Consider the following 53,207-nt stretch of genomic DNA (forward strand, 5'->3'; position numbering starts at 1 on the left):
ATAAACCTTTAGCTGTTTCTTTCAGTAGGTCCCTAACTGATACGCAATTTTTTGTGGCATACAAACATACGAGTACATGCATGTAGAAGTATATGTGACAACAAATGCAATTACGCGTGCATTTAAACTGGTACAAAGAATATAATACTCACTGAACTGGTATCTGTACAAATAAATGTAAAATATTCCAAAAATAAAATCGTTTTATGAGCGTACCCTATTCTTTATCTGTAACATTTTTAAAGGTTATTTTAAATTTTTATACATTAGTGGACCAATATCAAACTCACTTTCAGTCAGTAATTTGGACCACCGAAACAAAAAAGTCCTCCTGACGTCAAAACCTTGGGTTACGGAAGCCAACCTGCAGGTCCGTCTGTGTGTTCGCGTACCGAGAGCTTTCTAAAAGCCACGATTCTGGTAAAACATAGCCATTATGAGTATTTTCTCATAATTTGCCTGTTAGCCTCTGTACCAGCCTGCGCCGCTGTACACCAGATGACCCTACTTAAGAAACCTAACTTTAACGCAATTAAAACAAAATTACTACTCACGCCTATTGTAATTAAATAGCAAAGATTGGCTGAAATTCGCTATCAACAAAACTTGGATGGATAGAAATGCGGCATGCCATCCACGAGTTAGAAGTATTCCATGCCATCTAACGATAATAACCCTAAACTTTGTCAACCGACAGAGGACTAAACTTCGTGCCTCGTACCATTGCTCGTACCATTCCCCTACAAACTGACCGTGCCGCAATGCTGCCATCTTTTGGATAATAGGCGAACTAGTTCAAAGCCTACCTTAGGTAGTTGTTTTCATGGTTCATGTGAATCGCAGCTACTTATTTTTTTATCCACCGTGTAGATGGCAGTATTATATTATTATGTAGGTACAATTAAAGAAAATTTGACATACATGTGGATTGTCAAAGAAAAATTTGTAGACACAGTAAATTTACTGCCATCTTTCGACACATGTTTAAAACTTTTAGAACGCCATTTGACTTTGATCATTATTCTTACACTGATATGTGTTAAATTTGTTAAATATATATAAAAAAAAACTCTCTGATTTGGTACAAGAAAGTATAAGTACAATGGTACAATCATAGTGGTTATATCTCGTCTTCCTTTCCTGTTCAAGCTATCCGTCTCTGGATGCACTTCCCCTGACAATTAGACAAGCCCCAAGCAAGTTTGTTTTCAAACGTATGCTTCACAAGCCCCTGCTGAGTGCAGCACAAGTGAGTTAGTCCTCTTCCGCGCATATGCATAGTTTTAAAAATATGCATACACGGCTTTATTGCCCATATATTAAGGTAGTGTATACATATTTTTCGCAATTTTTCGTATCGATATTTTCAGACGTGATTTTGTATGTAGTGAGACTAGTGAGACTAGTGAGTGAGAAGTGCGACTGTGTGCATGTTTCCCCCCGCAAAACATGGCGGAACGATTTGTACGGTAAGATATCGCTTGGGCTCCTTCCTTCCGACATGTCAGAAGCCTGTGTTGCTCGAAGTGTTACCTAGTAATTAGTAACACCTGAGTAACATCTGTAAGCAGTGCCGCCATGCAAGGCGTCATAGAGTGCGCTGCAAAGAGGACTTTGAAATTCTCTTTGACGGGATATAGTGCCGCCCAAAGAGTAAAGTAAGTATTTAGGTAGTGATGTCAGTGGCGGTTCCTGCATCTAATCTACAGGTTTGCTCAGCTTGAGGAATGTAATATATGCTATGATTTGTGATTAGTCTTATACACTAAAAATTGGGAGTTGGATATCGTCTTTCATCGAATGCCCTCATCATTATTATTGAACGCTCCGTTATTTTGTCACAGAGTTCCCATGCCCTACTTCTATCCCCATCATCAAATCAGCTCGATGCTACTATAATTATCGCCCAACTTACCATATGTATGTGAAGTATGCACACACAGCACACACACATGAAGCACAGCTGTCTCGGTGGTTTGCATGGAACGGGCTAGCCTTAAATTTAAAAAAGACGCACTTCTTGCACTTCAATTTGTCAGGTCGCAGTATGAGTCCACTGAGAGTCCAGACTGATGAAAAAATGCTCGAGCAAACCATCTCCACCAACTTCTTAGGATTCCAAATTGATCAGGGATTAAAGTGGGATCTGCACGTTGACAGGTTGTGTAGCAAATTAGGAAGTGCATGCTTCGCTTTGAGTCGTGTTGCGAAAACAGTGGCTCCAGAGGTTGCCCGCACCTGTTATTTCGCTACTGTACACTCACTGATACAGTACGGTGCGGAGCTATGGGGTCGCTGTGCGCAATGGGAAAGAGTATTTCGCCTGCAGAAACGTGCCATCAGGACCATCGCGCGGGTGCCTGCTGATACCCCTGCCAAAGAGCTTTTTAAAAAGCTTAGCATTCTTACACTGCCTGCAATAGTAATCATGCAGGTAGCTATATACGTGAGAGGAAACTTGAACTTATTTAAAACGAAAGAGATGGGGTCTAATTACAATACGCGTAATGCTAGGAAACTAGTAGGAATTAGTAGGAAATTAAAAAAATCTAATAAATTAACTCATGTAATGGGACCTACTGTTTATAATAATCTGCCACAAAACATTATTGACGCATCAAGTGTGTGCAACTTTAAGCATAGACTAAAAAACTGGCTCGTTGAACACCCGTTCTACACCTACGAGGAGTTCATAATGCATACAGGGTCAGTACCTATCCGAACAGACGTTTAAATAAGAAACTTAATGTATAATGTATGTTTCACCTATTTTTAAAATTAAATTTTATTTTTATTTTTTATTTTTATTTATATTTTTGATTCTAATGTTATTTGAATTTCTTATCCCAATTTTAATTTATTATAATTGTAATTCTAATTTTATATTACTTTATTTATTTTTTTGACATATAAATTGGCTTTGTTTTTAATTTTACTTATTGATTATCCTGTTACTAATTGATTTTAATGTATATTTTGATACTGAGTCTAATTTCTGATCTTAATTTTAAATGTAAATAGGCTTTGTTTTAATTTTTATTGTAATTTTATTTTTAAGTTAGTTTTAACTTTAATCTAGTTTTATTTTGACATGTAAACTAACTTTATGAATAAATGAGTATGAGTATGAGTATCAGCTCAATTGAATACTCGTAATGGGAAGTGGGTCTTGCATCTCTTACAAGATTTAACTTGGACAAAATAAAAGTTTGTAAAATCAAATAAATACTATACACAGTATTTTTCATAGATTTGCTTTCTTCTTATTTTCTTTTTAGTCTATGGAATCATGAGAAAAAAGAAATAAAAATATTATTCTTTGACAATGTCAATTGCGTTTCTATTGATATATTATTTATTTATCTTTAATTTGGATCCGAAAATATAGTATTGTAAGGTTTTCATGACTTTTTGAAATCGTAAAAGTAATTAAAGAATTTGACGTATCTATTGAGAGTTTTTTCAAGATGCCTTGTGGTAAAAAGCCTCTTGTGAAAAAATGGGACAAGCACAAAGATTTGCGGGTTATAAACCCGTCCCGCTATGAACAAAATGAGGCCTCCGTCAAAGCGCACTGGAAGAAGGTCATCCGAGATCTGGAACTGTCCTACAAGGATGATAAAGTAAATATACAGAGTGTTAAATCCAAATGGGACAGTGAGGGAAAATTAGAAACTATTATACATCCTAATTTTCTTTTATACTTAGTAAGAAAAAATATAGTTATATCCAAGTGTACAAAATATTGGAGACAAAAAATAATTATAGTAACTAATAGTTATCGAAACATTCCGACTGCCACTTTGGGAAAGGGGTACCACCATAGAGTTAAGATATTGACAGAGAGAATTTGACTTATGACAAACTGTGACACGCAATGGCGGACGGTTGAAAGGGTGCGTGTAGGCGAGTGATACCATGTACTTAACACAAAATCTCCCCGATGGTGAAATAATTATTTGAAAATAAAAAACAGCACTGTTTTATGTTCGACAATAAATATGCATCTGATTTTATAGGTTTGATGCGTATGTTTCGTAATTACTCTGTGCAAACATTATTTAATAGTTAAGTGCGGAAAGTAGGAAATTCGCAACGAGGGTGATAAATTAACACGTTGCGAATCACCTATTCGCACGTGTATTATACAGCGTTTTACAGCACATATAGTATTTTAGATTTTTGACATAGGCACGGAAAATGCTTATTAACGGGAAAGTAGCACCATATGTACTGTAATATAATAATATTTACCATCTGAACGAAATCATATTTGGTCGGGTTTATTTTTAAATTTAACTTTTTAATTTTTTTTAACTTGAAACATGGTTTTTAACAAAAAATAATGTCACAGAATCGGAAAAGTGATAAAAGTGAGTGAATTATAATACCTGTTTTTGTTCTGTATTTTAAAACTACCTCCTCGTTAAGTGAAATGTAAAATTTCTTTCGAGTAAATAAATGTCTTTAACCAGAAAAGTGATAAACAATGTTCGAAAAAGATGCGATACCTAATGATGAAATAAGAAAGCAGAGGTACTTAGTTAGGAACGTCTATTGCTATTTTCACGACCGGGACAACTAAAAAGCGAGCCATGTGTTAGAGTTTCCGTAGGCGCACGGAATGCTGACAATACAAAAGCTATCCCTATATACAGTGAACATACATAAAAACCACATCAGGCCGCGTAGCCAACGTGCATATCGTTCACGCTCCGTGGCGAACGAAACGCAGAGTCGCACTAATATGGAAGAGTGATAGAGAGAGAGATAGCTACGATACGCTACGGAGCGTGAACGATTGTACCGTTGGCTACGCGGCCAGCACATACAACCTTCTTCTTGGGTGGAAATAGGTTAGTTTCTTTTGGTAATCCGCCTCCCTCTATTTTTTATTTATTTATTACAGATAAATCACAATTACAGAATATTTGATCAAAAAGTATCGTTAAACCACAATGGTTTGTCTCGATACTCCATTCCGCAGTATTTAATAATTAGCTATACAATGCAGTACACATACACATCTAATTCGTAAATGACATTGTGATTGCAAATATCACAAACTGAGCGCGTCTGTTATCATACCGGCCGGCCGAGCAAAACAAGAACCGGTCCCCGCTTACTCGATACAGGCTGCTCCATTTGCACTAAATGAAATAACATGCATTAGTTAAAATAATTTAATTGTTTAAGCATTCCTTTTGCTATATTGTTTGGTGTTATTTTATCTTTCCACTCTTTGACTCTAAAAGTAGAATAAGGGATAATGTCGCAATTCCTGAAGGATTTATAGAAATGGCAACCGCTGGACTACATTGTACTTATAATAGTTTAATGCCTGGTCAACCGTTCATCAACCGTTACTTACACAATAGCAAAACATTTTATGGAACTACGTATAAGCATTTTTTTGCTTATTAAGTAGGTACTGTACATCAATTCACAATTAAGATTAACTTTATAAGTATAAATGCAAACATAGTCAATATAGGAAACATTAGTCATTAAAGCGTCTTTAATCTCCTTATTCGCGGGAAATTACCGTATCTACGTTTTTTGAAATGCACAAACAATAATTCAGCCATTTACCTAATTAGTCTCAATATACGTCATGATTTAGTAAGGAGGGCATCACTTACCCTAATTTTCGGGAAATTACCCTATTTAACTTACTGGTCACACTCCTTTTTTGCATGAAATATCGTGATTTTACGCATGATAACGTAATAAACTATTAACTTGCCTGTGAACAGTTATTCCGCCTCTTTTTTTCTTCCGATTGGAATCATTTTTTTAACATTTAACCACGCATGCCTGCATATTTTCTTTTTTTCGTTCTACAATTCACTCTAATGACGTCTCGATCTGACTGACGGCAGATTGGTGGATGAGAATCCTAGTTGTGTATTACCAAAACTACGTCCGTAGTATTATCAGTCCAAAGGTACCACTTTGATAATAATAATAATAATAATAAAGATCCATTGATTGTGAAATATGTGTAAAGGCTAAGAGAAGCTATTAATTTGACAGATGTGTACACACTCTGTACATTGTGCACAAACTCTGGTTGTCAAGTTGACGTTTGACAATTCAGTGACCACAAAACGTATGGCACAGTAAAACGCCTTCTATATACTTCACCTTAGCCTTCTACTTAGAACAATCAGGAGGGCCTTTACCAGTTGGCGTAGTGACAATGTTTTTGCTCAGTAAATTACTATTTAGCAAATGTACCAAATATCTAATTGACAAGATCTCAATTAACTATAAAAAACTAACATTAATTACTCTGACTTTTAAATATTACTATAAAGTTGTTACCCATTGTTATGACCAAGAAAATTATTTTTGTGTAAGATCTTGACATTTATATGGTGTCTACATTGAATTGTTAATTTGTTACTTTTGTTATTGTACTTGTAAATAATTATTGTTAAATATTGCATGCCTTCACTGGTAGAACATAAGACATTTAAAAAAAATGTTATCTCCTTATGTAATTTAACTATGATCTTGCAATAAATTATATTGATTGATTGATTGCAACCTTTTGCGAGTTCGAAGCCTCGTTCTACATATAATATGTTTCTTGAAATATGTATCTATAGGTAATTACAAAATATCATTTCGGACCCCAGGCTCTCTAAGTTAGCCGTGGCAAAATGCCATTTTTTTAATGTTATGGAATATTGCAGTTCTGGGAGAGCCAACGTGACACTGTTCAAGAGCTGGTCGGGCCCGCTATCTTTGGCAGACTAGCACAGATGTTTAAGCTCCCCCCTGACGATAAATACTACGAACCACAGCCGGATACTAGTTCTCTTCAGGCGTCGGAATTATTCTACGCAATGGGATCATACGAACAACTTGTACGTTCAAATACTCACAGTGTATACCTTGTTTACCTTACTTGTCACAATTATGTCATTATTACATATTAATACAATACACAACCATTACCATGGATGAATAAAACAAGCTACTTCTAAAAGCGCGGTCCTTCAATATTCAGCGCCATCTACTCGTATTTAACGGAAGTTGAGTTATTTTGACTGATAAAGTAAGAAAAGAGGTCAAATCATCATGACTTTAAGTCCTCCTTTTGTACTGTATGGTCTTCTTTTGTGCAATAAAGGTTAAATAACTAAATGTAAAGTATAATGATGCTGACATGTGAACAAGTAGAAACAAAATGGAGGTACCTTTATGAGAAAATTATTCATAAATCACGATTAGTATATTGGCTACGTGTACGAACAGTAGCGGCGCCTGTCATTTTATTGCAATTTTGATAACCATTAAAGTATGGCTGTAAGAAACATTAGCCTTTTCTTGCCAAATGATTTAAAATCTAACGTTTTGTAGCCAAGAAAAGAGTCGAGATATTCGGTAAGTGACTATGCACCTTCAGTGGAAGAACAGTCTGTTGAGGAAGAAGAATCTGACTGGGGTACGTCATCAGAAGCATTAGAAAACCAACCTTCACGATACAAGTCTATGACAAAATCTAAATCCACTTCGTCAAGACCTTTTACATCCAAAATGAATATCTCAAGATTGTCTACAAATAAATCTCTTATAAGGAAATCATCTATAAGATATTCAAAAAGGTTTTCAAATGTACCATTGTCGGTCGATTCCCCAGCTTGTACCGATGATGATTTAATTGTTCAAGATAGTAAGAATTACAGGTATTTTATTTATAATTAAACTTATTTCTGGTAATATTAGTTTAATTCTCAAGTACATAAATTAACTTTTCACCACACCAGCTCGTAAATGCACCTTCTCATCAGTTTATGCCGAAGAAAGATGAAAAGAGTTTCATTGTATCCACAAATTTTGAGTTGTTTTCTCATTTTGGCTCTAGAATTTGTTTGTAAGTGATGTTTTGAATGAAAATATTCGATAACATTCATTTGGATTTGATTTGTAGTATTTTACAGTTAGTATAGTATTCACTCCGGGGAGCAATGCTTGTTTAACCCTCGTGCGATAAAACACTCGTAATGCTCAAGATTGCTTGGTTTGGTTTGTGTGGTTTGATTAGTATACTGTCTGTAGGTAAAACGGCTCAATCTGTCCAATTAATTTTTTAGAAACGTCGGGAAATCACTATTTGGACTGACTGCGAAAAACCCCCACTTTGAAATGCTGTACTGCAACGAATCAGAAACCGATATGATCAAGTGGAATTCAAAGTATAAGCAGAAAGCCTTTGAAGTATCGGCTTCCGATGAATTCAGCAAAAAAGCTGAGATATTAACTAAACAGGTAAGCTCGCAACTAACAGAGAGAGCAAATATAAAAAAAAAAAAACATTTGGTGATATCTGACATAATCATATATCTTTTGACGACCGGTTTGGCCTAGTGTGGGTAGTGACCCTGCCTACGAAGCTGATGGTCCCGGGTTCAAATCCTGGTAAGGGCATTTATTCGTGTGATGAGCATGGATATTTTGTTCCTTGGTGTTTTCTATGTATTTAAGTATTTAGAAATATTTATACATTATATATATCGTTGTCTAAGTACCCTCAACACAAGCCTTATTGAGCTTTACTGTGGGACTTTGTCAATTTGTGTAATAATGTCCTATAATATTTATTATTATTTATTATTATTGTATTTTCTTGCAAGTACCGAAGTTACAAAGGTAGGAATTCTAAATCTTAGCTCGTCGGAAATCGGAAACTTCGGGAAGAGAACCGAATATAACTTTCATGATTGAATTATGAACAGACAGACCTCGAGACACAAAAAACAAAATCAAAGCCTCCAAAAATCTATTAATAACACCTAAAATACAAATGAAATATACCTGTTTTGCTGTTTTCAGATTTCAAAAGATTTTTATGACTGGTGGGTAAGTTTAGGCAATGTGGAGTTTAAGAGCGAAATCAAGCGCCCTGAAGACATTGAAGACTTATTCCAAGTAAATGGTCACATTATTTTACTATTAACTTTAAGAAATTATACGCAACAAGTAATTTAATACCTATGATTTCGTCCTACAGGTCTTGTTCGATGAACACGCCTCAAGAGCACTTGTACTAGACCCAAAAATACTACCTTGTGTATTGCCGAGTATTGCGAAATTTGTTGGCGTACCTAAGGTAAACATAATGGTTTAATATGTTCTTTAATACCTATCGCTCCACACTTAAATTTTATTTGATGACTGCGTGGAATGTCATAAGCTCATAAGCTAGAGGGAGTTATTTAATTTTTCTTAGCTTAACTCGTGACCCAATGCACTACACATTATACGTATTTAAATTTGTATTTAGACCTTTTCGTGAACAATAGAGAGTTTTAAATATGTACATATATTGTTTCGTCTCGAAAAACGTAATAATTGCTTTTGGAGTTCTAAGTTTTTTAGGTAATTTTGCATATGCGTTTTAACGCATAATCATTGATATATTGTTTTTTTTTTTAAAGTTAAATTACACAAAAGTTATAATTATTTTTGTACAATCAATTACAACACACAATTTTGTATGTAAGTAGGTAGCTACATTTTGAGAAATAGACCAACTACGCGTCGATAGCCTGGATTTGACCAAATGGAATAAAAAATGCATACCCATAATTTCTTGATTAATTACATTTGTCTTTACTCGTAGGCCTCATGCTCGAGTGTGCTTAAGAGGCAAATCGCATACGACATTCACGCGGAAACTAGCCCCGCACATAAAGAAGCCTTCGGCACATGTCTTCCGCAGAGGATGAAGCATATTCCTCCTAATAATGATACCAAAAAGATATGGCATTCTCTTGTAATACCTGAAGATCTTAAGACTATGTCTGCCGTCTGGGACGAAATTTCCCATCTGACGTAAGTTTAGCTTTTCACAATAGATAATTTAAACTTTAATATTTGACCCTCTGTTCGGACAAACGATTTTGTTGGAATTTACTGATGCCAGTAGATTCTTTAAAATTTAAGATATTATTAATTAATCGCGTTTTCTAAGAGTGTAAACCTGCCAAATCCATTTTTGAGATTAATTTAACCCACACGTTAAGTCAATTTCAAAACTCGCTCTTAACCGACACGTATTGTACAGGTCCACAAAATCATTCCACGCGTGGCTTCAGAAGCGGCCACATCTTCCAATGGCTAAGTACTTGAAGTCGTTGGAGACTCCAGGAGACAAAAAGCAAGCTTTTGTGATACCATCGGATTATGTACTCGCTAAAGAAGGAAGTAGTGTAACTTCTACTCAGGACTTAGCTCTGCCTGTTTCGGAATTTACTCTTGAACTGAAAGAAGTACTGCAAGAAATTATGAACGATTAATGCCATCGTTTGTTCGTAATTTTGCATTAAAATTATAATAACTACAAATCTTTTATACTTACATTTTATAACGTGCAAGTTATTCGAACAATGTTTTGAACAAGTAGAGAAAGAAATCTTGGCAAAAAAAACAGTATCACCTGAGTCACCTTATAAACATGAACATGCACGTAGGTACCATAACCAGGCAAGGACAGCTAGTATACCATAGGGCACAAGTTTGTCAGGAACGACACGCTCTAGGATGGGCTGGGACGTTTTCAATCGTGCGGCCATGCAATCAAAAGTTACTTAATAAATGAGGGAAGATCCTTGTTTTTCATTATGACAAAATGGCGTTGCTGATGCTCATTTTTTCTCGCTGAACACTTCGTTTCTTAGAAGTTGCTCGATATGTTATTCCGTGTGTATTTCCCCTTTTTCTTAAAAACAGCTTAACGCTTGATCGGCACCACCTCTTCAGACTGGGTCCTGCTGACAGGAAATTAGAAGGGAACAAAATATATGGCTCTTCGTTATTGTGGCTTTGGCACGGGTTTTAATGATTTATTTCAATAACTCTGAAAATGTATCCTTCTGTCTAAAATTCTGCTTATCAGGTATATCACTACTAGGTAGCTATTTTATACTACAATTCGGCTGTCCCATATCAAAACCTAGTAAGAGCTTCATACGAAATTTTACAGGAGAACGTAAAAACATATAACGTGTCAGCCTCATTATTTATTTATTTTAAATTATAAAATCTACATGGATGGGTTAATTACTTTTTTTTATGAGTTATTTATTTAACACAATTTATTACAATGTAATTACTTAATCCAGGGTAAATTTTCATCCTAGACAATAATAACAATAAAGTAATATAGTTTAGTGAGCTATATGCGCTCAGATATATTTTATAATTATAACATTTATAACGTATACGAATAGACAGGATTATTAGTTGTGGGTTATCATAACAAAAGATAAGCATGCTAAGTGCATAACAAACGACCAGGGCTGGGGGTACGCGGCCGGCCGGCCGTCAGAACTGAGGGCCTACCGCGAACCACGTTCGACGTGTTGCCTCCCTGTCACACTTACGTACGAATTTACAAGTGCGATAGAGAGGCAACACGTCGAACGTGGTTCGCGGTAGGCCCTCTGGTCCCGCGACGTTACGTCTGACTCGAGAACGTAGTGATGGGGTAACCTATAATGTTTGTACTTGTCGATGTAGGGCAAATCTTTTAATCGATTGCGACCGATGTTGCATACGAGCTTGTTTTTATGTTTGGGGTTTTTAATTAAATAAATTGCTAACTATTGTATGTATGAATGTTCATATTTTATAATATATTATAAACAAGTTGTTACCAGAGGTAACGACTGAGATTTATTTCTCACTCTTTAATACTGGTAACAACTAAAAAAAAACCCACTAGGTATTTACCATCAAAGTGAGATCAGTATCATACTATAAATTATAGTATATTACGCTCTTGTTTAACATTTGGTCTGAAGCCCTTACTAGCTTGATATGGGGCAGACGCAGTGCCCCGTGCGTCTGCCGCGCATTGATACCCAGTTCAAAAACCTAGTAAAGGCCTTGCCTGCTTGCTGGATGACCACGCTGAAACCTAGTATGTCTCAGTCTCTTACTAGGTTTTGATATGGCATTTGTGATATGCTGAGTTTTACAATGGTAAACCGTCAGTAGACATGCTCCTTACTAGGTTTGGAGGTATAGAAATCTCTGGTATTTATGCCGATTTTGGAGCAGGTATCTTTGTAATCGGGTGAGGACTACGAGTAGGTCGGTCGGTCCAAATATGATACAAAAACGAATTTTGAAAATTTTGTTCGTTACTAGGTTTTGATTTAGGAGGACCGAATACTATTGTGGTATGCAGGGTAACGATATACACATAATTGAAAATAGATCCAAAATTAGACATTTTATTTTTTTTCTATCAAGAGAAATTTAGGTTTTGCTTGGAGTCTACCTTTGCAAATAAATAAATAAATATTTGGGGACAATCTTACACAGATTGACCTAGCCCCAAACTAAGCAAAGCTTGTACTAAAGCTTCGACTAGTAAGTCGATAATATACATACATAATTCGAACCCGGGACCATCGGCTTCATAGGAAGGATCACAACCCACTGGATCAGACAGGTCGTCTAATATAATATATTCTAGTTTACGAGTGATTTTTTTCCCGGTATTTGCCGTGGTAAAAATGTGTTCAATATATTCTCGCTGTTCCATTCGGTGATGTGCTATGGTCTAGAATTCTGGGGCACGGCTGCAGAATGGCAGCGTGTATAGTCGTTCGGTTTGAAGCTGGCCCGAAGCGGCTAATCTTTTGTCTATTGTTAACTCAAACCGCGCGTGCCAATACCTGCAAAAAAAGGTCCTTATAATAAAATTCTAATTGGCACCTGAGCGCGGGCTAGTCCAACGTTCAAAAAACCAGTGTAGGTGTGCTCTTCGATAACGCGCCTTTGTTACGCATATCGAGGACACATTTTTGACTGGTTAGGTAGCGCTCGACTCGCCGGCACTCAGTAACCGTAGAGGGACCGCACAAGAACTCGCAAATTATTTTTCCATTTATTCATTTTGAATCATATTTCAATTACCATAGGAGTTGTAATTAAATAAACGATTAAAGTGATCGGGCCCTTTTTTTTGCAGGTAATGGCACGCGCCGTTTTAGTTAACAATAGACAAGGGATAAGCCGTTGGGGGCCAGCTACACATCTAACGACTATAAGTATTCATTTAAGAGAAACGTGCAGTATGAATTATTTCCTACGCCCCACACGGAACACCGATTACGGGGCCAGATAGCTATAATAAATTACCCGACAACATTAAAAATATTGATAATGATCAAATATTCTTTGCTTAATTAAAAAAACGGCTGCCTACAAATGCATTTTATGACGTCGGAATATAATAATAATAATTCAATTTAATTTTAATGTAATGTTTTATTTTTTGCTATGTAAATTTTATTGATTATTTATTGTTTTTATTTTATTTTACTCTTTTATTGGTGATAATTATTTTAATGAATTGTAATTTAACTAGTAAAATTAATTAATATGAAATATAAAAACTGGACAAGTGCGAGTGGGACGCGCGAACCGCGGATCCGTACTTTTTAGTATTTGTTGTTATAGCGCCAACAGAAATATATCATCTGTGAAAATTTCAACTGTCTAACTATCACGGTTCATGAGATACAGCCTGGTGACAGACGGACGGACAGCGGAGTCTTAGTAATAGGGTCCCGTTTACCCTTTGGGTACGGCACCGTAAAAATTACTATTTTGCGTTAGCTCCCTATTAGAACGACAAATACTGTAAAGTGTCTTTTATTTTGCAATTAAATTCCTGGCAATAACGAGATATTAATCAGATAAAAACATAATATGTTATTACTTTAAAATATACAACAAGAATTTGGTAGAAATATGTTATGTTAACTTATTTAAATAATTATAGACGTAAAAAAGTAATTAGTTAGTTAGTTACCCGGGCGACCGACAAATCTATTAGACAATATTTTTTTACTGGATTAAATTTTTCTTCAATGGCTTATTCGACAGACAGGTGTTAGTTGAGTAAATAAAAGAAAGAATTTGAAAAGAAAGATAATCTCAAGGTAAAATAACATTATCTCAAAAGATAAGACACGCCTAGATTCGGTATAAAACTGTGAAGGAAAATACACATTTGTGGTTAAACTAATTATTTGTGTGCAATGTGAAATATATTAATCTCTTGAAATAGAATGTAAAACAGTGAGTCTTTATAATTTAAATGAAGTATCTGAGTATTTGGAATAGGCTTTCCGACATTATAATAGTTTGATTCAAAACAGTAGGTAATGAAAATATACATTTACGTGTTCAGTTTTTAATGTGATAACAGTTCTCGTGAAGAATGATACCAGCAGAAGGAATGGAAATGGGGTCGGTGAATTCCCTACAGGACCAGCACGATATCTACAATCCGTTACCGATGCCTCCTTACGAGAAGAAAGCAACGACTATGTATGTTGAACATTTTACTGTTTATAACTTTCAGTGCTGTCAATTTTTGAAGAATCTGCCTGTTTAGGACGTATGATGATTGATGACTGGTGTTTTGCACAGCTGTACGGATATGATGGATGCACTTTTATCGTGTTATGAGACTCACGAGTCACTCTCGTCTCACACTTGCATACCTGGGTGGTTAGCTAACGTGCCAATCGTTAACACTCCGTAGCGCAGCGTAGTCATCTCTCTCTATACTCTTCCATATTAGTGCGACTGTGACAGTTGCGTTTCGTTCGCTATGGAGCGTTGACGATTGGTACGGTGGCTAAGCACCCCTGTTAGAAAGCTACACTACGTCGGCTACGATGACAGATGATAAAAGCGTGACCATTAGGCAATGTAACTATAACCGGGTATCGGTTTTCTATCAGTTATACTCGAACTCAAAACTGAATTTCAGTTAAAAACCGAGTATTCTTGACTACAAGTAAATTATCGAGTAAAACAGGGAAATGTAAATTTAAAGGGTGCCATTGGAGAAACCGAACCATTACAGAAAAACATTGTTATGTTGCAAATAAAACGATTTTTTAAAGCACTGGTTACATGTAAATGCTTGATTTGTAGATTTATTACATTGAAATGCATAATAAAATGGAGTTTCCTTGAATCCTCGAGGATATGCATCATACTTAAATCTTGTACCACTTGTAATCTACTTAAATAATCGATTTATGTATGTACCTATACTTATTCATAGGTCAACCCTTTTCGACTATACCTAGATACCTGTCTTACATGATATTTAGTATGGAGAGTTTAAGGACATAGAATAGGTTTTATTAATAATCATCATCATCCCACACAGACAGTCGCGGGCAGAAACTAGCATATTCCTATTTATAACCTAGCTCGCACACATAAAATAGTTTTTGTTTTACAGTGAAATTTTGAGGATGTAAAAATTTTGACAATAAATGCATCTTTATTTTATTTCAAATGCGTTTAAGGTATATAATGAATATGTTTATTATAGTTAGTTTTAGCACACCGGTAACAAATCATTGGCCAATAAATGTTTACACGCTTCTAAGACACTGACAATAAGGTCGTGTAAATACATTTTTTGGAACATTGGCTTGTAAAGATGTTTGTTATGCGCTGCATATCTGGCACCATACAGTCAACCCCAATTCAATGGCTGCCAACTCTTAGCCACATACCTCCACCACACCTCAGAAGGCAGCATGCCCTGTTAAACAAAGCCACCAAAAATTCTAAACGTCCACAACTGCCAGCCTATTCTGAATTCATGCATCCTCCCAGACAACGCCTAAAATCCCGCCACGCCACCCGCCTTACAGAATGGCACAGAAGCTAATGAAAGTCAATTTTAACATAACACAGATAAATGGATGGAGGAATGGAATTCCAACCTGCCACAACCTGCAGCGACTACAATCCCACTGAAAGGCCCAAAAGCTTCTCGGCCCCAAGACGGGAATGGTGCCAGCTTAATACTTTGCATAGGGCACGGCCGATCTGGCGATTTTATGTTTAGGTGTATATGGAAAAACACCCCGGAATGCGATTGCGGAGCGCCTATACAATCTATCCACCATATTATTCACGAGTGCCCGAACCGAATGTACCTTGGTGACCCTCTGGACTTAATAATAGCGTTTAGTGAGAACGCAGCCCAATGGGTAAAAAACCTAGATATAAATCTGTAAAAAATAGAACGACTCATGATTATATCATAATGCCATACGAATAAATAAATAAAGATGTTTGTGAACTCAAGCGTATCTGCTGTAATATATGAATGACTTGTTTCAGGAAACGTTTGTCATACGTTCTTGGATTTCTTTACTCATCCTTTTTGATAATATTAGCAGTAATAGTACTTGTGACGACAGCGCTCATCAACGATAAATGGTCTCCTGTGAGTATCAACAGTAACTGAATGCTAACAAACAAGTTGGGTATTAATGTTATTTTGTTTCTCCAAAGCCTGGGCTAGTTAAGTCTTTGAGAAAAGAAATGGATACCATAATCGGATCGGATCTCTGAAAGTTGGTTGTTATATATTTTATCTTTTTAATTACTTGCATATGTAAAGTTATGTTATTATATGAATGTTTATTTTAAAATAACACATTTTCAGATAATAACCATCTACGTAACGGTAACCGGTATGATAATATTGTCTATATTGATCGTGGACGTCAAACTGTTTACCAGGAGTATACGAAAGCAGGTAGAAGCTTTACGAATTAAGGAACAGAAACGAGAATTAGATTATCTGAGAGAGGTAAAAACACATATTTTTTAAGTAATAAAGATTTAAGTTTATTTACCAAAACAAAATGAATTTGGGAGCACGGCAGTTCCCCGCCAAGTCGAGCAACACTTTTTTTTCGAAGCCATTCAATGCATTTAGGACCATCTTATAACTTCATCAATTTCAGTGACATAGAGAGCATAATTGAACATCTCAATTACATTTGTTTATAACAGTTTTAAGAATAGTTGTCAACTCATAGTTTCTCAATCTTGTTACTGATCTTGATCATTTACAGTTAATCGATCATCAATAATCTAACATATATTTAGCAGCGCAGAAGCTAATATATAGTTAACAGAACTAATTGAATTGAACCCAATAAGTAGAGCTCCAGCCCTCGCTTGAGATTTTATATTTTGGGGTTTACTCGAGCGCGGCATATTCACATCATGGTGAATACCTTTATTGTAATGGTTATAATTGTAAAACTAGTTAAGTAACTATGGGAGAGTCAATTTCTTTTTCGCATTTTCTGGGTTGGCCCCATAATAAAAGTTGCTCAGTATGACCTAAATACATATTAATAGGTTTGAGTAAATGGTTTTAGTTAATATATATACTGAATGAATTATAAATCAAAATATATGTCATTAACTAAGGAAAAAGTGGCCAAACCCTACAGACCAATACCAACAATACGACTAATAGGACCTATTTACATAGTATTATTCTTATTTATTTATTATATATCGTATGATTGCCAAGTCATTTTGTTTATTTAAAAAATGTCTTATATTGATGCGGTAACTGGTATAGTGTATTTATATAGTTAACTAAACATTATTAGGTAGGGAACATTTTATGTCAGTTGGGCTCTATGGACCAGCAGATAGGGCAGTACTGAATAAAATATTCGACTTGGTTTTACATCACATCTTAAAACTTTTTTGTAGTAGAAGAAGTGCGTTGTGAGACTTGCATATTATTTTTACAAATATATTTGTGTAATAACATCCTATAATATTTATTTATTTATATACACGGTGCCCGTGAGCATTGCGAGAGATTTTAACAGTATATTCCTGATCATATTTTAAGACTAAAATGTCATATAAACTTTTTTGGAATTCGCCTAGATTCCGAGTTAAAGCCACTTAAAAAAAAAAACATATTTTTATTGTTACTTAGTGCACGACGCCTTTTTGATGGCCTTTTTGATTCACTATGGGACCTAGTCGAAATATCCCAAAAAGTGACAAGTAACACTTTGCAAAAAATTGGTTTTACAAAAAAAAAGTTCAAATTCTCTTTGAGTTACAGTGTTACAAATAGCGTTTACATTTTATGTACAAATACATACAAAAAAATCGAAAAAAAAAAACAATAAAACTCATAATTTTTTTTCCTTCTTTTAGCCTCAGAAATGCGTGGTTAAAATTTCTCGTGGGCACCTTGTAGAAATATTCATTTATGAAAAATTATTCTATGCCAACTTTAAAGGTTATTTTTGTACTCAGAATCAGTAGTATATTGTCATTTACAGTCTGATCAATACTTACACGAAAATGGCAGAAACTTGAACAATAGCAACGAACAGGACATTTCAAGAGCGTTCCTCCCACCTGCACTTGAACGGGAGCAGGAGCGCATTGAACACAGCTACTGCTTCGCAGAGGGCCGCCACGCAGGAAGTGTTTACTTGAAATTTGGTGCTGCCGGTATGGTTAAAGTTTCTATTTATTCGTGTTTATAAGTAGTGATGGTTTCTTGTCAAGTGAGTTTTGAAACTGAGTTTAGGTACCTGACATGTATTTTTTGTAATTAGCCATCCCATCAAAAAAAAATCCAAGCCAAGTTGCCAAGACGAGATCATAAGGCTCGCACTGTCAAAAAGTTATCAGATCTCTTGTAAAGCCAAGCTTCTAACTCTACAAGCCCTAACTTCACAAGCTCTATACCGTAGTCAAAATATATGGCTTGGCCGCATCAGAAGATACTAAAGATGTTGACGGTCAGATGTCCGGCTACACGTGACGAGTTTTGTACTTTTGGTGGTGGTTTGTTATTTTTATTTGCGTATTTGTTTTCGCGGTCGGAATATTAACTGCGTGCAAAAAATACGCCAGTAAATATAAGATGTTAGAACTAATTGACAAGCAAGTTATTGTATCGCGGATTGGCAACCCAATATTATTGTTTATATTAATATGGATTTCTGCAAAATAACGCCCCATTCAATAAATGTTTTCAACTAATCGTAATTAAAAATTAATTCATTTAATTCAATCTTATTTATTGAAATCAAATAATTAACATGTATTACTCGTAATGTTCAACAACAACAACAAATTCAGTGTCAATATTATTTTTAGCAACAACCTTTTGTCAACTTGGATTAAACCAGAAGATGATTTTTTACATGCAAAATACTGGGTGATTTTGGGGTCGTAATCCTAAATGTCAAAAATGTGTTATAACAGTCACCATACTAAACAAACTTTCCCATGGAACTAACTACGAAATTGCGAAAAAAAATCTATTGGACACCTTGAGGGGCTGATTTATTTTATTTAATCGTACGGCATTATATATACATTGAGGGCAATCAGAGTGTAGCCTTGAGGTTGCTAAGCCAAGCAACCAAGTCAGGTGTCACGGTGTTCAGGTCTTCAGCAGGTCCAGGATATGAGTGGAGTTGGCAGCGTTGGAAGTCATGTTCGATGGTCTGCTCTTCCTCTCCGCATTCGCAAAGTCTGGAAGCCGTCCATCCCCATTTGTGTGTGGCTGAATTGCAGCGGCCATGTCGGATTCTCAGCCTGTTCAGGCGGCACCAGATTTTCCGAGGAAGGTCAAACCCTTTTGGTTTTTTAGACGGGTCAGATATATATATATGGCTGTTCTGTGTTGGCGAGGGGCCGATGTAGACTTAAAATATAGGGGTAATATTTTCTATCGGTTCCATGGGAAGCCTTGTTTAAATTACCATGTACCACTCTACTACCAATACATTTTTGACATTCAGGATCGTGACCCCAAAATCACCCAGTATATATTAAAAGCCTAAGTACTTAATATTGTCCACAGCTTTCGCGTTGGGCCACTTCGTGCACACCGTCTTGCTGGTGGTGACGGTGCACTGGAGCCTCGTCGTCAGCAACGCCCAGTGCATCAACGTGTCCGAGTACGCCGCCGGCCTCTTGCAGTGCCTCTACTGCTTCCTGCAGTTATTCTTCATCTTTAACTACTCAAACTTAATCATCGTGAAACACATGGTGAGCCACAATCGATGGACTGATTAAGATATATCAGATGTCCCTTACATTTAAATTTAAATAAAATTACGGTTACAGACGGTTTGATGCTACCGGCTCTTAAGTCCAAACATAATCGATACAGCAGGAAACTATAAGATTTCCTCTACAATTATAATTTTAACATACATACATAATTATAGCGAACTTTATTATGATCATTAACCACAGATGGTTAGTGCAACCGGCCCTAAACGTGTAGGTAACTAGTCCCTTCTCTTGTGAATATATATAGGGCCCAGTTTCAATATTGAATAAATATTCAGCAATGTTCAATGTTTTCACTTCAAGCTTACCTTTAAAGTGAATTTTTGCTGTAAACGAATATTCCTAGAAATGAAATTCAGCTAGATATATTCCTCTTCCCCGAAAACCCCTATATTGTTTTACATCGAAATCGTTCGAGCAGCCTCTATTCTATTAGCTATGTACCTATATAGTGATAGAGCACTTCAGATGTTATTATGCAGGCCGTTGTAGTTTTTGTATACATCTTATAAATATACAACACCAAAATTTAGACATAGTTACAAAAAACAGTAACAATTATCATACTTATTATCGTATTGATCAAATAATAGATTAGCCTAGACGGGCTATCTAGCTAGAGTCGGACCAAGCTAACTCTGCATGGAATTTGCAAATTGTGGCTATGTCATCATTAATGTCAAATTTCTATGATCGTTTACAATGACACTCCTTCGTTTGGCTCTGTTCAAGTTTGTGTAAAGTGAGCTAAGATCATAGTGAGATAATCAGCTTAGTGGTTGTGGCGTGTCGTATACAGAAAACACAGACACACGCAATTTTTTTTTTTTGGTTTGACCTTGTCAATGACAAGTTGTCATATAACATTTTTTCCTCCATATGACCTCAGAAATGCGTAGTTAAAACCGACAGGATTATATGGGCCCACGGTGTATATCGGTGGCAAAAAGCGGAAACGTAGTACCCCCAAAATGCAAACTTGACACCAGAGCCAAAGATAATAATTAAATAAATAAATATTATAGGACATTATTACACGACCCGATTATTTGACGACCGGTCTGGCCTAGTGGGAAGTGACCCTGCCTATGAAGCCGATGGTCCCGGGTTCAAATCCTGGTAAGGGCATTTATTCGTGTGATGAGCATGGATATTTGTTCCTGAGTCATGGGTGTTTTCTATGTATTTAAGGATTTATATATAATTATATATTATATATATCGTTGCCTAAGTACCCTCAACACAAGCTTTATTGAGCTTACTGTGGGACTTAGTCAATTTGTGTAATAATGTCCTATAATATTTATTTATTTATTTATTACACAAATTGAAAAATCCCACGGTAAGCTCAATAAGGCTTGTATTGAGGGTACTTAGACAACGATATAATATTAACGACGACGACAACGATTAAATATTTATAAATACTTGAATATTACATAGCGGATATTTTTTCATACACCCATGGGGTAAGGGCATTTATTCGTGTGCTCATCATACGAATAAATGCCCTTACCAGGATTTGAACCCGGGACCATCGGCTTCATATGCAGGGTCACTACCCACTAGGCCAGACCGGTCGTCAAAACTTCTCGGTTTTTCGGAAAAAAGATGTACGATATAAAGACGGTAACCTACAGTGTACCTACCTCGCGCTGGGTTTAAATTTTCGTAAGGGTCGTTAATTTGTAAAATCATTAACGATTCAAATGTTGTAATCACCGTTTATAAATTATATATTTTGCGATAAATGCTGTAGGTGCAATCATTATTTTATTACTACATGTAAAAACGCTGTAGCCGCCACAGAACGCCATTTCATGAGCGCTATAACCACCATAGTCATAAAATTTTGCAAATTAGTTAAAAATTTGCGTTTACAACATTTCGATTTAGGAATGATAAAAAAATGCGTTTGTTTTGCTACGCTGTCCAGTTTTTTCTAAGCATCGTAGAGCAATGGGACCCAGACCATTCGACGCAGAAAAAATCGCTGATTTCGAATATGCAATAAAAATTGTTTTGGTCAGGTGGCGTTTCCGCTTTTTGCCATCGATATGTCATGCACTTAGTGTTAGATGTGCAAGTTGCAAAAAAACGAAAACGCATTTTCACATACATTATGTATGGCCCGTCACAAAACTGGCACCCAAAATTTGTATAATAAACTGAGGATACTTTTTTTTTATTCCAATCAATAGCCCTCGTGAATCTGAATCAAAATAACTCAAAAAGTATGTAAATGGTACACTATTTTTTATAAACCCATAAGAAATCTTTTTTTATTTATTTCATAAATACCTACTTATACAGTTTTGTTCTCCATTATGATTACAAGGATCATAACTGTAATAAAAACCGACTGTAATAAAAAAGAAACTAGGATTTTTTTGGAACTATTTAATACTAACACGATACAAACTCAGAATGCAAAAAAAACATTAACGTTTTGTTTATCGTTCATCACTGACACAAATATTAATCCAATGTATATGATATTTCAGAATATTCTACGTGTAGCATTCTTGCACGTGATGGCGGGAAATATTTGCCTGTGGTTTGCAGCAGTTTCCACTGAAACGAGACTTGCGTACAGAGCGTACGAAACCCTCCAAATGAAACAAATAAGTAAGTTACTCCACTACTACTACCATAGTTATCGTGTCCAATGATGGTCCCTATGACAGTTCCCTTAAGTGTCTTTTGGTTGGGTTTGATTTAAAAAAATGTTATTTCTTAAATGTTCCATTTCTAAATTAAATACTTTTTTTTTATACTACGTCGTTGGCAAACAAGCTTACGGCCCGCCTGATGGTAAGCAGTATCCGTAGCCTAGGTACGCCTGCAACTCCAGAGGAGTTACATGCGCGTTGCCGAACCTAACCCCCTCCCCCCCTCGTTGAGCTCTGGCAACCTTATAATTGGGTAAACTTCATTAAAAAATCTCTATAAACATATTACGTCACAGCTACTACATATATTCGACACGAGAGGTAATAAAATAGTCAGTTTCTTCGATTTTAAGGAGCATTTTTAATTATTGTACTATCTAACCTACGTGTTACGTACCTGTTTATTCGAGTATCCTTTTTTCTGTAACTTGCCGACCACTAGGTGGGCCCCCGAAACTACAGTCGTGAAGATACGACCAGGAGCAACACCAGTGTAGCGGCTTTGTTTATTTAATGTTGCATTTGCGGACCGGTCTGGCCTAGTCAAGTAGTCAGTTGTGACTCTGCCTATGAAGCCAATGGTCCTGGGTTCAAATCCCGGTAAGGGCATTTATTTGTGTGATGAGATGAGCATAAATATTTGTTCCTGAGTCATGGATGTTTTCTATGTATTTAAGCATATATCGTTGTCTGAGTACCCACAACACAAGCCTTCTTGAGCTTACCGTGGGTCTTAGTTAATTCGTGTTTAAATGTCCTATAATATTTATTTATTTATTATTTATTTATTTTACTTCTTTTTAGCTAATAATAATACAAACACTTCAGTACTCCCAGCTACAGCGGACTTCAACTGGCATGAGACTTGCAGACCAACTGCATCTGCTGCGAAAATCTTTGATGAATATTCAGCATATTTGTACCCTTTTACAGTGGAGTTCAATATTTTAGTAGGTAAAACATGAGAAAAAAAAATACAAATTTAACCTTCATTTTGCTCAGCTTGTCATTTGTAGGAAAATAACTCGCTCCATTTTTGCTAAAATTAAATGAATGGACATGTTTGGCTTATTTACACTTAAGCGAGATAATAGTTTATTTTGTTTCAGTTGGAATCTTTTTCATGGTCTGGAGGAATATAGGTAAATGCCGACATTCCCCAGAGGAAGTCCAAAATTTTCATCACTCGTTATACGCACAGTCGTGAGTACCTAGCAAAAATAAAAAATAATAATTGTACAAACGGCCTCTTAGACCCGGTGGTAGTGACCCTACCTACGAAGCAAGAGTTCCCGGCTCCCGGGTTTGAATCCTGGTAGGGGTTTTGATTAGTGTGTTCATCACTCAATTTTGTTCCTCAAGTTATGGATGTGTTCTATGTATTTAAGTAATTATCTATCATTTGTGTATATCGTCGTCTAATAACCACAACACAAGCCTTATTAAGCTCACTGTGGGCCTAGGTCGATTTGTTTTAAACTGTCCCATAATATTTATTTATTTACTACATATTTACTGATTTGTCTCAATTCCTACAAACGCCATAACGTTGTTAACCCGCTTAACGCCAAAAACCTTTGAATTCATTGTGAATTGTTGTACCCACATGGCGACAAGAACTTACGCTTATATATATGATATAACTGTTCTACGCTATGAAGGCTACTTTGATAGCGTACGCTATAAAAATATCGTACGCTATCAAAAAGCCTTCGTGTCTCAAGGTCAATTTGCTGGCTTGTAGGTACCATGAATTATGAATTGTGAAATGATGTACGCCGAAGTACTCTTCCACAACCTCGCCAGCGGCCGTATAACTTAATTATTATACCTTATATCTCATATTTTTTTCTATTACGTGGCTAGTGAATGTTTACTTCTAAATTTTAAAATACAAAACACCTGTATCATACAACATGCCTTAATAATTACGGCATTTTTTTACAGTAACGTGAGTGGGGAGGTAAACAGTCCTCACGCTCTGGAGATCCACATCAGCTGTCGCAGCGCATTTTGTGGACTCTTCTCTAGCCTTTTCACGATCGTCCTACTCATCGTTGCTATTATACTTAGCTTCGTGCTCGGCAATATAAGAAACGAGTAAGTGTTAGTTACATTAAAATGGTAAAAGTGCTTGTTGGGAGAGTTAAAATCGATGTCAGTTAAACTCAAAGGATTCGCGGATTAAATTGACAGATAAAATGATAACCAGCGGCTGTAGCACGGCCGCATTTTTATCACCTGCACGTTCTAACAAGTATGTAATTGCGAAAGTGACAGGCCTAGTGACAAGTGATAAAAAGCGGCCAAGTGCGAGTCGGAGTCGCGCATGAAGGGTTCCGTACCATTTAAGACGTATTAAAAAAAAATCTACTTACTAGATCTTGTTCAACATTTTACCACTTTGGACACACATTTTACCACTTTGGAAGTGTCTCTCGCGCAAACTATTCAGTTTAGAAAAAAATGATATTAGGAACCTAAATATCAATTTTGAAGACCTATCCATAGATACCCCACACGTATGAGTTTGATGATTTTTTTTTTTTTAATTTTAAGACGTATTAAAAAAAAAACTACTTACTAGATCTCGTTCGAACCAATTTTCGGTGGAAGTTTGCATGGCAATGTATATCATATATTTTTTTTTTGATTTTTCATTCTGTTATTTTAGAAGTTACGGGGGGGGGACACTTTTTACCACTTTGGAAGTGTCTCTAACTATTCAGTTTAGAAAAAAATGATATTAGAAACCTCAATATCATTTTTAAAGACCTATCCATAGATACCCCACACGTATGGGTTTGATGAAAAATGATTTTTTGAGTTTCAGTTCTAAGTATGGGGAACCCCCAAAATTTATTGTTTTCTTTCTATTTTTGAGTAAACATCATAATGCGGTTCATAGAATACATCTACTTACCAAGTTTGAACAGTATAGCTTTTATAGTTTCGGAAAAAAGTGGCTGTGACAGAATCAGACAGACAGACGGACATGACGAATCTATAAGGGTTCCGTTTTTTGCCATTTGGCTACGGAACCCTAAAAATGCAACGATGCTGCCACCGCATGACAGGAATAACAATAGTCACGTGTACATGTCGATAAAGTTAGTTTGGAACTTCGTAAAAAGGCATTTGTGTGATATTTAGCATTTTAGAAAATTCATTAAGGGTGAAAAATGGGGTTAAAGTTTGTATCGGGAGCGATTTTTTTAGGGGTTTTCATGGCATTCTTTTGGGTTACTTTATAAGGAATATATACCCTCATCTGCTATTTATTTATGATAAGAAAATGATTAATCGATTTGTATCTAAAATCTAGTCAACCATGAACTGGACCAACTTTTTGATAAGGAACCTATCACAGTTAGATTATATATATATATTAAGCTTTCATTTACTATAATATACAATAAATAAATAATAATCAAAATCTGTCCATATGCAATTTTACTAGGCAATCTATTTGCAATGTTTCAATGTGAATATTATCTATCATTTATTTATTCTCAAAAATAAATAATAGATTAGGGTATATATTCCTTATAATCTTAGACCACACGTAAACAGCGCTGAAATACATCTCATAACTTCGTTATTGATTTTAGTTTTTAGGTATGCATTTAACATCAAAGAAGTAAGCATTCGGATATTTATCGAGTACTAAAGTGCTGTATATTTATGAAAGAAGTTGAGTGAGTAGCATGATTTTTACTCACTACTTATATTTTCTCCTAAACGCATCGCATGCGGTTTTCAATCAGAAAATATCAGATTTAGAACTTCATACTAACTACTGCGCAGCGCCATCGAAACTTTAAAAAACCGGCCAAGTGCGAGTCGGACTCGCGCACGTAGGATTTCGTACTATTATATAACATGGCAAAAAAAATCATGTTTGTAGTAGTTTATTCAACTTTTTAATATTTATTGTGATAGTGGCAACAGAAACACATCATCTGTGAAAATTTCAACTGTCTAACTATAACGGTTCATGAGATACAGCCTGGTGACAGACGGACGGACGGATGGACGGACGGACAGCGGAGTCTCAGTAATAGGTTCCCGTTTGACCCTTTGGGTACGGAACCCTAAAAATGGTTCGGTACCCAAAGGATAAAACGGGACCCTATTACTAAGACTCCACTGTCCGTCCGTCCGTCTGTCACCAGGCTGTATCTCATGAACTGTGATAGTTAGCCAGTTGAAATTTCTACAGATTATGTATTTCTGTTGCCGCTATAACAACAAATACTAAAAACAGAATAAAATTAATATTCCAATATCGAGGTTCTCATCCAATCACCGAAGTTAAGCAACGTCGGGCGGGGTCAGTACTTGGATGGGTGACCGTTTTAATAGGCCGATTTTATTTAGGTTTCTATAATATATATACTTACGCGGTGTTTTTTTTAAGCTCCTTTAATTTTGAGGTTGCATTACAGACCTTTAATTAAGATACTTTTTCAAAGACACCGGTATTCTAATTAACTCTATTTCGGAGATAATCAAAAATGTATTTTTATCTAATAACTTACTTGCCTCAGGTCTTGTTTATAGTATAGTCAAGTTAAGAAAAAGTATGGAAGTAAGTCGTGTAGTCGTGCTTTTTTTGGATTTGTTAGATGGCGCAACTAGATTGATTCCCCCGAGTTGCACCGTTTCTTTTATGTACGGAAGACCGTTAAATTTTAGGTATAAACTATAAAGTGCCGTAATTTTGGAGTAAATTAAAAGCTATTAGGTTCAAGCTAAGTAGTGTATAGAGAACACCTTGGTGCATAGTATATCTTAATTAAAAAGATGTGCAATGTATGATACCCTAAAAATAATTTTTTTTTCGATTGCGGCTCGAGGATAAGTCAGTCGGTTGGTGCAATCTCAAGTTAAGCTTTTTAAAGCATTATAAACATTCAGTTAACTTTGCACGCCTGGGCAAATTATGGAACATGTATTTTTAATTATTTTGTACATTGTGCTTCGGGGGAAATTAAGAGAGACGTGAAAATTTTAAAAAAGGTACTTATCTAAAGACACTACATTTGCACTAAATAAAAAATAGATTTTTTTCACCGGAAGTTTGTCAAAAAGTAAATAGAATTAATCGCAACGAACTGCAAGCGAAGGTGGTTGGCAGCACGTGGCGCGGGGCGTGCGGGGCGGGGAGATAGCGCAGCGCGCAGCTAGGGTTTGCAATATCCGACAATTTTTCGGATCCGGATACATAGAAATAGGATATCAAGAACGACTGTCAAACTTCAAAAGTGCGACCAAAAATGAAATGCAAGTTTGTGCGTAAATTGTCTATATGAGATCAAAAATAGTGATGTCATGTTACAACATATTAATAATCTATCGGTGTTTGACTGCTTTATCGACTACTTATTCAAATGTGTGTTGATTGTATAAAAAAATGTTATACGAGTAGGTATGAAGTCGCTTCCCTTATGGTCATATAGGGCCCAAAAGGTGCCTATGAAACCAGCATCATATTTTAGTATGTTATTAAGCATGTTATTCTGACTAAAAAACCATCGGGAGACAGTTTCTAACGTGATTAAGTCACCAGTTATGACGTCATCAAAATGGCCGGTGCCGTGTTCAGAATATTGCGTATACCACAGCAAGTATATCACATGTAAGCTTGTGTGGGGTGTCATAAAAAGCAAAATTAAATGCGCTACAATATCGTTTATACATTTGACCTTGTAAATACCATAGTTTGCGAGAAATTTTAAGTTTTATTTAAATATTCCCGAAAAAAATCCGTTTTTTGTTTTCATCAACTTTACTAGTAACTTTACAGGAAGACATTGTGTCAAGATATGAATGCTATATTAATAAGCTATAAAATTCCATTAAAATTTTGAAAATCGGTTTATAAACAAGCAAATTACACTATTTTTGTTCCATACCGGATGACACCACCAAGAGTCGGATCGCTGTTTCAATACAATTTGCATGGCAAATGATGTTTAAGTAAAGGTAACTTGCTGAACGATATTTATAGTTAAGTAATATTTTCGATAAAAGTATTATTATCAAAATTAAGAATACTGAGATCGTTTTATTGTAATTTACTCCGGATCTAGCTAATTAAAGTTACACACTAATTAAACAAAAATATTTATTTTTTTACGTATTTTTTTGTCCCAGAGCATGCACCTTCGCATGCGCAAAGCATAGTGTATTTAAATCCCTGTACAGCGTTCTTTGCACTTGCAAGACAATAGCTCCTTGCAGAGGTGTACCCTGGTCCATCATTTTTCTTTCGCCAAGCCTAGCCAAGTTAAATTGGTCCCAATGTGGGTCTGTTAAGCCCTTTTTATATGCTGTAGGAGAGCATCCTGTTGAAGGAATATACTCGATCGCTCTGGTTTTTCCTAAACAAGATCCTCCTCGCAGTATTTACATTACCTATTTGTGTCCCTACTGGGAAGTTATATGTAGGGTTTGCAATTAGAATATTGTGATATTCTAATTATTCGAATATCCACCAAAATAAATATCCGAATAAACTGATTTAGATAACACAGAAATAACGTTTTTAACTATGTTTTAATACAATGATATCACCCCAACTAATTTTAAATGATTACTTGATTACTATAATAGCTAACATAATGTTATCTCTAAAACCGTACTTAATAAGGAGGGTTTATATCTGGATTAGCTGGTGCATAGTTGGAAATACATCCAATGCCTCACGTCGTGTTCATTCGTCATGAAATACTAACTATGAAAGCAATACTTACTTACTTCACTGGATCAGTGACCCAAAAAGAATCTTGGCCTTTGATACAAGAACAAAGTCACTCTGCTCTATTCTGCACCACTCCACGCTAGTTGGATACTCCGAGGGCATTTTAGGGCTACATCGCTCCTGCGTTATATCTTTTCACAGCCCGATTCTCTCCCGTCCACTCCAAGTGACCAAGCCTGCGAAGTTGTGCGGCTATAATCTCGCTAATTATATTGGGTGCCGCAACTAGCTACTCTAGCTCCCTATTTTTCCTACGCTTTCATCTTCTCTATCTTCATCTCTGATAGGTCCCAGAATATTCCGCCAGAATTTCGTCTTCTTCACTAAGAACTTGTTCTTTTTTTTTCTGATTCAGAGTCCAAGTGTAATACTTACCGATGTCATTCATCAAAATCGAATTATTGTCTTATAGACTTGAATCATGGACAGTCTACTGATCAGCTTGGACACTAGAATTCGGCGAAGCGCTGCTGAGCATCTTAGGGCATTTTCGATTCGAACATCTATCTCCTCTTCCCGATTACTTTAGGTAGGTCTTTTCTTTTCGATCTGCGGTGGCAGCATGGTTCTATTTTTATCACTTGTCACTATGCCCTTCATGACAAATGATAAAGAGCCGACCATCTTAGCCCTATTCATTTGGAGATATTCTAGTGGTTGATTATCAGACCAATTTTCTCTCCTTCCTACTCTACTATCCTAGCCTTGGCCTTCAGGTTGCTTTTGTTTTGAGCCTATAGCCCCAAGTCATCAGGATATCCAATGATCTAATGTTTGCATTAAGCAACATTCGCATTCATTGTATAAAGTTACTGCGTGACACCTGTATGTACCTATCAAAATTGATGTGCTGTTAGTATTTGAATTGATTAAATATATGAAAATACTATATTTAAATGACAAAATGGTATGAAATTATTCATAAATTTCATTAGAAAATTGTTCCGGTTATAGGTCAATAACCATATTTAACGGATCCGTAATATCCGGATCTTATGACCCGATATCCGGATATTTCGGATATCCGGATCTCAAACCCTACGCGCAGCGATTGTTCCGAGACAGTTTGTTTGACACTTTTGACGGGCAATGAGCACAAATCTTTCTTTTGGCATTAAAACGGAACTATTGTTTTAAACAATCATTGAGTGAACTAAGTAGTCTAAAGTTTTCGTAAGTATATGAAAAAACGCGATTTTTCGAATTTAACAAACATTGAGCGTATCTGTATTTAATTTGTTGACTGTCTGTCTGCATACTCAGAAACCCTACTATTTTTGCAGTACATGCCACTACTCGTGCCTCAAGAGCCGTGCTTCGTCGGTGCATCTACGCGCGTTCCTTCTCTTGCCACTAATCACGCGCTTGTCGCTTCTGTGTACTTATTGGTCTACGTTTTTGGTACTTGATTACAAAACTGCATGTTCCGTATAAAAATGCCAATTTTTTATGGAGTGCGAATGTAAACAAAATCAAATGAATATGATTGCATCAATTTCCAATAGTATTAAAATTTCCCCCGAAGTACAACGACAGTAAAACATGAAAAACTACTTTCCGGGTGTCGCACCATGGTGCGAATTTGACATTGGATTTAGATATTTTTTCTAATTATTTACTCAATTTGCACCGAGTACATTACTTTCCCCAGACCCGCAATGGCCAAAATAGATTTTTTTTAATGTTGTATTTTTTTTTACCTGTTCCGTAGCTTAAATTAACATAAATAACACGTGCGAATTTAGATATAAGTGTTGTAAAACGTACGCCAAATTACACCGAGTACACCTTTTTTCTCTTCTTAGTTATAACCATTACATTATTTTCAGCCGATTTCACCCCTTTCCGGGGGGGTGAATTTAGTAACGATTGTATAAAGTTCGATTTTTAGCCCATACAAAACAATCCGTAGTGATTTTATTAGTCCTTAGAATTAGTTCCTGACTTTAGTGAAATTTGAGTTAATTTGACCGTACTATTTACTGATTCATTTGCTACTAAAGTATCTCGGACGATCGATGTTCGGCATGATATTTATATGTCAAAGTTGTTAACTATTTGGTTAAGTTAAAGAGCATGCCCATGTGACAAAAAAGCTATAAGTGTATGCAGCATTTAATTAATTTTCACGAAAAACAAAAAAAAAATTCAACAAAAAACGAAAATTAACTACCTATGCCATTCAGTTTCCTTAAATGCACTAAGCCATACCCCGAAGTTAATGAATTGTATGTACATACCTTTATTTTTCTTTTCAGAGACTTTCAATACATCAGCCAATATTTTTGTGACATTGTGAAACTAACACTTCACATAACTATGTTGGTAACCAGCGGAATAGTTTTCTACAAGACGCAATCCCTAGACATCAACAAGCATCCAGTCCCGTGGCTAGACGACGTCTTGTTATACATATGCGTGCCGGCGTTTTTCATAGAATCAATGCTGACCGTCATTCCCGCTATCACGACTTTAAGCATAGTAAAATTCTTAGATACAATCATGATGGTGAGTAATCGCAGACGATTAAAAATAAAGGTTGTAAACATGTTGTAAAAGTATAATTGTTTTTCGCACTATGATCAGAGTCACTAGGTAACGTAGGTAAGAAATTTATAATTGTATGTCTGTTTGTCTGTTCATATAACATACATATTATTTAGCCTTTATGGTAGTGGTGCTGGTGAATGGTGAAAGTTGTCTTTTAAACTATGTAAAACAATAACAAGTATATATGTATTTGTAAAACCATATTGGAGGCTAGCACTGTTTGCAGAGAGGTACCTACTTTTTAGGTACTCATACTATTTATGCGCTACTATTGATACTGGCATTGCAGACATTAGTTGAGATATATAATAAAAGATACGAAGAAGAACGGTGTAGGTACTAACACCTGTACACTACTTACATACAATCATGAATCATCTTCTTTTTTCCGTGCCTCTTCCCATTATTTGGGGTCGGCTCTCCTCGGTCTCAAGCGCCAGGTCGGTCGATCCTGGGTTGTCTCTTTATTCAACTGGGTCGGTTCAAACCCTATACGGTAGACCACCATGTAGCAGGCGGGCGACTTCTGCCTTTCTTATTGTCCGGTAGTGCAAGGGCTTTCCTCACGACATGGTCTTCGTGATATGCCCGTACCATCTCGTACGGGATTCTTGAATCTTTTCGGTGATGGGGCGACCTTGTAGCTTGCTCTGATGTATTCGTTACGCACTTTATGGACTTTATCGAGTTTCGTCACACCTAGCGATGGGCAATTTCTGAAAATATTTACATGTTTTCTTAACGGTGACATGATATTTCACCTGTTGAAAATTACAAAAGTAACAGGAAATGTTTTTGATAATAATGTAACCGAATATGTTTCACTTAAATTTCATTTTACCTTTCCGCTACTTCTGCCGTCAGTAGGACGGACTGTGATCGAAAAATTCGATATTATATCACAGTAGCCGTGTGGCTAAGGGTTAATCATACCCGGTTGTTATACGATGGACGGAATTTCAAGACCACGTCACGCTTCGTCCTTTTTCTTTTTTTTTAACATAATTATCCGCTCTTTGTTTTGCTTTGTATGGGTATATTAAACATGATATTTCATTTTAATCTCTCATATATAACATTTAATTTTACCCTCTCTTTTTCGTTATCCTAATAAATCATAATATTCGTAATGTTTTTATTGAGCATTATAGACTCCGCTTGATGCTTCATTCTATTTGGTATGCTGTTAATTCCGATGTAAAAAAATAATTGTGGACAGTGAACTTTTGAGACAATAAAGCAGGCAGAACTTTTACAAATTCTATACCTATTGATGGTTGTAATAAGGTTCACTTTGGTAAATTGTGGTTTTTGCATTTAACTAAATCAGAAAGACGTGTGATCTTGTACGAGTTTATTAAGCGACTGGTAGGACATATAAAATAGAAAGAGAAGGCGGGAATATACTTAAACAGGCATGCATAAGGTTCAAATTTAACACAAAATACCGCCCACCAAAAGGACACTTACGTCCTTTTCATAACCTTACAATAGTGCAATTTAAATTGAATCAAATTGACATTACAAAGTTTCAGTATCAACGGGCAACGCACATAGTTTAGTTACAGACCGTTTCACTATAGCACTACCAGATTTCACACTATACACTCTAGTAAAACCGTCTTCAGCAGGGTGTTTGTCCATAATGCGGCCCAGTGACCATTTGCCTGGAGGTAAGTTATCAGTTTTAATAAGCACTATATCTCCTATTTTAAACTCCTTCTCTTTTTTAAGCCATTTAGGTCTTTGTTGCAGTCTGGATAGGTACTCATCTTGCCATCGACGCCAAAAATCTGCCAGCAGTTTCTGAGTAAGTTGCCAGCGTGACAAGATATGTATTTTGCATTCTTTATAATCTGCTGCTGGAACAACTATAGGGGCTTCACCTATTAAGAAATGTCCTGGGGTGAGTATTTCAGCGTTTTGAGGGTCTGAGTTATCGAGAGGACACAGGGGCCGAGAATTCAAACAGGCCTCGATCTCGTAAAGTACGGTCGTCATCTCTTCGAACGTCAGGTTTGTTGTCAGAACTCTCTTTAGATGGTGTTTTATGGACTTGACGCCAGCTTCCCAAAGACCACCGAAGTTAGGGCTATAAGCTGGAATGAAGTGCCATTGTGTGCCTTCGATTGCAAGTGTCTCTGCTATTGGTCCGGTAAATTTCAATTTAGCTTCATTCCAGGCTTCTACAAGTTCTTTGTTAGCACCTACAAAGTTTCTACCCTGGTCGCTCCACATGTGAGTACATTTTCCTCTTCTAGCGACGAAGCGTTTGAATGCTGCTATGAACGCTTCTGAAGTAAGGTCTCCAACTAGTTCAATGTGAATTGCTTTGACGGCCATACAAATAAAAATAGCAATGTATGCCTTCACAGTTTTTCCTCCTCTGCCTTTAGACGTCAATATCTGGTATGGCCCTGCAAAGTCTACTCCACTGTGTAGAAATGACCTCGAAGGAGTGACTCTCGTCTCCGGTAAATCTCCCATGAATTGAGGTTTCGACGTAGCATTTTGTTTTGCACAAGTAAGGCATTTCTGTATGTGTCTCTTGACTAAGGACTTTGCTCGTAATATCCAGTATTTAGAACGTAAGTAGCATAGCATTTCAGCCATAGTGCCATGAAGCGTTCTCGTATGTGCATCAGCAATTATTAGTGGTACTAACGAGTTCTTGTTTCCCAGAATGATTGGATGCTTTCTGTTCTCATCTATATTTGCATATCTGAGGCGACCGCCCACCCTGAGGAATTTGTTTTCATCTACGTATGGGGCGAGGGATCGTAAGCAGCTCTTTCTTTTGACTTGTTTATTTGATATCAACCGTTCTATTTCTTCTTGATATTCTTCTTGCTGTGCCATTTTTATGCAAATATTCATGGCGTTTTGTAATTCCATTGTAGTTATATCTTTGTCAATGCCATCTGGATTTTTCTTGTAGTTTAGGAATCTTCGGCAATAGACAATACTTTTAAGTAGTTCAGTTAGTTTATCAAAATCTCCAAATTGTGTAGTCAATGCCTTTTCTTGTTTTTCCAGGTCCTCAATATTCAGGTAAGTTTGAATTTTTTGTACTTTTATTTCTTCATCTGTTGTAAAATCCTCTTGTTTACTAATATTTATTTCTTTTTCAGATAACCAGCTCGGGCCGTGCCACCACAGATCATAGTTCTTAAGTGTGGACAGTTTCATTCCTCTTGAAGCGATATCTGCAGGGTTATCTTTAGATTGCACATGATACCAGTGTTTGTTGTTTAAGTTCTCAACAATTTCTACGACGCGGTTGGCTACAAACGGTTTCCATCTATTGGGTTCTCCACAAAGCCAAGCGATCACTATCGAAGAGTCGGTCCATGCGAACATGCTTGTAGTTGGTATTCTCATCGCCGATCCAATCTGTTTCATTAGTTTAGACAGGAGTAAGGCGCCACATAATTCTAATCTCGGGAGAGAGATCGTTTTCAAGGGAGCTATTCTCGTTCGTGCAGCGATGATTTTTGTTGTTACTTTGTTTTCACTCTCAACTCTTATGTATACGACAGCTGCGTAAGCACGCATAGATGCGTCGCTAAATCCGTGTATCTGTATCTTTTCTTCTTCCGTTTCTGTTGTGCCAAGCCATCTATTCATTTTTATATCTTTGACATTTTCAAAATCATCTCTTATCTGTTTCCATTCTTCTTCGAGTTCAGGGCTGACAGATTCATCCCAAGACACCTTTTCAAGCCATAACCTTTGCATCAGCATCTTCGCCATAACAGTGCTTGGTGCGATCCAGCCTAGTGGATCAAATAGCTTTTGTACATCTGATAATATCCCACGTTTAGTTATAATCTTTGACATTGGCGGCAGTGATAAGTTATATTGAAATTTATCTGCACCAAGGTTCCATGCAATTCCAAGTGCTTTTATAGTTCCATCAAGGTTCAGTTCTACCTGTGCATTAGCTGATCTCTTATCTTCATCAATAGATTTCATAAATTCAATGTTATTAGAACACCATTTCATGAGTTGGAATCCGCCTTGTTTTAGGATGCGCGTTACTTCATTAGCTATTGCAATAGCTTCATCAGCGGTTGCTGCCCCTGACAGCAAGTCGTCCATATAAAAGTCTTCTTTTATTGTTTTGATTGCCACTTTGCTTTGGTTGTTGGTTACACGTTTACTGAGTTGTTTTTCTTCTTCATCGATAGCAATCTTTTGAAGTGTCTTGACCGCTAAGTATGGAGCTGGAGCGGTACCGAAAGTGACTCGGAGCATACGATATTCCTTCAACTCTTCAGACTCGTCTTGTCGCCAAAGAATGCGTTGGTAATTTGCGTCCTCTTTTGTTACCAATATTTGGCGGTACATCTTCTGAACGTCTGCCACGAAGCCAACTCGTTTCAGTCTCCATCTCATTAAAAGATTTCTCAAGTCATCTTGTAGTTGTGAGCCTATCATGAGTTCATCATTTAGTGAGACGTTGTTGGATCCTTTGCATGAAGCGTCAAAAACAAGACGCGTGCGTGTAGTTTCTTTATCGTCGCGAATTACAGCGTGATATGGCAAGTACACCGATTTATCTTCCTTTTCCTTTTCAGGTACTTCTTCTAGATGTCCTTCTTCCAGGTAATCATTAATACCCTTTATGAATTCTGTTTTGAGGTTCGGCGAACGCTTAAACTTTCTTTCCAATTGCATGAATCTCTTTGTAGCTATCTCTTTTGTATTTCCATCAAGTACTCTTGGATTCTCAGTCTTAAATGGCAGCTTCACAATGTATCTTCCTTCTTGGTTTCGAGTGACTGTTTTTTCATAGATTTCTTCACATAGTTGTTCTTCCTTGGTGTATTTTCTCTTAGTGTCTGTTTCTATTTCCCATAGAGATTTCAGTGTGTCTTCTATATCGACCTGATGGTGCATGACGATGTAAGAATCTTCTTGTGATGTGTTATCACTCTCTCCAAAAATAATCCAGCCCAGGTTAGTTCTTTGTGCGCATGGTGTACCTGGTGGACCTTTGACTAGTTCTGCTTGCAGTATTCTAGCGTATACTCGGACCCCTAGCAAGAGATCTATGGGTCCCGAGTTGTTGTAATTAGGATCTGCTAGCTGTAATCCTTGTAAATGAGGCCATGGTTGTTGAACAATATGCTTCTTGGGCAGGGACTGAAAAGGTACCCTTAAAAACGGTTTTGACCGGTCTTTTTAAAGGGTACCCGACCGTTAAACTAGCATTTCGGTACCGATATCAACGCTTTGGGTATCCAAATAAGCTTCCGTCCAAACGGTACCGTTAAATAAAAGTACCTTTAAAACAATTTTGAAACGGTACCCGACCGTTGAAATAGCATTACGGAAGCGGTATCAATACTTTAGGTATCCAAACAAGCTTCCGTCCAAACGGTACCCTTAGACTTTAAAACAATTTTGAAAGGGTACCCGACCGTTAAAATAGCATTCCGGAAGCGATATCAATACTTTGGGTACCCAAACAAGCTTCCGTCCAAACGGTACCCTTAAGTAAAAGTATCTTGCCACGCGATCGGATACCCCCATACAAACCGGTCACTCAATTTGAATGATCGCCCGCCATCTTGGATTTGGGCATTTAAGCTCAGATTAAGATGAAAATCGATATCTGAGGATCCCAGAGGATCTTTATTATGATTCTGAGGTCAAATTTTTAGAAAACGCACGCCATTTTTGATTTCGGCATTTAAGCTCAGATTCAGATGTAAATCGATATCTGAGGATCCCAGAGGACCTTTATTGTGAATCTAAGGTAAAATTTTTAGAAAACGCACGCCATTTTTGATTTTGGCATTTAAGCTCAGATTGAGATGAAAATCGATATCTGAGGATCCCAGAGGACCTTTATTATGATTCTGAGGTCGAATTGGTAGAAAACGCACGCCATTTTTGATTTCGGCATTTAAGCTCAGAATGAGATGAAAATCGATATCTGAGGATCCCAGAGGACCTTTATTATGATTCTGAGGTCAAATTTGTAGAAAACGCACGCCATTTTTGATTTCGGCATTTAAGCTCAGATTGAGATGAAAATCGATATCTGAGGATCCCAGAGGACCTTTATTATGATTCCGAGGTAAAATTTTTAGAAAACGCACGCCATTTTAAATTTCGGCATTTAAGCTCAGATTAAGATGAAAATCGATATCTGAGGATCCCAGAGGATCTTTATTATGATTCTGAGGTAAAATTTTTAGAAAACGCACGCCATTTTTGATTTCGGCATTTAAGCTCAGATTCAGATGTAAATCGATATCTGAGGAACCCAGAGGACCTTTATTGTGAATCTAAGGTAAAATTTTTAGAAAACGCACGCCATTTTTGATTTTGGCATTTAAGCTCAGATTGAGATGAAAATCGATATCTGAGGATCCCAGAGGACCTTTATTATGATTCCGAGGTAAAATTTTTAGAAAACGCACGCCATTTTAAATTTCGGCATTTAAGCTCAGATTAAGATGAAAATCGATATCTGAGGATCCCAGAGGACCTTTATTATGATTCTGAGGTCAAATTTGTAGAAAACGCACGCCATTTTTGATTTCGGCATTTAAGCTCAGGTTGAGATGAAAATCGATATCTGAGGATCCCAGAGGACCTTTATTATGATTCCGAGGTCAAATTTTTAGAAAACGCACGCCATTTTAAATTTCGGCATTTAAGCTCAGATTAAGATGAAAATCGATATCTGTGGATCCCAGAGGACTTTTATTGTGAATCTGAGGTCAAATTTGTAGAAAACGCACGCCATTTTTGATTTCGGCATTTAAGCTCAGATTGATATGAAAATCGATATCTGAGGATCCCAGAGGACCTTTATTATGATTCTGAGGTCAAATTTGTAGAAAACGCACGCCATTTTTGATTTCGGCATTTAAGCTCAGATTGAGATGTAAATCGATATCTGTGGATCCCAGAGGACCTTTATTGTGAATCTGAGGTCAAATTTTTAGAAAACGCACGCCATTTTTTATTTCGGCATTTATGCTCAGATTCAGATGTAAATCGATATCTGTAGATCCCAGAGGACTTTTATTGTGAATCTGAGGTCAAATTTTTAGGAAACGCACGCCATTTTTGATTTCGGCATTTAAGCTCAGATTGAGATGAAAATCGATATCTGAGGATCCCAGAGGACCTTTATTATGATTCCGAGGTCAAATTTTTAGAAAACGCACGCCATTTTTTATTTCGGCATTTATGCTCAGATTCAGATGTAAATCGATATCTGTGGATCCCAGAGGACTTTTATTGTGAATCTGAGGTCAAATTTTTAGGAAACGCACGCCATTTTTTATTTCGGCATTTATGCTCAGATTCAGATGTAAATCGATATCTGTGGATCCCAGAGGACTTTTATTGTGAATCTGAGGTCAAATTTTTAGAAAACGCACGCCATTTTTTATTTCGGCATTTATGCTCAGATTCAGATGTAAATCGATATCTGTGGATCCCAGAGGACTTTTATTGTGAATCTGAGGTCAAATTTTTAGGAAACGCACGCCATTTTTGATTTCGGCATTTAAGCTCAGATTGAGATGAAAATTGATATCTGAGGATCCCAGAGGACCTTTATTATGATTCCGAGGTCAATTTTTTAGAAAACGCACGCCATTTTTTATTTCGGCATTTATGCTCAGATTCAGATGTAAATCGATATCTGTGGATCCCAGAGGACTTTTATTGTGAATCTGAGGTCAAATTTGTAGAAAACGCACGCCATTTTTTATTTCGGCATTTATGCTCAGATTGATATGAAAATCGATATCTGAGGATCCCAGAGGACCTTTATTATGATTCCGAGGTCAAATTTTTAGAAAACGCACGCCATTTTTTATATCGGCATTTATGCGCAGATTCAGATTTAAATCGATATCTGTGGATCCCAGAGGACTTTTATTGTGAATCTGAGGTCAAATTTTTAGAAAACGCACGCCATTTTTGATTTCGGCATTTAAGCTCAGATTGAGATGAAAATCGATATCTGAGGATCCCAGAGGACCTTTATTATGATTCCGAGGTAAAATTTTTAGAAAACGCACGCCATTTTTGATTTCGACATTTAAGCTCAGATTCAGATGTAAATCGATATCTGAGGATCCCAGAGGACCTTTATTATGATTCTGAGGTCAATTTTTTAGAAAACGCACGCCATTTTAAATTTCGGCATTTTAGGTCCGATTAAGATGAAAAACGATATCTGAGAATCCCAGAGGACCTATTTTATGAATATAACATAACTTACTTTTACTTTTCACTTTATCTAAATCCACGAATTCCATGGTGAATGTCTTGCACTCGCGTTTCGACTCTGGCCTTGTCGGTGTCAGTCTTACTCATGGGGCGACACTTAGAAATGTAGTTAACATTAGTTAAGATGGACGCGATTTATATTAATTGAATCGAGACATCTCTAACTTTTGCTTAAAGTCGACTTCCGATTATGCAAACTACGCCACCAGATGTCACTATAAAATTGATACAATTTAAATATGGAAGTCGGACGTAAGGAATACAATCTCCATGTACCTACCAAAAAATGACCGTCCGTCCGTCACTAGTTAGGTGACAAAACGGCGCACGCACGGTGGGCTGAAAATCGGCCTTCATAGAAATAGAAACCGAAGTCTTAAATTTGAACTTAATTTTATTGGAATAGCTTGTGTTGGGTTTTATTATGTCCCTACATTAATCTATCGTAAGTAGCGTCTAAGAATATATTATTGAAAAATAAAAAATAAAAACTACATTAAAATACATCTTAAACAAAACTACATAAAGCTAAAAAGGAAAAAAGATTCAAAACTAAAACTACAACTAAAGTTATAAGTAAAAAATTGGCTCCAGCTCGGTGCCTTGTGGCAAGGTGCCTAGAAGGCTGGCGGCATTACCGCGCTGGACAGCAATGCCAATGCGTTGTGCGAGGTAAGAGCCAGCCCTCTTGTCACCCGTTGCCTACACGAGGCGCTTCGAAAGCTCTTTAAAAATGTTGTGAGCGCCAGGTCCCCACGGCCCAAGGGTTTCCACCCCAAAAGGCTCAAACATATAGCTCAAATCTTAGCTAATTTGGTTGGAAAAATAATTAGTTATATTTTTTTTTGGCGCGTAAGCTTTTGTATGGCGCGTATCAGAAAAATCGAGTTTTCTCCGAAAATAAAATTTAACCGTAATATCCTGACAGATGATTTTAAAATCAATTATTCTTGATCCAATCTTCGACAAGGCACCAATGTCCGACATTAAAAAACTTTCAAAATAAAATAAGAATATTTTCTGACTTCTGAAGGCATTCGAAGCATAAACTATAGACCAGGGTTTTAATTAGAATTTTCCTACGGGGTGCACTTTTTTTTAAATCGATATATTTTTTTTAATACGGTTATACTCGTTATTTTGACTACAAAAAATGAATTTGAGTTTGATCGAACCAATAACTTACGCGTAGTGAATAGAATGGTTTGATGTAATGGTTTTATTTTAAATTTTCTACTTGTAACTCTTGTATGTTTATTATTTATCTACTTAATTAAAACAATGAGCAAAAGTTATTTCAGCATGAAAAAATAAGTTTTAAATAAGTGCATACGGTAGAAAAGTTCGCGTTATGTCAAAATATCCTTTACAGTACATATGGGGCTACTTTATAGCACTAGTGCGAGAAGTAGCATATTACGTTACTGTGTCGAACATTTAAAGGGCCATATGTACTGTAAAACGTTGTACGATACATGTGCGAATAGGTAATTCGCAACTCGTGTCGATTTAAAACACTCCCTTCGGTCGTGTTTTAATTTATCGCCACTCGTTTCGAATTTCCTATTTTTCGCACTTGTATCGTAATGTACTATAATAATTGGTACTTAAATCATCTACAAGGATATTACGGTATGCCTTTAATTTTTGAAAAGAAAAACCGTTTTACTCGTACGCTCCATACATTTGATTAAAACAAAAATTCACTACGCGTAGAATATTGGTTCGATCAAACTCAAATTAATTTTTTGTAGTCAAAGTAACAAGTTTAACCGTATTACAATAAAAAAAATACTAAAAAAAATACATCGATTTAAAAAAAAAAGTGCATCCCGTAGGAAAATTCTAATTATGTGGAAAAATCAAGAATAATTGGTTTTAAAATCATCTGACAAGATATTACGGTAAAATTTTTTTTTGGAGAAAACTCGCTTTTTCTGATACGCGATTTTGAAAAAAAAAATATTATTAATTATTTTTCCAACCAAAGTAGCTAAGATTAATTTTTGGACATAATAAAACCCAATAAAAAAAGTTCCAATAAAATTAATACTTCGGTTTCTATTTCTATGAAGGCCACCGTGCGGCCGCCATCTTGGATTCCAAAATGGTCATCATTTTCGAAATCTGCACTCCCTAAAACCTATAAAACGATATCCATGACGACTTTTATGACAGAATGCACGGCCGCCATGTTGAATTCCAAAATGGTCATCAATTTCGAAATCTGCATTCCCTAAAACCTATAAAACGATATCCATGACGACTTTTATGACAGAATGCACGGCCGCCATCTTGGATTCCAAAATGGTCATCATTTTCGAAATCTGCACTCCCTAAAACCTATAAAACGATATCCATGACGACTTTTATGACAGAATGCACGGCCGCCATCTTGGATTCCAAAATGGTCATCATTTTCGAAATCTGCACTCCCTAAAACCTATAAAACGATATCTATGACGACTTTTATGACAGAAAGCACGGCCGCCATCTTGGATTCCAAAATGGTCATCATTTTCGAAATCTGCACTCTCTAAAACCTATAAAACGATATCCATGACGACTTTTATGACAGAATGCACGGCCGCCATCTTGGATTCCAAAATGGTCATCAAGATCGAGATCTGCACTCCCTAAAACCTATAAAACGATATCCATGACGACTTTTATGACAGAATGCACGGCCGCCATCTTGGATTCCAAAATGGTCATCAAGATCGAGATCTGCACTCCCTAAAACCTATAAAACGATATCCATGACGACTTTTATGACAGAATGCACGGCCGCCATCTTGGATTCCAAAATGGTCATCATTTTCGAAATCTGCACTCCCTAAAACCTATAAAACGATATCTATGACGACTTTTATGACAGAAAGCACGGCCGCCATCTTGGATTCCAAAATGGTCATCATTTTCGAAATCTGCACTCTCTAAAACCTATAAAACGATATCCATGACGACTTTTATGACAGAATGCACGGCCGCCATCTTGGATTCCAAAATGGTCATCAAGATCGAGATCTGCACTCCCTAAAACCTATAAAACGATATCCATGACGACTTTTATGACAGAATGCACGGCCGCCATCTTGGATTCCAAAATGGTCATCAAGATCGAGATCTGCACTCCCTAAAACCTATAAAACGATATCCATGACGACTTTTATGACAGAGTGCACGGCCGCCATCTTGGATTCCAAAATGGTCATCATTTTCGAAATCTGCACTCCCTAAAACCTATAAAACGATATCTATGACGACTTTTATGACAGAGTGCACGGCCGCCATCTTGGATTCCAAAATGGTCATCATTTTCGAAATCTGCACTCCCTAAAACCTATAAAACAATATCCATGACGACTTTTATGACAGAATGCACGGCCGCCATCTTGGATTTCAAAATGGTCATCATTTTCGAAATCTGCACTCCCTAAAACCTATAAAACGATATCCATGACGACTTTTATGACAGAATGCACGGCCGCCATCTTGGATTCCAAAATGGTCATCATTTTCGAAATCTGCACTCCTTAAAACCTATAAAACGATATCCATGACGACTTTTATGACAGAGTGCACGGCCGCCATCTTGGATTCCAAAATGGTCATCATTTACGAAATCTGCACTCCCTAAAACCTATAAAACGATATCCATGACGACTTTTATGACAGATTGCACGGCCGCCATGTTGGATTCCAAAATGGTCATCAATTTCGAAATCTGCATTCCCTAATACCTATAAAACGATATCCATGACGACTTTAATGACATAGTGCACGGCCGCCATCTTGGATTCCAAAATGGTCATCATTTTCGAAATCTGCACTCCCTAAAACCTATAAAACGATATCCATGACGACTTTTATGACAGATTGCACGGCCGCCATGTTGGATTCCAAAATGGTCATCAATTTCGAAATCTGCATTCCCTAATACCTATAAAACGATATCCATGACGACTTTAATGACATAGTGCACGGCCGCCATCTTGGATTCCAAAATGGTCATCATTTTCGAAATCTGCACTCCCTAATACCTATAAAACGATATCCATGACGACTTTTATGACAGAATGCACGGCCGCCATCTTGGATTCCAAAATGGTCATCATTTTCGAAATCTGCACTCCCTAAAACCTATAAAACGATATCCATGACGACTTTTATGACAGAATGCACGGCCGCCATCTTGGATTTCAAAATGGTCATCATTTTCGAAATCTGCACTCCCTAAAACCTATAAAACGATATCCATGACGACTTTTATGACAGAATGCACGGCCGCCATCTTGGATTCCAAAATGGTCATCATTTTCGAAATCTGCACTCCCTAAAACCTATAAAACGATATCCATGACGACTTTTATGACAGAGTGCACGGCCGCCATCTTGGATTCCAAAATGGTCATCATTTTCGAAATCTGCACTCCCTAAAACCTATAAAACGATATCCATGACGACTTTTATGACAGATTGCACGGCCGCCATGTTGGATTCCAAAATGGTCATCAATTTCGAAATCTGCATTCCCTAATACCTATAAAACGATATCCATGACGACTTTAATGACATAGTGCACGGCCGCCATCTTGGATTCCAAAATGGTCATCATTTTCGAAATCTGCACTCCCTAATACCTATAAAACGATATCCATGACGACTTTTATGACGAGTGCACAGCCGCCATCTTGGATTCCAAAGTAGAAGTCTACTTGAAACGGTACCGTACGGTACCCTTTCAACTGTAGCGGTACCGTTTGAAAAATGTACCTATTACATTTTGTTTATTCGGGTACCGTTACAGTTGTATAGCTTTTCAATTGATACCCTTAGTTTAGGTATCGGTCTTGTGCGATTTTATTCGGGTACCGTTAGCTTTGGATACCTATTCAATTGATACCCTTTGTGTAGGTATCGGTCGTTTACGATTTTATTCGGGTACCGTTACAGTTGTATAGCTTTTCAATTGATACCCTTAGTTTAGGTATCCGTCTTGTGCGATTTTATTCGGGTACCGTTAGCTTTGGATACCTACTCAATTGATACCCTTATCTTAGGTATCGGTCTTTTGCGATTTTATTCGGGTACCCTTAGCTTTGGATACCTATTCAATTGATACCTTTATTTTAGGTTACCGGTCTTTTGCGGTTTTTCAGTCCCTGTTCTTGGGTAACTTCTTGGTCAGCTGTTTCGACATTACATAAGCTTTGACCGGTAGGACAAATGTTTTATCCCACTGTGATTTTATTTGTAGCTCACAGACGTGGTTGATTTCTGTTCTCATAGGACCCAAGCCCGTGATGCTACCCCTTACATGTTGTCGGTCAAGCTTGAGCAGTTGAGCCGCTTTCTCGCTTATAAATGATTCTTCGGAACCTTGGTCTATTAGCGCGCGCAGTGGAATGATGTGACCTTGGTTGCTTCTTGCTTCCACCACAGCAGTCGCTAGTAGTGCTGATTTCTGTCTAGTAGTGAGATGTAACGCGATCACTGTGTTTGCTTGTACTTCTTCTATGTCTTCTACAACATGTAATGATGAAGCCAGTGGTTGTGAGGGACTCGTAGGGGCCACAGGCTCAGTCTGCTTTAGTTGATGTAGAAGGGAGTGATGACGTCGGTGACATATTCTACAGGACACAGGTACTCGACATTTTGATGCTGAATGCCCTGGTACTAGACAGTTGTAACATAAGTTGTTATTCTTGACATATTCGCTTCTCTCCGTAGGTTCCATCTTGGTAAACTCCTTGCAGTGACATAATGTATGACTTTCTTTACACATTACACAACTCCTGTTCTCGAAGGTAGGTGTGGCAACATGGCATGTACTTCGTTCCTTGTTTGACTTCACTTCCCTTGTATTATTAGAAAGAAGTTCCAGCGTACGAAACTTGGCCTCTAGAAACTCCTTAAAATCGCTCCACTTCGGTAAGGGTTCAGAGTCACTCTTATAAGCATGTTCTTCCCAGTCTTTATGCGTCTCTGGGTCCAATTTCTGAACAAGCAAAAATAACACTAGTGGATCCCAAGAGTCAACAGAAACATTCAGGTTCTGAATATTGTGTAAACACTCTGACGTTGTATCTAAGAGTACTTTCAATTGAACAGCTGATTGTGTGGTCATTTTACGCTGGTTAACCAATTTCTTTAAATTATTGTTCAAAATTAATCGTTTGTTGCCATACCTTGTTTTCAGGATCAGCCATGCTTGTGAATAATTATCAGACGTAATTTGTATGTGCCTCAGTAACGACGACGCTTCGGCAGTAACACTTGTTTTCAAATAATGTAGCTTTTGTACGTCACTTAACATCTTGTTATTATGCACGAGTGACATAAATAAATCCTTGAACGCGGGCCACTCTTCATAACTTCCACTAAAAGTAGGTAACTCGATCCGCGGCAAACGTACAAAGTTGTTTTGTGTTCCTGCTATAGCATAGCTTGTATTCGTAATAGAAGTTTCCATTAAAGTATCTTGCACTAAACTTGAAAGTCTGTCCATTAAATCTCCCCGGAGTACGTTGTATAAATCTTCGTAAATAAAAAACTCTTCATTCAAAAAGTATGGTAAAACACCCCTTTGGTCCTGTTAAAATTGTAACAAAATCATTATTTATAATATGCATTCCATACCAGTGCTGCCATCTGTTAGTGCTAAGTAAAAACTTGTTACTCGATAACGGTGTATTTCGGATGAAATAAAATTAGTCTGCTTGCAACTGTCAACACGAGTTTTATTAGGTTATGTGTCCCAGTGCATTTTTTCACTAAAAGTAACGTAAAAGCGATCAGATTAGTCCAGAATTATTGTTCAGTTGTGCAGTGTTAATTTTGTTAAAATATGGCTTCAAATTTTATCGCGAATGTGCCAAAGTTGAAGGGCCGTGAAAACTACGATGAGTGGGCGTTTGCGGCTGAGAACTTGCTTGTCTTGGAAGGAATGACTGATGTCATTCTAAGCAAAAAAGCGGACGAGGAGAATAAACCGACTACGGCAGCGGCGGCTGCGGCGGCTGAGACGTTAGATGCAAAAGCCAGAGCGAAGCTAGTTTTAACAATAGACCCGACCTTGTACGTCCATATTAAAAGTACGAAGACCACAAAGGAATTATGGGACAAGTTAAGATCAATGTTTGATGATCGAGGTTTTTCCAGAAAAATTACCCTTCTTCGTAATTTAATATCAATTAGGCTGGAGAATTGTGATTCAATGACGTCATACGTAACTCAGGTTGTTGAAACATCCCAGCGGTTGAGAGGTACGGGATTTGACATAAACGAACAATGGATTGGATCGTTACTGTTGGCAGGATTGCCGGACAAGTTTTCGCCAATGATAATGGCGATCGAGCACTCGGGAATTCCTATTGACGCAGATGTTATTAAGTCGAAACTGCTCGATATGGAATCGAGTGAACCGCAGTCTAGCGGAGCGTTTGCCGTAAAAGGTTTTCAGAAGCAGAAACCTGGCAACACTAAAAATGAGTCTATGGCTAGAAATGTCAATGTCAAGTCGTCGAACAAGAAAAATATAACCTGTTACTCATGTCATCAGCCGGGCCACTACAGAAATCAATGTAAAATGATCGACAAAACTGAAAAACGAAAGCAATCAAACGCATTTAGTGCAGTATTTTTGAGTGCAAAATTCAGCGCGTCAGATTTCTACGTGGATTCGGGAGCGAGTTGTAATATGAGTCCGAATAAAGAATGGTTGACAAATGTGTCAAACAATCCTCGAGTCAATGAGATCGTGGTTGCCGACAAAACCGTAATACCAGTCGAATGCAGTGGTGATTTGTGCATCACCACAGAAGCTGAGGGTTTTGAATACGAGATTCCAGTCAAGGACGTATTGTATGTACCGTGTTTGGCAACAAATTTATTGTCAGTGAGCGAGCTCTTGCGCAAGGGCAATACGGTTTCATTCGAGAAAAACGGATGTCGCATCTTCAACAAAGATAATGTGTTGGTGGCTACAGCGGACTTAGTCGAAGGTGTATATAAGCTGAATGTTCTTAAATCGAACAGCTGTTTTTTGTCTTCGACGACGGCAAGAATTTGGCATCGCAGATATGGTCATATTAATAGTGACGACCTTAAAAAAATGAATGAAGGTGCAGTTACAGGAATGTCAGTGAACGACAAGATAAATATTACCAAAGAAAACTGTGTGGTATGCTGTGAGGCTAAGCAAGCTCGGCTACCATTTTCTCACATTGGTACCAGAAGCACAGAGGTTCTTCAGAGGGTACATATAGACCTATGTGGGCCTATGGAAGCAAAATCTATAGGAGGCTCAAAATACTTTATGCTTTTAGTAGATGACTATAGTAGGATGACTTTTGTTTATTTTTTGAAAACAAAAGATGAAGCTTTTGAACACTTCAAGCAGTTTAAATTGTTAGTTGAAAACCAAACTTCAAAGAAAATTCTGTCCATAAGGACAGACAATGGATTAGAGTTTTGTAATAAAATCTTTGAAAAATATTTACAAGACTCGGGCATAGTACATCAGAAGAGCAACCCATATACAAGTGAACAGAATGGTCTTGTTGAACGACAGAATTGTTCGATTGCAGAGAAGGCTAAAAGTTTGGTGTTTGATGCAGATTTAGACAAAAAGTTTTGGGCAGAGGCCGTTCATACATCTGTGTATTTGAAAAACAGGTCTATAGCATCAGGTTTGAATAACAAAACACCATATGAGATGTGGACGGGGCAAAAGCCAGATGTAAGTAACCTACGTATATTCGGAAGTAAAGTTATGGTTCATGTACCTAAAGAGCGTCGTCTAAAGTGGGATAAGAAAGCAAAGCAGTGTATACTTGTTGGCTATGCTGATAATGTCAAAGGCTATAGAATGTATGATCCTAACAGCAACAATATAATTACAAGTAGGGATGTAATTATAATTGAAGAAGGAATTGAGAAGGAGAACAGCGTGCAGATTGATATTTCAGGTCCTGAAAAGAAGGTGGATTCTGTAGAAGAAGAAGTTCAAACTGAAATGGAGCATTTTGTCCAGACCCAAGATCATGGTGGACAAGAACTGAATTCCTCAGTTGAATCTGATGAGGCAGAGTTTTTTGAGGTTCCAAGCGTTCCAGATGACCATGAGCCTAACACCAGAGAGGGAAGCGTTTCAGTGACTGAAGAAGCACCAGTTCAAACTACATCCAGTGCCACACCTACCAAAAGAATAATAAAGAAACCAGAGAGATATGGATTCACAAATATGTGTGTGGAATCAAGTCAAAGCTCAATTGAAGGAGGTATTAGTCTCCAGGAAGCTCTGAATGGCCCTGAATCTTCATTTTGGAAGGAGGCTATGAGGGAAGAATTAAATTCTTTTGAAGAGAACAGTGCATGGGAATTAGTGGACTATCCTGAGAATAGCACAGTGGTTCAGTGTAAGTGGGTGTTCAAAAAGAAAATAGATTTAGAAAATAAAGTGAGATACCGTGCGCGTTTAGTTGCAAAGGGCTTCACCCAAAAGGAAGGTGTTGACTTCCATGAGACATTTTCTCCAGTGCTTAGATACTCCACATTAAGACTCTTATTTGCTCTTGCTGTAAAACTTGATTTAGATGTAAGTCACTTGGATGTAACTACTGCTTTTTTAAATGGGTTTTTGGATGAGACAGTGTACATGAATCGGCCTGTTACTCCTGACTGCAGTGATGAAATTAATAATAAAGTTTTAAAATTGAAAAGGGCTATCTATGGGCTCAAGCAGTCGTCTAGGGCTTGGTATCAAAGAGTAGAGGAGTACTTGCATAGTCTTGGCTATAAGAAATCTAAATTCGAGCCATGTTTGTTCACTAAGTTTGAAGGTGATACTAAAATTATCAAAGCTCTGTTTGTTGATGATTTTTTTGTTTTCTCCAACAGTAAATCAGCTACTAATCAATTAGTACAGGAGCTAAGTGTTAATTTTAAGATCAAAAACTTAGGTCAATTAAAACAATGTTTAGGCATGAGGGTCAAGGTCCAAAATGGTATGATAACAGTAGATCAGGAACAGTATGTAACTGAATTGCTTCATAGATTTAATATGATTGATAGTAAGTTAGCGGAAACTCCTATGGAAGTTAATCTACAATGTGAAAAATCAGGAAATGTATGTAAAGATAAGAAATATCCTTATCAACAATTGTTAGGTAGTTTAATGTATCTGTCAGTTTTGACCCGACCTGATATTTCATATAGTGTGAGTTATTTAAGCCAATTTAATAATTGTCACAGTGAAAATCATTGGAAACATGCTAAAAGGATTTTAAAATACTTACACAAAACAAAAAATTATGGTCTTGTGTATAAAAAGGACAATTCATCTCTCGAATGTTTTGTAGATGCTGACTGGGGGTCAGATGTCAATGACCGACGGTCATATTCTGGGTTTTGTTTTACATTGTCAAATAGTGTAATATCCTATGAATGTAGAAAACAAAGAACTGTGTCACTTTCTAGTACTGAATCAGAATTTGTAGCCATGTCAGAAGCATGTAAAGAAGCTATCTACTTAAAAAATCTTATTACTGAAATATTAGGTAGCTGTGATACTATTGTTTTATATAACGACAATCAGAGTGCACAAAAATTGGCTATAAATCCCATGTTTCATAGGCGGTCAAAACATATTGACATTCGCTGTCATTTTGTCCGAGAGGCTGTGGCAAATAAGTTTGTTAAAATTAAGTATATGCCAACAGCTGAAATGCCAGCAGATGTTTTAACAAAAAGTTTGTGTTCTGTTAAACACCATAAATTTGTTAAATTATTAGGCGTTACAGCTGTATAATAAATATAAGTTTGTTTTTTGATTTTGTTAGGTGGTGGTGTTAAAATTGTAACAAAATCATTATTTATAATATGCATTCCATACCAGTGCTGCCATCTGTTAGTGCTAAGTAAAAACTTGTTACTCGATAACGGTGTATTTCGGATGAAATAAAATTAGTCTGCTTGCAACTGTCAACACGAGTTTTATTAGGTCCGAAGGTGTAGCCTTAACCAACTCTTGATGTCCATTATTGAACGTAGTCCAGTACTCATCAATCATTTTAATGCGAGACTCGATGTAACCCTTGGTTAATCTTTCTTTAGGGCATTTCTTTAAGTTAGTTTGTGTTTTCCGAAGCACTATAGCACTATCTTCAAGCACAGCAAGTAATTGTTTTTGTTTATCAGTCATTGTTAACGATAAAACACTGCAATTTCACGTACAAGTCTATAAAACGTTGTTATAACTTTAAGCAATAAAAACTTGTTTATATTCAAAATAACTCATTAGTTTGAGGTGCAATTCGTTAGCATTTGCCGGCTCCTTATCTCTGGAATGCGCCTCGCTATTGTTCTCGCCGCCGGGCGGCCGGTGTCCGATGCACTAATTTATACGGTTCGATTGCGACCATATGATGGTTGTAATAAGGTTCACTTTGGTAAATTGTGGTTTTTGCATTTAACTAAATCAGAAAGACGTGTGATCTTGTACGAGTTTATTAAGCGACTGGTAGGACATATAAAATAGAAAGAGAAGGCGGGAATATACTTAAACAGGCATGCATAAGGTTCAAATTTAACCTATCAAAACATATAATATATCAAAGTTGCCCAGCCGCGTCTATTTGTGGATTTGCTAAAAATTCTAAAACCACGAAAAATAAAAGGAAATAAAAGCGATATTTTCCATTTGAAACTTACATAAAATTTAAGTGTAAATTTCACTTTGGAAACATACAAGCTGCCCATCACTAGTCTCTATTCTCATTGACATGAAGTTTCTATTCATGCGCTTGCTTGATCGGCCAGCGTTCTGCACCATACACCGAAGCAGGTCTAACAGCTGTAACAATCGTTGGACATACTCAAATCGAGCGAATGACTAAAAACACGTGAGTGTAAACCTTAAAATTAGTTTAATCAATAATCATATATCACAATTTTAATTTCACATTTTATGGTATAAATTACTTCGTATACAAGTGTTTTTATTTCAACTAGCTCGTAGCGAAAAGTAGTTAACAAAACCTTATATTTAACAAATTCGTATTCAATACGTTTCTCTTTCGTTTCGTTACTCGTTCATCTTATTTTTACGAATTATATTATTAAATAAAATAGACAAATATCTTTATTTTGTTTCAGTCTTTACAAATGATAACATAGTTGATGGGTTGCGGCGATGCAGTAACTCCCGAAAACTGCGACGAGTCAAGCCTGGACAGGAACTTGTCCTATTCTTACTCATCACTAATGTATCAATGTGGGTCATGTATTCCTTCTCATACCAGTCCCCGGAAAACAAAGACGTGAGATATGAGTATTATGGGAAAAATATATGGCTCGCAATCGGCCACCTTTGCAAACCCATAATAATGTTCTTCCGGTTTCACTCGAGCGTGTGCATAGCTGACATCTGGACTTATGCATATAAACCAGGGATAGGAGATCCCTGATTTTAGTTATCGACTGTATTTAGGTTTTAGTTTTCACTAAAATTACCTCATCTGAATGCTCTCGAGTTCAATTCTTAATATGTAGAGTATCTCCTATGCCAAGACTGCATGCCGAGTGCTAATTCAAGTGTTAGCCGGTCATACATTGTCACTGCCAAGTCAGTGTAACGTCGCTCCGGTGTATGAGCATGATAGCGCTATGCGCATATAAGGTAACATAGCGACGTCCCATTCGCACACCGGAGTGGAGCGCGAATTCTCATCCAATGTGAAGAAAAAAAACTAAAAAGCGTATTCTAATATTTCTGATTTTTACAAATTATGAATTAGATCTGGATTAGTTATGGATCTGACCTGCCAGTGTCACAAGTGACGTTTTACGTTGAACAAGTGTCACTTTGGACACAGATCAAATCCAGATCTGATTAATAACCTGTTAATTAAATCAGAATACGCCTGTACTCTGCGTATTATTCGACCGCAATGAGAATTGAATTCGAAAGTACCGTTACAACTTACAACTTATAAATTGATGATTCATTAAAATAA

At 36.8% G+C, this 53,207-nt stretch overlaps 3 protein-coding genes across 3 annotated transcripts; all 3 read left to right on the top strand.

Moving 5' to 3' along the window:
- Positions 1–3,135: 3,135 nt before the first annotated feature.
- On the top strand, positions 3,136–10,625 carry LOC133516984 (uncharacterized). The gene is made up of 8 exons (XM_061850083.1): positions 3,136–3,623; positions 6,702–6,875; positions 7,372–7,697; positions 8,106–8,280; positions 8,845–8,940; positions 9,023–9,121; positions 9,635–9,846; positions 10,079–10,625. Exons 1-8 carry the CDS (start codon positions 3,468–3,470, stop codon positions 10,308–10,310), a joined length of 1,470 nt encoding a protein of 489 aa, XP_061706067.1. The 5' UTR covers positions 3,136–3,467; the 3' UTR covers positions 10,311–10,625.
- Positions 10,626–13,847: 3,222 nt separating this feature from the next.
- On the top strand, positions 13,848–16,707 carry LOC133517512 (uncharacterized). Its single transcript, XM_061850844.1, has 3 exons — positions 13,848–14,361; positions 16,189–16,294; positions 16,517–16,707. Exons 1-3 carry the CDS (start codon positions 14,252–14,254, stop codon positions 16,682–16,684), a joined length of 384 nt encoding a protein of 127 aa, XP_061706828.1. The 5' UTR covers positions 13,848–14,251; the 3' UTR covers positions 16,685–16,707.
- Positions 16,708–21,571: 4,864 nt separating this feature from the next.
- LOC133517473 (proton channel OTOP2-like) lies at positions 21,572–52,368 on the top strand. The gene is made up of 6 exons (XM_061850804.1): positions 21,572–22,563; positions 23,412–23,561; positions 23,717–23,810; positions 24,555–24,707; positions 31,632–31,881; positions 52,348–52,368. Exons 1-6 carry the CDS (start codon positions 22,263–22,265, stop codon positions 52,366–52,368), a joined length of 969 nt encoding a protein of 322 aa, XP_061706788.1. The 5' UTR covers positions 21,572–22,262.
- The last annotated feature ends 839 nt before the right edge of the window (positions 52,369–53,207 follow it).

The sequence above is a fragment of the Cydia pomonella genome, chromosome 4, assembly GCF_033807575.1.
Source record: "Cydia pomonella isolate Wapato2018A chromosome 4, ilCydPomo1, whole genome shotgun sequence".
In the NCBI taxonomy this organism is placed as follows: Eukaryota; Metazoa; Arthropoda; class Insecta; order Lepidoptera; family Tortricidae; genus Cydia; species Cydia pomonella.

Coding starts and splice junctions, on each gene's coding strand:
- LOC133516984 (XM_061850083.1), top strand. CDS start 3,468: ATGCCTTGTGGTAAAAAGCCTCTTGTGAAAAAATGGGACAAGCACAAA. Junction 8,281..8,844: donor CTGAGATATTAACTAAACAG/GTAAGCTCGCAA, acceptor TGCTGTTTTCAG/ATTTCAAAAGATTTTTATGA. Junction 8,941..9,022: donor ACATTGAAGACTTATTCCAA/GTAAATGGTCAC, acceptor TTCGTCCTACAG/GTCTTGTTCGATGAACACGC.
- LOC133517512 (XM_061850844.1), top strand. CDS start 14,252: ATGATACCAGCAGAAGGAATGGAAATGGGGTCGGTGAATTCCCTACAG. Junction 14,362..16,188: donor GAGAAGAAAGCAACGACTAT/GTATGTTGAACA, acceptor GACTTGTTTCAG/GAAACGTTTGTCATACGTTC. Junction 16,295..16,516: donor TCAACGATAAATGGTCTCCT/GTGAGTATCAAC, acceptor ACACATTTTCAG/ATAATAACCATCTACGTAAC.
- LOC133517473 (XM_061850804.1), top strand. CDS start 22,263: ATGATTACAAGGATCATAACTGTAATAAAAACCGACTGTAATAAAAAA. Junction 23,811..24,554: donor CACTCGTTATACGCACAGTC/GTGAGTACCTAG, acceptor ATTTTTTTACAG/TAACGTGAGTGGGGAGGTAA. Junction 24,708..31,631: donor CTCGGCAATATAAGAAACGA/GTAAGTGTTAGT, acceptor TTTTCTTTTCAG/AGACTTTCAATACATCAGCC.